The sequence below is a fragment of the Phasianus colchicus genome, chromosome Z, assembly GCF_987193195.1.
Source record: "Phasianus colchicus chromosome Z, bPhaCol1.hap1.1, whole genome shotgun sequence".
Lineage (NCBI taxonomy): Eukaryota > Metazoa > Chordata > Aves > Galliformes > Phasianidae > Phasianus > Phasianus colchicus.
Genome location: NC_143476.1, coordinates 9769181 through 9826316, shown reverse-complemented (window position 1 = coordinate 9826316; position 57136 = coordinate 9769181). Strand labels below are relative to the sequence as shown.

The window sequence follows — 57136 nt, the reverse complement described above, 5'->3', positions numbered from 1 at the left end:
GAATGAGGGTGACAATAGAATGGTACGTAATCACAGTGCAATGAAAAATGTATGCAGGGTGCAGGAAGGGAGGTGTGGACATTCTGAGTTGCAACTCTTTATTTGCTCCAGAAAGCTCTATCAGAATGGAAGACTGAAGGAAATACTTTGAGGGGTTTTTTAATGTGACTGGATAAAAGATCCACGTGGCAAATTGAATAACTGGGTGGTAAAGGGACATAGATACCTCACTGTTTCATGGAACCTTTCAATTAAGCATCTGAGCACTGTGTACAGGACTTGGGAATATAAGTATTAGAGGATCATGGAATATCTGTATTTGGAAGGGACCTCGAGGATCATGTATTCCACCTCCTGGTTCCACACCGGACCTCCTATGGGTCAAGCCCTGTGTCTGAGAGCATTGTGCAAATGCTCTTTGGCCTTTGTCAGCTCAGTGCCAAACCACTGCCCCGGGGAGCCAGTGCCAAATTCCATGTATCTAGTTCATCCTACAGAATGATGCCAAGAACAGTTATAGAGATCGACTTACAAACAAAATTCTTGTCTTGAATTAATGGTACACTCACCATTTAAAAAAAAAAAAGAAAAAAAAAAATCAAAGCCACATTCTTACGCTGGCATTTTACAGTATTGTCAGATTTTTGTAATTCTGTTTTGTCATATAAGATTCTCTCATCGTGAAATAATGACCAAGTTCTCTTTTCAGATCTAAACATACAAATGCTGAAGGCAGCAGTGCTGTTCAAGAGTACATTACCAGCTCAAACACTGCTTTGGCTATAAAACTGAAGGCAGTCAGGAATTTTATCAAGGAGTTAGCATGTAAGTGTAGATTTAAAAGCAACCTGTATTGTTACTTAGAGTTTGATATAGTGTAATCCAATGCACAGTACTTGTAACGTGTGTTTTACAAAATGCTTTGCAATGTAGGCATCTATTAAGATAAATGCTGCAAGTTCTAATATGTCCATGACCTTTTCAAACAGTTCCTTACTCCTACACATCACTACGAGTAGTTCTTCTGTCAGGAAGGATCACATGAGTAATTAACCTGTGACCTTAAGTTTGGAATTAAATGCATACAGTGGAAGTAAGAGCTGTGGGTTATTTTGCTCTTTCAGTGTTGAACAGCCGAGGTGTTTTGTTTTGGAGGGTGGACAGTGATGGGACAGGTGGGGAATGGCTTTAAACTGAGACGGGGGGTGTTGATTTTTAGGTTGGATGTGAGGAGGAAGTTTTTCAGCCAGAGGGTGGTGAGGCACTGGAACAGGTTGCCCAGGGAGGCTGTGGATCCCCATCCCTGCAGGCATCCAAGGCCAGGCTGGATGTGGCTCTGGGCAGCCTGGGCTGCTGGTGGGCAGGTTAGAAAGCCCACAGGACCTTATTGCAGCCCTGGGTGCAGGGGGATCACTGCTCCTAGCATGCACACAGAAGAGCTGGAGCACACAGGTGATGTACATTCCACTTGTGAACATTCCTGCAATTCCAGAGAGCGTGCGCCTGTTCCACTCACTGCTGCACAGATTAAAAACTGATTGCAGATGAGCTGTTTTGGTATGGGGTTCTTGCCAACGGTCTGCAGTGGCTGTGTGATTCCTCGGGGAGTTGCTCTCCAGCCCAAAGGTCATGTCCTAAGTCGACCAGATCCCGTTTGTGTCCAGAAATGGCTGACAACAGATCAGCTGCTGGTCAAGTTTCTAACATCACACTGGCCTTGCTCCAGTGTCTGTGTCATCAGCCCCAGCACATACGGTGCACCTCTTCAAGGCTTTGGAGCACTGAGACTCTGCACTTGGGCTCCAGACATCCTGCTGCACCAAGAGGTTATTCTAGCTTTGGTATCTTGCAACTTTGTATATAACTACATCACTGTAACCATAAATGTCTAGGAGCATGGAGATGGAGAAATTCATCTTCCTGTAATTCTCTGTACTGCAGCCCCGTGGTTGTCAACACCTAATGCAATATTGAAATTTCAGTTGAGAAATTGAAAGCTGTCCCTAACAAAAAAACATCTGGATTTGTTATTGAAATTACACTGAGGATCAAGAAATCCAAATGCTTCTAGCATAACCACGATTACAGGCAGTGTTTAGACAAGCTCTTACAGGAAAACCATGAACACAAGGCTTAGGAGAGACTAAGTGATGCACTCTGCAGGAATACTCATGGAAGTCTTCACAGTGCAGGAGTCTGATCTGATTACAGATGCTGTGCTTTAAGTACCCCTTATCATATCTTTTTTTTTCACTGTTGTGCAGGGGTTGGACTCAGTGATCTCTGGAGGCTGGAGATGCTGTTTGCTAATGGCAGATGGAGAGAGGAAAAGCAAGTCCAAGGCATGCTGTGCATAGCCACCACATGGCATCTGCACCATTTCCCCCTGCACAAAGGAGGAGCAGCTCACAAGCTTGGCCTGGGCCAGGGAAGGGAGCAGACAAACATCTGGACCGACCCCAAACGAGCTGGTTCTGCAGGTTGGGTGTCTTCTGCTGCTTGTCTCACATCCTGCTGCTCAGCGGTAGATTTGTTCCTGCTCAGTGCTAACAGGAAACTCACACAGCATTTCTGTTTCAGCTGTGCCAACGCTTTGATCCCTTGCTGCTTGGATGGGGCGTTTGAAGAATGATGCCTGTGCTGATGTCCAGCCAGGCTTTGGGGATGAGTCTCCACACCAGGGTCCGTCTGACAGGACTGAGGGTTGGGGATCCAGCCAGGTCGAGTCCAGTGTGCTTTGCTCTTGTTCTTAGTGCTTGTTTTTGCTCAGGAGGGCAGGAGGTGAACCTCGTGAACCAATGCCTGCAGACGGGGTTTGCAGAGAAAGAGGTCCTGCAGGCCTTGTGTGACAGCCACGGAGCTGCAGCGAGGCTGCATCAGTGTAAAACACCAGAGATCCACGGAGGTGTGAAGGGGAGCTGCGGGCTGCAGTCACGCAGGAAGGGATGTGCATGCTCGGGGTTTGGTTGTTGTGTGTGTGTTAAGTGACTGTGATACCACTGCTGGGTCAGTGTGAGTGTACGGAACAAGTGTGACAGCCTTTTTGATGGAGCCCTGTGAAAGGAGTCCTATGGATTTGAGATCCAACTATCAGCCTGTGGGCATCATCCAGGAGTTGGGGTAGGGGATGAGGCAAGGGAAGTTGGGCTGAGAAAGGGATAAAGCAGTCTGGCAGCAGTTCTGTGTTTCTCCCATCTCCTGCTTTATTTCCTTCCAGGTGAAATAGCTTGGTGCTGCAACATGCCCTTGAATGTAACAAAAGCCACTCTAGTGTGGATTTGACATGGGCCCAGCACTGCAAGGTACGCTGCTGGGAGGAAGCGTCCATCTGGCTGAGGGCAGGAAGGCCCTCCAGAGGGATGCACTGAGGCCAGTTGTGCGAGGCTCAACAAGAGCAAGCGCCAGGTCCTGCGCTTTGGTCATGACGACCCCGTGCCAGCTTCTCCAGGATTTGGCTGGGGTAGAATTCCAAGCAGCCCCTGATTCCAGAACGTTGGGCTGGGCTGTTGGAATCTTCTGCCCTTGTGACTGGTCTTGCCTCCCCACCCTGTCCGTCGTGGTGGAGCAGCCTGGTGGCCCTCAGTGATGTCATAAGGGCTAGAATGAGGGGAGGAGCAGTGCGTGCTGCGTCCCTTCATTGGAGCGCTGGAGCTCTGACTGAGCAGCTCGCTTGTTGCACTTGTGCACCGACTGCGTCCCTTTGTCTTCACACCGTCCTGTGCAGCACCTTGTAGGTAAGCTGAGACAGTGTGGGAGAGACGGGGGGACAGTGAGTGCTGAGAACTGCTGGCTGGCGGAGCTCATAGGATCACATTATCTCCATCAGCAGAGGGGTGGTCAGCAGGGACAGGGAGGTGATCGTCCCCCCCTGCTCTGCTCTTGTGAGGCCCCAGCTGCACTACAGTGTCCAGAAAGACAGGGAGCTGTTGGAGAGGGTCCAGAGGCGAGCCACAGAGATGATCAGGGGACTGGAGCACCTCCCCTGCAAAGACAGGCTGAGGGAGCTGGGCTTGTTCAGCCTGGAGAAAAGAAGGCAGTGGGGTGACCTCATGGCAGCCTTCAGTACCTAAAAGGAGCCTAAAAAGAGGAGGGGAATCAACTCTTTGAAAGGGTAGATAACTGCAGGACAAGGGGAAATGGTTTTAAGTTGAAAACTTAAGTTTTTAAGTTGAGGGAGGGCAGATTTTGGTTTTTCCCTTGTAGTCTTTGCTAAACCGTGGAAGCAAACTGACCTGCTCTTTCTCTCTCCTCTCTCCACCCTCTGCCTGCTTCCCTGCTGCAGCTTTTGCTCGTGGAAGATCAGAGCAAAGTGACAAGGAACGGCTGCGGATTCGTGAGATTTCTCTCCCTCGTTCTGATCTCTTGCCAGGTACCTGCCATGCTTTGTCCCCCCACATGCTTTAGCAGCCCGTGACGCCCCGTGTTTAGTAACACAGCCTCATCCAGCTTTGATGGGACGCTGGTCACGTGTGGGTTTTCTCCACGTGCTCTGCAGCTCAGCCCTCAGAAGGATGCTGTCTGTGGTGCTGTGACCAGCTGGTTTTATGGAAAGCAATCCCTTAGGCAAAGAGTCCCAGCCCCAGCTTGTGCAGAGCTGCACAGCATCACCAGGGACACCAGCAGGCGTGCTTGGGCTGTGTGAGTGTGCCCGACAGCTGTAGGGAGCACAGCAGAGATGTGAACAGAGAAAATAAAAGTGTGTTTCTTTTCAGTTCCAGCTTGTCACACCTACGCTGATGGCTGTGGCGTGCAGCGAGATCAGCTGTGGGCCTGACCTGGCATGGACAGAGGTAGAGTATGAAGCTCTGATTGGTCTTTGTTCCCTGACTGCAGCCAGCAGAGTGAGCCGCAGATGTGCTCTCCTGCTTTCCAAGAGAGCTCCTCTGTGGCAAGACAGTAGTGCAAGAGTGGCAAGTTTATAAAAGTACCAGAGCCATCTCGGCTGTTGTGTTTGTCCTCTACTGACTTTTCCCTTGAAATGGCTGCAGAAACAACAATCATTCTCTGCTCTGTTTGGCCTCGCTGTTGGTTGGACTGCTCAAGAGAGCTGCTTGGTGCTTGCAATGGCACTGTTTGCACCTTGTAACTGCAGCCGTAGCTTTGGTTTCCCTCTTCACGGTCTCCTAGCATCTTAAACAGTCAGCCTTCCTGCACAAAGAGCGCAGGAAAGGAGGGGGCAAAATACACAAGGCCACCTGTCTGCGTCAGTGCCATTGCTGATTGGTCTGGGTGGGGAGAGATGCATCTTTGCTGGCGTGTGCCTGCTGCACACCAGGGAGAGAAACAGCCGTTATTAGACTTGCAGTTCCTTCTCAAGTGCCCATGATAAGGACTGAGTGCATTTCCTGCAGCTTTCTCTGCAGATGTGCTCCTCACCTTGAAGTCCTCCTTGTTGGTTCCCAGCTCCTCACTGTGGCCTGTGCTCTCTGTTTCAGGCTGAGAACAAGGGGAAGCCCCTGCTGGACCATGAGGTGGCACCTGTGAATGTTCCAGCTATTGCTGCTGCCCATGTCGTTAAGAGATACGTTGCCCAGGCAGCGGATGAACTCTCCTTTGAGGTAAGCAGTTCAAGGCGTTCCTTGTTGTTCAATTTTACAATGGCAAATGCCTTCAGAGCTGCACTGGTGCAAGTGCTCTCATGCTTGGCGATGTTTGGCAGTGCAGAAGAATGCAGTCATTTGAGCTGTGCTTTCCTCCCAGCCGTGCTGAAGCTGGGATTGACGTTGCAATCTCTTGCAGGTGGGAGACATCGTGTGTGTCATCGACATGCCACCAAAGGAGCTGACCCCCTGGTGGAGAGGCAAGCTCGGCTTCCAGGTAGGCACAAGCTTCAGACTGGAGAGTGCAACTTCAGTAAAGGCAGGAATCTCAGCTTAGAGCTGCTCTGCCTGGACAGGATGGGTAATGGACATAAACAGTTTCCCTGTGTCGGTGTCAGAAAACCTTGCCTTTGGCTGCAAATGTTGAAAAATTATTACCTTTATGCTGTGGACTATGGCCATTTTCTGCTGGATAGTCTTAGAAAGCATCAGGCAAGCACGTTCCGAGGGAAATGTTACGTGGCTTTAGGTTTAACAGTTCAGATCTGAGAAGTGCTGCATGCAATAGTTGGCCTCTCTTCTTGTTACAGGTTGGATTTTTCCCAGGGGAGTGTGTGGAACTCATTAATAAGAACATTCCTGAGGCACTCATCAATTCTGTGCCAAAGCCAGGTAGGGATGTTACATTTGATGGTGTGGGGAAGCAAAATGAAGTCTTTTTTGGGGTGGTTCCATGTTTAATACCTCCTTTATCCATGCCACACTGTCCTCTGGGTTGATGATTCTTCATGCACACCATGGGGCAGAGATTTGGCCCAATCCTCCTGTGTTTATTATTGGACTTGGGGAATGTATAGAATCTTCATAGAATGGCTTGGGATGGAAGGGACCTCAGGGATCATCATGCTCCAACCCTCCCGCCTCAGGATGGTCTCCCAGCCCCCACATTTAATGTGAGACTAGATCAGGCTGCCCAGGGCCCCATCCAACCTGGCCTTGGGCTCCTCCAGAGATGGGGAAAATCCCTTTTTGTATGTACTGGTTGGTAATGTTCTTCCCGTTCTGACGTGCTCTGTAGAATGTGCTGTGCTCGGCCTCGTCCAACGGAGCCGGACCTGAAATGACCTGGTTTCTTCCTTTTGTTGTGCAGTGCCCAAGAAACGCAGCAAGATCCTCACCTTCCTTCGTTCCTTGGTGAAGGCCCGCCCAAAGAAACCGACCGAGCGGGAGGTGGAGAAGGAAAGGGTGTTTGGCGGTGACCTGGGAGAGCATCTTCTCCACTCCGGTCGTGATGGTAAGGAGCTGCCCATTCCTGAGATCTTCCTCTGCTGGGCATCTAAAGAAGATGAAAGGGAGCTCATATCTGGCAGGGGGCAGGCTGATAGCCGTGGAGACACGTGTAATGGGAGTTGATGGCTGAAGGATCAAGTGAGGCGGATGCTCCTAAGAGACAAGCACATCTGTATTTGCTTCAGCCAAGCCTGGCTGGGCTTAGTGGATGGGATGTGAAGCACAGCCTGCAGCACGATTGAATCAGGAGCTCCACTGACGGCTGGCACGTGTTCTTCAGTCCCCCAGGTCCTCCAGAGCTGCGCTGAGTTCATTGAGCAGCACGGCGTGGTGCAGGGGATATACCGCCTGTCCGGCGTCGCGTCCAACATCCAGAGACTGCGGTAAGAGTGCTGCGACTGACACAGCCTGAGTGCATCTGGTGTGGCTTTGGGCTTGCCTTCCTCTCGCTCAACCGGGTTTGCGTCCCTCTCTCCAGGCAGGAATTTGAGTCGGAGCAGATTCCTGAGCTCACCGTCCGTGACATTCACAGCGTGAGCTCCCTCTGCAAGATGTACTTCAGGGAGCTCCCGAACCCTCTGCTCACCCACCAGCTGTACGGCAAGTTCTCGGTAAGCACAAGGCCACGTCTTTCATTTCCCTCTTCCTGGGCCTCTTGGCAGATGGCTGCAGCAGTGCCCCAGCTCGGAGGCCCTTTTGCTGTCAGCCCCACGAGGTTTACTCGCAGTGGTGTACTAGCCTGATTGGTGTCTCGCTCCCTTTCTGCACTACTCCAGGATGCTGTTGGTGCCGCTACAGAGGAGGAGCGGCTGCTCAGAATGCAGGACGTCATCCAGCAGCTGCCCGCTCCTCACTACAGGTCAGTGCTGCCCTCAGCCTGCTGAGCTCAGCCCTGCTGTATTGCAGAGGGCAACAATGCGGTTCCAGCCTTTGTCTTCATGAATTGCAGCATGGCATGCTCGTTGGTGCTGAACGTTTGCCTCTCTTGTTTTCCAGGACACTGGAGTACCTCATGAGACACTTGGCGTGTCTGGCTGGGAGCTCCACGATAACAAACATGCATGCCAAGAACCTAGCCATTGTGTGGGCTCCAAACCTCTTAAGGTAAACTTCTGCTTCTGTTTCAACGCTTCATCTGTTCTTTAGTAAAAAAAAAACAGTCCTCCCTTTTTCTCCATCAAATGTGCTCTTCTCCTGTAAAATCTGTGGCTGACAGCAGAGCTGGAGCCTGGGCTGTTATCCATCCCCACGGGCACAATGTCTAGGTGACAACTGTGCTCTGTTCTTTAGATGGGACTGACGTGTCCTTGATCATCCAGGGGAATTTCTGCAGTGGCATCACTGATTGCCCACTGCGGAAGTCTCCAGAGCCTCAGCTGACAGCTTTTGGCTGCAACAATTCAGACTCGGGGAAACGGTCTTGGAGAAATGACTTCTAAAATTTGCCTTTTCTACAGATCACAGCAGAACGAGTCTGCCTGCGCCAGCGGAAGAGCTGCCTGCATGGAGCTGCAGACGCAGTCGGATGTGGTGGAATTTCTCATCAACCACACAGACGTCCTCTTCTGCTCCAAATCCAGAGCAGACATTGCAGATGCAGCAGGTGAGTGTCTTCCTCCATTAGCTTGATCTTGACCTGACACCTTGATCAAATGCAGGCCTTCTCCGGGACCTTTGAGATTCTCTTTTACCATCAAGGGGACAGCACACCTCTGGGCTTCCATTAGAATCTGGCATCCTGTAGCTGGATGCTGAGAATGTCCAAACCCAAACTTCACAAGGAGGAAACCATCATTATTATGGTTTGCATGCTAGAGAAGCTTGATGCAAGTGTGTTGCATGCGAAGCTTTCTCAGTTCCCTGCCCCCATTTCCTTGGGTTTTTCCTTGCCTATTTTGATACAGTAAGCTGCTCTTAATGATGACCGTGTCCTTTGCCATAAACAGATCTCTGCCCACATGGTTATTTTGAGCTCCTCTTCTTCCAGTGGCTCGGATAAGCAAGCCTGAGAAAAATACAGCACCTCCCTCAGAACTGTGGTGGCTGTGCTGCTGCTTTCTGATCCTCGCTCTTACCTGTGGTTTTCCCTGACAGGGCACAATTCTCTCCCAGGGCCCAAGTCTGTGGGGGTCTCTTCTGCTGCCACAAAGCTGCTCAGCCTGGAGGAGGCACAGGCACAGAGGCGAGGCCACAGCAGCTCTCCCCCTGTGACAGAGAGCAGCCACGACATTGAAGTGGAGGAAAGCCCTGCAGCTGGGCAGGGCAAATTCCACACCGTCATCGACTTTCCATCTGACAGGTAAAGAGGACTTTCTTTTCCAGCACCTAGCATCATTGTTTGGGTGGGTTTTTGTGTTTTTTTCCCAGGATTTCTAGTGCCAAAAGTTGCTGAAAGTAAGTTAGGCTAAGGTGGGGTTTTCCAGATGTCAGGGCCACATGCCTGAAACCAATTCCAGTTCTCCTCTAAGCAGAGCTGTTGGTCAGACTTGCTGGCACTAGAAATTAAACATGGCAGTGAGATGAGGCCGATGAGGTGCTAATGTAAGAGTCAGAGATGCTTCTGAACTTCCTTTATGGCTGCACGGTCCCTCAGAAAGCAGTTACGCCTGCCAGCTCCATCAAAGCCATCCCTCAGATGCTGTGCTGTACAGCTGTGGAGCCTTTGCTCACATGCTCTGCATCTTGCTTGACAGATGTGAGGGGAATTTAGCCAGCAAGACTTCAGGGCTGAGCTATAGGAATGGAGCCATCCTCAACTGCTGGAAACAGAGCGAGTTTCTAAGTTGTGTTTCTGCAGAAACCAGGCAGTGCTAGGAACAAGCAACTGCTGCCAAGAGCTCAGTGCTGCTCTTCCCTCACCCTGCACCACGCACGACTCACAGCATTGGCTGTTTTCTCTCTCCAGGCAAAATCCACCCAGCAAGAAGGAGGAATCACCAGCTAGCAGTTGGTGTTGCTGCTTCAGGCTCAGAAAGCCATCCTCTGGGAGCAAACGCCAACTGCAGCGCAATGCCAGGCAGCACTCAGAAACAGCAGTGGTAGTCCTGGCAGGTAAGGGTGCAAATGCAGCTTCCAAATCCCTGCTTTTCAGGAACATCGAATTCAAGCTTGCAGTGCACTTCTATCTCCTTCTGGCATTCCAGCCCCTGCCTAGCATCTTCACCCCTGATCAAGAACCACTGTCGTAATTCAGCTTCTGAAAGTTTGACACTAACCCCTGTGTATCCTTTCTAGGTGAATCGAGCCCTTGCCAACCCACAAGATCCAGGGCAAGTAGCGAGGATGCTCTGTGTGCTTCAATCAGTGGAGAGCTCTTAGGAAGCACAAATTGCTGCAGTTCCAACAGCAGCCTTACACATGACAACAGTGATGGAGAGAAGGAGCTCATTCAAGTTCATGCCCTCATTACACCTGGCTCTGCTGAAAATGCTGACCTGGGCCTGCCAGAAACCACAGTCACCAGCCTGGATTGTAACCAGGAGTCTCTGCAGTGCAGGCCATCCCAAGAGCAGTGTGAGTGCCCCAACAGCAGCACCTCCATGCAGGAGCAGGTCAGCGTCAGTGAGGAGGAGCAGAGCCTCTTGCAGGGGGACTTTCAATCAGGCCTCCAGTCCCAGGCACCGGACAGCAGCACTGAGAGCTCTGAGCCACTCTCTCCATGACAAGACAGGATGAGTCCCATCTTCACCGTGGACCTCTCACACCCTCCTGTCCTTTATATAATAATAAAAGCACACTCGTGCTCAACAACGCCTTGACTGCCTCCAGAGTCTTCATTCACACGGACTGGGATGAATGCAGCACACAACAAGGCACCCCAGCTTGCAATGCTGTGGCTGTGGGGTGCGTGCAGCTCAGCTCCGGGTTTGTTCCTGTTTTGTCTGGCTTTGGGATGTCTGCAGGGGGAGCTCTGCTACCATTTGGCATGGTAGCAAATAATCTCTCGCATCCTGGATGCTGCTCATGATACTCCCAAGCTTCCTGGCTGTGGCTTTGTGATGCTTTTCAGGGCTTTCTGATGCATTTTCATGCCTTGGCTGCTCCTTAACACCTCTCTCTTCCCATCATGTCCTTTCCTGGCTCCCACCTACAAGCTGGCCGTGCAGATCATCTCCAGACCTGTCATCATCACATTGCAGCAGGAGAAGCTCCCCTGGCCAACGTCAGGCAGTACTGCTTGGTCTGCAGCTCAGTGGCCATTTCCCCTTTAGGCGGCTCCTGCAGAAGAATCAAGCAGCAGAACCTTTTGCTCACCCTGCAGCACAAAGATGCTACGAAAGCAGAAACAACCTGGGAATCTCTGGGTCTGCAAGACTTCACAGACACTCACCGACTGTGTCTGATGTTTCCCTCCCATCCTTGATTTCCTTCTCCCCTTCTCCTCGTCGGATCCCACTGCTGAGCCATGATCAAGCTGCCCAGTGTGGCAGAGCATCGTGCAGAGCCGTGCTGGCACCTCCTCCCCTTCCTCTCCTGCAGCTCAGCCTGCAACCTGAGCAAGTTTTCTTCTGAGAAAGTGACCAGCTCTTTTCCATCCCTTTGCCCCTACAAACAGTTGTCCAGAGGATCTTGTCCAAGAATTCCTGGAACAGCCTGCAGCTGGCTCTCCTGAAGTTCAGGCTCCTGCCTTTGCTTCCTGCCAGGCCCGCATTCCTTGAGATCACCAACTCAAGGAGGGCATGGTCACTGCAGCCCTGACCGCCTCCTGTCGTAACCCCTGGTGTGCACCATGTCCAGCAATGCTTCCCTTCTGCTTGCTGTGCCCAATGCCTGCACCACAGAGTGATTCTCACTGCACTCCAGGAGTCTGTCAGATTGCTTGCAGCCAGCCATGCTGATTTCCCAGACTGACTGGAATCCCCCATCAGGATGAGAGTCAGTGAGTGCGATGCTTCTGCTGGCTGCAGTAAGCAGCTCCCACCAACAGGCTCTCTTTCCAGGCGGCTGTAGCAGACCCTCACCTCCAGAAGCCCTGCACTGCTGCACTTCCTAATTTTACCCACAAGTTCACAACCTGCTCATGGCTCTTCTGAGTTCTTTGCAGTCAACTTCTCATCACAGAGGGCAAATCCCTTGCCTTCCAGAATTCCATAGTATCAATTGTGTCTGCTTTATGTCAGGATTTTTTTGTCTTTCTTTTCTTTTCCCATTTTCTAGGTAGGAAAATGAATTTCTGAGCCAGGAGAAGCAGAAGTGAAACAGTCTTCCTGGCACTGCTCAGGTTGCAGGAGTTGCCAAGTGCTCCTCAGGTAATGTGTGCTGAAGAGCTGACCTTGGTGGCAGGGGCTGTGGCTGCATTGTGTGCCTGTCATGCGGGAATCCAAGAAAGCCTATTCAGAGCAGGAGCTGCAGAGCGAGATAAACATCACGAGAAGGTAAGGCTGAGAAGCAAGGACACCTCCAGAAAGAAGAGAAAAACGGAGTCAAGTGAGCTGCGTGACGGCCGTGTGATGCTGACCATGATTGGAGGAAGAGCGCATGGCTGGGAATGACTGATGGCTCTGGTTGGATGGGTGCCTGTGTGCACAGAGTTAAGGAGTGTTTGTGGGATGTTTTGCTGGCATCTAATGGCTGTAAGGGGAAGTCAAGAGAGAAAACTTGAGAATGCATAGAAGGGATGTTAAAATCTGGAACAGACTGTTTGGATCAGTCACAGCTGAGTCCACATTGCCACACTGTCAGAACCTGGGGTCTAGGATTTTCCTTTAAGAGTGCCAACTGCTTATTTTAAATGATAAAAAATAACATTGAAAAAAGCTTCCCTCCTTGCATTAGAATAAGGCATTGATATTTGATGTTTCTGTCTTTCCATTCCTTTAGCAGCCTGGGTGTTGATGCAGCTGCATGCATCTGCTGCCCTCCCCTTCTGTTTTGTGTAAAAGAACAGTAAAATATGCAATCAGTGTGAGATCTTTCTGAAGTATTTTACTTTATTTGCCCCTAGGCTGCAATGGCTGGGAAATGGCAGTGTCACCCAGGAGCCCACACGGCGACCTGATGTCTCATTGTTGGGGTCTATTGGAAACCACCACGATGACAAAAGAATGCCTGGGATTCCTCCGGCCCAAATGCCAAACCTTGCACTTGGCTGTGCTGAACCTCATGAGGTTCACCCAGGCCCACCTCTCAAGTCTGCTGAGCTCAAACAGATGTCATTTTTCTCGTGTCCTTCCATTCCGAGTCCATCTGTTCCCCAAAGCAAAAGAATTTGGAGGGAACCACCGACAGTTATGTGAGCGATTTCAGCGTCTATTTCTGATCATGGCAACAACTTCAGAGGTCACACTTAATTTACGGTGCCCGTTGTAATTCTGACCAAGGCTGCAGTTGCAGCTGACTTCCCAAGGCTGCAAGACGTGGTGGTGACACAGCCTTGTGCTTCTGCATTGGTGCTCATCCCACGTTTCCTTTCTCTGTCTCGCAGGTCAGCTCCTGCTGGAAGCAGATGGTATCCCAGTGTGAATGAAGGTCAGTGCAGGAGCAGCTGCTGATGGGAGGAAGGAAGTCCATGCTGAAGAGCTCTGAAGCATCTGCAGGTATGGTTCTGGAGGAGGCAGCAGTGATGTCGGAGGGCTCCCCAGCAGGAAGCTGTCTCATCCAAATGCTTGCTGAGTGGTTGGAAGGGAGCTTTCTGCATGACAGCAGCACCAGCTGCTTGCTTCAAATGCTGCAAAGACAAGGATTAGCACGAGTTCCAGTATCTACAGTATCATCACGAATCACGATAGGATTACAATGTGTCCTCATACAAACGCAGCCATTTCTCTCTGAGTCCAAAGGCTGTCCGGAAAGCATCTGTGAGGTCTCTCACACCAAACCACTGCTGTCCGTGTGGGATCTGACTCATTAGGGTATAGGGGTTAGGAGCCGCAGGCTGTCTTTTGAGAACGGGTTCAGTCATTTCCTTACATCTTGCACCAGCCGATACGTGCCGTCTGCCTTCCGTGCCGACAGGATTGGGGTGTTATAAGGCCACAGACAAGGTTCCAGAAGACCATCCTTAAGCACTGTCTGTGTTACAGCTTTTAGACCCACTCTCCCTTCTAAGGCTATGGGATATTCTTGCTGTTTCACAGCTCCACTCCCTCCTTGGGCAGTTCTTTGTAAGGGAAAATTGTGAGTCCACCCCGATTTCCTTCCCCTGCCCACACCTTTGGATTCATTTCTTCTCATCACCAGCTGTTAACACATTCATTGAAACCTGATATCTGTTTCACAGACTTGCAGCTGTAATCCTCATTTAACTGTTAAATCTCTCCCCCATAAATCGGTCCCTGCTTCAGGCACAGAGAACAATTGCCCTGCAACTATTTTATCTTTCCATTTTAGTTCTGTGGTCTCCAAGAGTGGAGCTGTCATTTCTGATCCCTCAGCCCCAGTTATGCACAACAGCCACATCCAGATACACGTCTGGTACCTCTGAACTAGCTAATGCTGTAGGATGGAATGTTGTTTCTGCACTGGCTATCAAATGAGGGATTGCTCTGAAGCAGTACAGCACCATGTGTTTTGTAATTTGCCCTTAGAAACAGTTTGAAAAAGTAGAAAGACTTTATTAGTATTAGTAAAAAGAAGTTATTTCATAACATATTTTAGAAATACAGTTGTTCAATCATGTGATCAATTCTCACTTACAGAACTGTAATAGTTACAAATTGCATGGGTATAGTATTAAGGACCAGAAAGCATGTTGTAAGACCATGCTGTTTATATAGGAGAAGCTCAGCAAAAGAAAAACAGACTCCAAAGAAGCCAGGGCCTCCACACAGGGCCGAATTGACTCACTCTGTGGGCAAGTTGGGATGCAACAGGCAGGCATCAAGAGACTCCCCTCTGTCCTCCTTCCAAACTTCTCTCTATTCAGGGATGAGCAGGTGTCCAGAAATAGTGGCCAAGTGTTGATAAGCAGCTGTCAGGCGTTCAATAATTAGTAGTATACCTGCTGAGCTAGCAACAATTGGTGTTTAGCCAGTCACACACACACACACAGAATGGCACGGGTTGGAAGGGACCTCAAGGATCAGGAATCTCCAACTCCCTGCCACAGGCAGGGCCACCAACCTCTGTACCACTGCACATATTAACATTGCTGGACAGAAACAGCAGTGTGGGAAAAACTGTATACTGTGGATGCAAAGGGTGAATAAGAACGGCTTAACACCTGTCCAGCAAGGAAAAGCAATATCTTACCTGCTGTGCCATGCTCATGGCAACACCAATGCAGATGCCAGCAGGTGATGCCCACAAGGACAGCCAGCCTGGACTTATTTTCACTACATATCTTTGTCCTGATGTCCTTTTATGACCTGGGACATTTCTCCATCTCAGCAGCAGAGGGCAGGAGAGTTCCAAGGTGAGGGCACACTCTCCCCTGTTTATCTGGCACAAAAAGAGAAAGAGAAAATGAAAACCAGATGTGTTTCCCTGCCCATGGCAAACACCAGACTTTCCATCCTTACAGTCCTTCCTGCCATCAGCAGCAATGGAAAGAACATCCCACTCACCTTTGCCATGTCTGGCAGAGGTTGCAGCTCTTTCTATTGCATCCCTCTAGCTTTCAAGTCTAGAGCTCCTGTGTCACACAAGGAAAAGCAACCATATACCTGCTTTGCCATGCTCATGAGAGCAGCAATGCAGATGCCAGCAGCTGATGCCCACAAGGACAGCCAGCCTGGACTTATTTTCATTACATATCTTTGTCCTGATGTCCTTCTACAAGCTGGAACATTTCTCCATCTCAGCAGAAGAGGGCAGGAGGGGTCCAAGGTGAGGGCACACTCTGCTCTTATTCTGGCACACAAAGAGAAAATGAAAACAAGATGTGTTTCCCAGCCCATGGCAAACACCAGCCTTTCCATCCTTACAGTCTTCCTGACTTCAGCACCAATTGAAACAACATCCCACTCACCTTTGCCATGTCTGGCAGAGGTTGCAGCTCTTTCTATTGCATCCCTCTAGCTTTCAAGTCAAGAGCTCCTGGGTCACTCAAGGAAAAGCAATCTTTTACCTGCTTTGCCATGCTCTTGGCAGCAGCAATGCAGATGCCTGCAGCTGATGCCCACAAGGACAGCCAGCCTGGACTTATTTTCATTACATATCTTTGTCCTGATGTCCTTCTAGAAGCTGGAACATTTCACCATCGCAGCAGAAAAGGGCAGGAGGGTTCCAAGGTGAGGGCACACTCTCCCCTGTTTATCTGGCACTCAAAGAGAAGGAGAAAATGAAAACCAGATGTGCTTCCCTGCCCATGGCAATCACCAGCCTTTCCATCCTTACAGTCCTTCCTGACATCAGCAGCAACTGAAACAACATCCCACTCACCTTTGCCATGTCTGGCAGAGGTTGCAGCTCTTTCTATTGCATCCCTCTAGCTGTCAAGTCAAGAGCTCCTGTGTCACACAAGGAAAAGCAATCTCTTACCTGCTTTGCCATGCTCATGGCAGCAGCAATGCAGATGCCAGCAGCTGATGCCCACAAGGACAGCCATCCTGGACTTATTTTCATTACATATCTTTGTCCTGATGTCCTTCTACAAGCTGGAACATTACTCCATCTCAGGAGAAGAGGGCAGGATGGGTCCAAGGTGAGGGCACACTCTGCTCTTTAACTGGCACTCAAAGAGAAAATGAAAAGCATATGTGTTTCCCAGCCCATGGCAAACACCAGGCTTTCCATCCTTACAGTCTTCCTGACTTCAGCACTAATTGAAACAACATCCCACTCAACTTTGCCATGTCTGGCAGAGGTTGCAGCTCTTTCTATTGCATCCCTCTAGCTTTCAAGTCAAGAGCTCCTGTGTCACACAAGGAAAAGCAATCTGTTACCTGCTTTGCCATGCTCATGGCAGCAGCAATGCAGATGCCAGCAGCTGATGCCCACAAGGACAGCCAGCCTGGACTTATTTTCATTACATATCTTTGTCCTGATGTCCTTCTAGAAGTTGGAACATTTCTCCCTCTGAGCAGCAGAGGGCAGGAGTGTTCCTAGGTGAGGGCACACTCTGCTCTTTATCTGGCACTCAAAGAGAAAGAGAAAATGAAAACCAGATGTGTTTCCCTGCCCATGGCAAACACCAGCCTTTCCATCCTTACAGTCTTCCTGACATCAGCAATAATTGAAACAACATCCCACTCACCTTTGCCATGTCTGGCAGAGGTTGCAGCTCTTTCTATTGCATCCCTCTAGCTTTCAAGTCAAGAGCTCCTGTGTCACACAAGGAAAAGCAATCTTTTACCTGCTTTGCCATGCTCATGGCAGCAGCAATGCAGATGCCAGCAGCTGATGCCCACAAGGACAGCCAGCCTGGACTTACATTCATTACATATCTTTGTCCTGATGTCCTTCTACAAGCTGGAAGATTTCTCCATCTCAGCAGAAGAGGGCAGGATGGGTCCAAGGTGAGGGCACACTCTCCCCTGTTTATCTGGCACTCAAAGAGAAAGAGAAAATGAAAACCAGATGTGTTTCCCTGCCCAGGGCAAACACCAGCCTTTCCATCCTTACAGTCCTTCCTGACATCAGCAGCAACTGAAACAACATCCCACTCACCTTTGCCATGTCAGGCAGAGGTTGCAGCTCTTTCTATTGCATCCCTCTAGCTTTCAAGTCAAGAGCTCCTGTGTCACACAAGGAAAAGCAATCTTTTACCTGCCGTGCCATGCTCTTGGCAGCAGCAATGCAGATGCCAGCAGCTGATGCCCACAAGGGCAGCCAGCCTGGACTTATTTTCATTACATATCTTTGTCCTGATGTCCTTCTAGAAGCTTGGACATTACTCCCTCTGAGCAGCAGAGGGCAGGAGAGTTCCAATGTGAGGGCACACTCTCCCCTGTTTATCTGGCACTCAAAGAGAAAGAGAAAATGAAAACCAGATGTGTTTCCCTGCCCATGGCAAACACCAGACATTCCATCCTTACAGTCCTTCCTGACATCAGCAGCAATGGAAACAACATCCTACTCACCTTTGCCATGTCAGGCAGAGGTTGCAGCTCTTTCTATTGCATCCCTCTAGCTTTCAAGTCAAGAGCTCCTGTGTCACACAAGGAAACGCAATTTTTACCTGCTTTGCCATGCTCATGGTAAAGAAGTCCAGATGCCAGCAGCTGATGACCACAAGGGCAGCCAGCCTGGAATTATTTTCATTACATATCTTTGTCCTGATGTCCTTCTAGAAGCTGGAACATTTCTTCCTCTGAGCAGCAGAGGGCAGGAGAGTTCCAAGGTGAGGGCACACTCTCCTCTATTTACCTAGCACTGAAAGATTAAGAGAACAAGAAAATAGATGTTTTTCCCAGCCCATGGCAAACACCAGACATACCATACTTACAGTCCTTCCTGACATCAGCAGAAATGGAAACAACATCCCACTCACCTTTGCCATGTCTGGCAGAGGTTGCAGCTCTTTCTATTGCATCCCTCTAGCTTTCAAGTCAAGAGCTCCTGTGTCACACAAGGAAAAGCAACCTTTTACCTGCTTTGCCATGCTCATGGCAGCAGTAATGCAGATGCCTGCAGCTGATGACCACAGGGACAGCCAGCCTGGACTTATTTTCATTACATATCTTTGTCCTGATGTCCTTCTAGAAGCTGGAACAATTCTCCATCTCAGCAGAAGAGGGCAGGATGGGTCCAAGGTGAGGGCACACTCTCCCCTGTTTATCTGGCACTCAAAGAGAAAGAGAAAATGAAAACCAGATGTGTTTCCCAGCCCATGGCAAACACCAGCCTTTCCATCCTTACAGTCTTCCTGACTTCAGCACTAATTGAAACAACATCCCACTCACCTTTGCCATGTCTGGCAGAGGTTGCAGCTCTTTCTATTGCATCCCTCTAGCTGTCAACTCAAGAGCTCCTGTGTCACACAAGGAAATGCAATCTTTTACCTGCTGTGCCATGCTCATGGCAGCAGCAATGCAGATGCCAGCAGCTGATGCCCACAAGGACAGCCAGCCTGGACTTATTTTCATTACATATCTTTGTCCTGATGTCCTTCTACAAGCTGGAGGATTTCTCCATCTCAGCAGAAGAGGGCAGGAGTGTTCCTAGGTGAGGGCACACTCTGCTCTTTATCTGGCACTCAAAGAGAAAGAGAAAATGAAAACAAGATGTGTTTCCCTGCCCATGGCAAACACCAGCCTTTCCATCCTTACAGTCCTTCCTGACATCAGCAGCAACTGAAACAACATCCCACTCACCTTTGCCATGTCTGGCAGAGGTTGCAGCTCTTTCTATTGCATCCCTCTAGCTTTCAAGTCAAGAGCTCCTGTGTCACACAAGGAAAAGCAACCTTTTACCTGCTATGCCATGCTCATGGCAGCAGCAATACAGATGCCTGCAGCTGATGCCCACAGGGACAGCCAGCCTGGACTTATTTTCATTACATATCTTTGTCCTGATGTCCTTCTAGAAGCTGGAACAATTCTCCATCTCAGCAGAAGAGGGCAGGATGGGTCCAAGGTGAGGGCACACTCTCCCCTGTTTATCTGGCACTCAAAGAGAAAGAGAAAATGAAAACCAGATGTGTTTCCCTGCCCATGGCAAACACCAGACTTTCCATCCTTACAGTCCTTCCTGACATCAGCAGTAACTGAAACAACATCGCACTCACCTTTGCCATGTCAGGCAGAGGTTGCAGCTCTTTCTATTGCATCCCTCTAGCTTTCAAGTCAAGAGCTCCTGTGTCACACAAGGAAAAGCAATCTTTTACCTGCCGTGCCATGCTCTTGGCAGCAGCAATGCAGATGCCAGCAGCTGATGCCCACAAGGGCAGCCAGCCTGGACTTATTTTCATTACATATCTTTGTCCAGATGTCCTTCTAGAAGCTTGGACATTACTCCCTCTGAGCAGCAGAGGGCAGGAGAGTTCCAAGGTGAGGGCACACTCTCCCCTGTTTATCTGGCACTCAAAGAGAAAGAGAAAATGAAAACCAGATGTGTTTCCCAGCCCATGGCAAACACCAGCCTTTCCATCCTTACAGTCTTTCTGACATCAGCACTAATTGAAACAACATCCCACTCACCTTTGTCATGTCTGGCAGAGGTTGCAGCTCTTTCTATTGCTTCCCTCTAGCTTTCAAGTCAAGAGCTCCTGTGTCACACAAGGAAAAGCAACCTTTTACCTGCTTTGCCATGCTCTTGGCAGCAGCAATGCAGATGCCAGCAGCTGATGCCCACAAGGACAGCCAGCCTGGACTTATTTTCATTACATATCTTTGTCCTGATGTCCTTCTAGAAGCTTGGACATTTCTTCCTCTGAGCAGCAGAGGGCAGGAGAGTTCCAAGGTGAGGGCACACTCTCCTCTATTTACCTAGCACTGAAAGATTAAGAGAACAAGAAAATAGATGTTTTTCCCAGCCCATGGCAAACACCAGACTTTCTATACTTACAGTCCTTCCTGACATCAGCAGCAACTGAAACAACATCCCACTCACCTTTGCCATGTCAGGCAGAGGTTGCAGCTCTTTCTATTGCATCCCTCTAGCTTTCTAGTCAAGAGCTCCTGTGTCACACAAGGAAAAGCAATGTTTTACCTGCTGTGCCATGCTCATGGCAGCAGCAATGCAGTTGCCAGCAGCTGATGCCCACAAGGACAGCCAGCCTGGACTTACTTTCATTACATATCTTGGTCCTGATGTCCTTCTACAAGCTGGAACATTTCTCCATCTCAGCAGAAGAGGGCAGGATGGGTTCAAGGTGAGGGCACACTCTCCCCTGTTTATCTGGCACTCAAAGAGAAAGAGAAAATGAAAACCAGATGTGTTTCCCTGCCCATGGCAAACACCAGACATTCCTTCCTTACAGTCCTTCCTGACATCTGTAGCAACTGAAACAACATCCCACTCACCTTTGCCATGTCAGGCAGAGGTTGCAGCTCTTTCTATTGCATCCCTCTAGCTTTCAAGTCAAGAGCTCCTGTGTCACACAAGGAAAAGCAACCTTTTACCTGCTATGCCATGCTCATGGCAGCAGCAATGCAGATGCCTGCAGCTGATGCCCACAGGGACAGCCAGCCTGGACTTATTTTCATTACATATCTTTGTCCTGATGTCCTTCTACAAGCTGGAACAATTCTCCATCTCAGCAGAAGAGGGCAGGATGGGTCCAAGGTGAGGGCACACTCTCCCCTGTTTATCTGGCACTCAAAGAGAAAGAGAAAATGAAAACCAGATGTGTTTCCCAGCCCATGGCAAACACCAGCCTTTCCATCCTTACAGTCCTTCCTGACATCAGCAGCAACTGAAACAACATCCCACTCACATTTGCCATGTCAGGCAGAGGTTGCAGCTCTTTCTATTGCATCCCTCTAGCTTTCAAGTCAAGAGCTCCTGTGTCACACAAGGAAAAGCAACCTTTTACCTGCTTTGCCATGCTCTTGGCAGCAGCAATGCAGATGCCAGCAGCTGATGCCCACAAGGACAGCCAGCCTGGACTTACTTTCATTACATATCTTTGTCCTGATGTCCTTCTACAAGCTGGAAGATTTCTCCATCTCAGGAGAAGAGGGCAGGATGGGTACAAGGTGAGGGCACACTCTCCCCTGTTTATCTGGCACTCAAAGAGAAAGAGAAAATGAAAACCAGATGTGTTTCCCTGCCCATGGCAAACACCAGACTTTCCATCCTTACAGTCCTTCCTGACATCAGCAGCAACTGAAACAACATCCCACTCACCTTTGCTATGTCTGGCAGAGGTTGCAGCTCTTTCTATTGCATCCCTCTAGCTTTCAAGTCAAGAGCTCCTGTGTCACACAAGGAAAAGCAATCTTTTACCTGCTTTGCCATGCTCATGGCAGCAGCAATGCAGATGCCAGCAGCTGATGCCCACAAGGGCAGCCAGCCTGGACTTATTTTCATTACATATCTTTGTCCTGATGTCCTTCTAGAAGCTTGGACATTTCTCCCTCTGAGCAGCAGAGGGCAGGAGAGTTCCAAGGTGAGGGCACACTCTCCCCTGTTTATCTGGCACTCAAAGAGAAAGAGAAAATGAAAACCAGATGTGTTTCCCAGCTTATGGCAAACACCAGCCTTTCCATCCTTACAGTCTTTCTGACATCAGCACTAATTGAAACAACATCCCACTCACCTTTGCCATGTCTGGCAGAGGTTGCAGCTCTTTCTATTGCTTCCCTCTAGCTTTCAAGTCAAGAGCTCCTGTGTCACACAAGGAAAAGCAACCTTTTACCTGCTTTGCCATGCTCTTGGCAGCAGCAATGCAGATGCCAGCAGCTGATGCCCACAAGGACAGCCAGCCTGGACTTATTTTCATTACATATCTTTGTCCTGATGTCCTTCTAGAAGCTTGGACATTTCTTCCTCTGAGCAGCAGAGGGCAGGAGAGTTCAAAGGTGAGGGCACACTCTCCTCTATTTACCTAGCACTGAAAGATTAAGAGAACAAGAAAATAGATGTTTTTCCCAGCCCATGGCAAACACCAGACTTTCTATACTTACAGTCCTTCCTGACATCAGTAGCAACTGAAACAACATCCCACTCACCTTTGCCATGTCAGGCAGAGGTTGCAGCTCTTTCTATTGCATCCCTCTAGCTTTCTAGTCAAGAGCTCCTGTGTCACACAAGGAAAAGCAATGTTTTACCTGCTGTGCCATGCTCATGGCAGCAGCAATGCAGTTGCCAGCAGCTGATGCCCACAAGGACAGCCAGCCTGGACTTACTTTCATTACATATCTTGGTCCTGATGTCCTTCTACAAGCTGGAACATTTCTCCATCTCAGCAGAAGAGGGCAGGATGGGTTCAAGGTGAGGGCACACTCTCCCCTGTTTATCTGGCACTCAAAGAGAAAGAGAAAATGAAAACCAGATGTGTTTCCCAGCCCATGGCAAACACCAGCCTTTCCATCCTTACAGTCCTTCCTGACATCAGCAGCAACTGAAACAACATCCCACTCACATTTGCCATGTCAGGCAGAGGTTGCATCTCTTTCTATTGCATCCCTCTAGCTTTCAAGTCAAGAGCTCCTGTGTCACACAAGGAAAAGCAACCTTTTACCTGCTTTGCCATGCTCATGGCAGCAGCAATGCAGATGCCAGCAGCTGATGCCCACAAGGACAGCCAGCCTGGACTTACTTTCATTACATATCTTTGTCCTGATGTCCTTCTACAAGCTGGAAGATTTCTCCATCTCAGGAGAAGAGGGCAGGATGGGTACAAGGTGAGGGCACACTCTCCCCTGTTTATCTGGCACTCAAAGAGAAAGAGAAAATGAAAACCAGATGTGTTTCCCTGCCCATGGCAAACACCAGACTTTCCATCCTTACAGTCCTTCCTGACATCAGCAGAAATGGAAACAACATCCCACTCACCTTTGCCATGTCTGGCAGAGGTTGCAGCTCTTTCTATTGCATCCCTCTAGCTTTCTAGTCAAGAGCTCCTGTGTCACACAAGGAAAAGCAACCTTTTACCTGCTTTGCCATGCTCATGGCAGCAGCAATGCAGATGCCTGCAGCTGATGCCCACAGGGACAGCCAGCCTGGACTTATTTTCATTACATATCTTTGTCCTGATGTCCTTCTAGAAGCTGGAACAATTCTCCATCTTAGCAGAAGAGGGCAGGATGGGTCCAAGTTGAGGGCACACTCTCCCCTGTTTATCTGGCACTCAAAGAGAAAGAGAAAATGAAAACCAGATGTGTTTCCCAGCCCATGGCAATCACCAGCCTTTCCATCCTTACAGTCCTTCCTGACATCAGCAGCAACTGAAACAACATCCCACTCACCTTTGCCATGTCAGGCAGAGGTTGCAGCTCTTTCTATTGCATCCCTCTAGCTTTCAAGTCAAGAGCTCCTGTGTCACACAAGGAAACGCAATTTTTACCTGCTTTGCCATGCTCATGGTAAAGAAGTCCAGATGCCAGCAGCTGATGCCCACAAGGACAGCCAGCCTGGACTTACTTTCATTACATATCTTAGTCCTGATGTCCTTCTACAAGCTGGAACATTTCTCCATCTTAGCAGAGGAGGGCAGGATGGTTCCAACGTGAGGACACACTCTCCCCTGTTTATCTGGCAGTCAAAGAGAAAGAGAAAATGAAAACCAGATGTGTTTCCCTGCCCATGGCAAACACTAGACATTCCATCCATTCAGTCCTTCCTGACATCAGCACTAATTGAAACAACATCCCACTCACCTTTGCCATGTCTGGCAGAGGTTGCAGCTCTGTCTATTGCATCCCTCTAGCTTTCAAGTCAAGAGCTCCTGTGTCACACAAGGAAAAGCAATCTGTTACCTGCTGTGCCATGCTCATGTCAGCAGCAATGCAGATGCCAGCAGCTGATGCCCACAAGGACTGCCAGCCTGGACTTATTTTCATTACATATCTTTGTCCTGATGTCCTTCCAGAAGCTGGGACATTTCTCCCTCTCAGCAGCAGAGGGCAGGAGAGTTGCAAGGTGAGGGCACACACTCCCCTGTTTATCTGGCACTCAAAGAGAAAGAGAAAATGAAAACCAGATGTGTTTCCCTGCCCGTGGCAAACACCAGCCATTCCATCCTTACTGTCCTTCCTGACATCAGCACTAATTGAAACAACATCCCACTCACCTTTGCCATGTCTGGCAGAGGTTGCAGCTCTGTCTATTGCATCCCTCTAGCTTTCAAGTCAAGAGCTCCTGTGTCACACAAGGAAAAGCAATCTTTTACCTGCTGTGCCATGCTCATGTCAGCAGCAATGCAGATGCCAGCAGCTGATGCCCACAAGGACAGCCAGCCTGGACTTATTTTCATTACATATCTTTGTCCTGATGTCCTTCCAGAAGCTGGGACATTTCTCCCTCTCAGCAGCAGAGGGCAGGAGAGTTGCAAGGTGAGGGCACACTCTCCCCTGTTTATCTGGCACTCAAAGAGAAAGAGAAAATGAAAACCAGATGTGTTTCCCTGCCCATGGCAAACACCACCCTTTACATCCTTACAGTCCTTCCTGACATCAGCACTAATTGAAACAACATCCCACTCACCTTTGCCATGTCTGGCAGAGGTTGCAGCTCTGTCTATTGCATCCCTCTAGCTTTCAAGTCAAGAGCTCCTGTGTCACACAAGGAAAAGCAATCTGTTACCTGCTGTGCCATGCTCATGTCAGCAGCAATGCAGATGCCAGCAGCAGATGCCCACAAGGACAGCCAGCCTGGACTTATTTTCATTACACATCTTTGTCCTGATGTCCTTCCAGAAGCTGGGACATTTCTCCCTCTCAGCAGCAGAGGGCAGGAGAGTTGCAAGGTGAGGGCACACTCTCCCCTGTTTATCTGGCACTCAAAGAGAAAGAGAAAATGAAAACCAGATGTGTTTCCCTGCCCGTGGCAAACACCAGCCATTTCATCCTTACTGTTCTTCCTGACATCAGCACTAATTGAAACAACATCCCACTCACCTTTGCCATGTCTGGCAGAGGTTGCAGCTCTGTCTATTGCATCCCTCTAGCTTTCAAGTCAAGAGCTCCTGTGTCACACAAGGAAAAGCAATCTGTTACCTGCTGTGCCATGCTCATGTCAGCAGCAATGCAGATGCCAGCAGCTGATGCCCACAAGGACTGCCAGCCTGGACTTATTTTCATTACATACCTTTGTCCTGATGTCCTTCCAGAAGCTGGGACATTTCTCCCTCTCAGCAGCAGAAGGCAGGAGAGTTCCAAGTTGCAGGCACACTCTCCTCTTTTTCTTGCACACAAAGAGATGATGAAAACCAGATGTGTTTCCCTGCCCATGGCAAACACCAGCCTTTCCATCCTTACTGTTCTTCCTGACATCAGCACTAATTGAAACAACATCCCACTCACCTTTGCCATGTCTGGCAGAGGTTGCAGCTCTGTCTATTGCATCCCTCTAGCTTTCAAGTCAAGAGCTCCTGTGTCACACAAGGAAAAGCAATCTGTTACCTGCTGTGCCATGCTCATGTCAGCAGCAATGCAGATGCCAGCAGCTGATGCCCACAAGGACAGCCAGCCTGGACTTATTTTTATAACATATCTTTGTCCTGATGTCCTTCCAGAAGCTGGGACATTTCACCATCTCAGCAGAAGAGGGCAGGGGAGTTAAAAGGTGAGGGCACACTCTCCCCTGTTTATCTGGCACTCAAAGAGAAAGAGAAAATGAAAACCAGATGTGTTTCCCTGCCCATGGCAAACACCAGCCTTTCCATCCTTACAGTCCTTCCTGACATCAGCACTAATTGAAACAACATCCCACTCACCTTTGCCATGTCAGGCAGAGGTTGCAGCTCTGTCTATTGCATCCCTCTAGCTTTCAAGTCAAGAGCTCCTGTGTCACACAAGGAAAAGCAATCTGTTACCTGCTGTGCCATGCTCATGGCAGCAGCAATGCAGATGCCAGCAGCTGATGCCCACAAGGACAGCCAGCCTGGACTTATTTTCATTACATATTGTTGTCCTGATGTCCTTCTAGAAGCTGGAACATTTCTCCCTCTCAGCAGCACAGGGGAGGAGAGCTCCAAGGTTAGGGCACACTCTCCTCTTTTTCTGGAACACAAAGAGAAAATGAAAACCAGATGTGTTTCCTTGCCTTTGCCAAACGCCAGCCTTTTCCATCCTTACAGTCCTTCCTGACATCAGCACTAATTGAAACAACATCCCACTCACCTTTGCCATGTCTAGCAGAGCTTGCAGCTCTTTCTATTGCATCCCTCTTGCTTTCAAGTCAAGAGCTCCTGTGTCACACAAGGAAAAGCAATTTTTACCTGCTGTGCCAAGCTCATGGCAGCAGCAATGCAGATGTCAGCAGCTGATGCCCACAAGGACAGCCAGCCTGGACTTATTTTCATTACATATCTTTGTCCTGATGTCCTTCTAGAAGCTTGGCCATTCTCCCTCTGAGCAGCAGAGGGCGGGAGAGCTCCAAGGTGAGGGCACACTCTGCTCTTTTCCTGGCACACAAAGAGAAGATGAAAACCAGATGTGTTTCCCTGCCCGTGGCAAACACCAGCCATTCCATCCTTACTGTCCTTCCTGACATCAGCACTAATTGAAACAACATCCCACTCACCTTTGCCATGTCTGGCAGAGGTTGCAGCTCTGTCTATTGCATCCCTCTAGCTTTCAAGTCAAGAGCTCCTGTGTCACACGAGGAAAAGCAATCTGTTACCTGCTGTGCCATGCTCATGTCAGCAGCAATGCAGATGCCAGCAGCTGATGCCCACAAGGACAGCCAGCCTGGACTTATTTTTATAACATATCTTTGTCCTGATGTCCTTCCAGAAGCTGGGACATTTCACCATCTCAGCAGAAGAGGGCAGGGGAGTTAAAAGGTGAGGGCACACTCTCCCCTGTTTATCTGGCACTCAAAGAGAAAGAGAAAATGAAAACCAGATGTGTTTCCCTGCCCATGGCAAACACCAGCCTTTCCATCCTTACAGTCCTTCCTGACATCAGCACTAATTGAAACAACATCCCACTCTCCTTTGCCATGTCTGGCAGAGGTTGCAGCTCTGTCTATTGCATCCCTCTAGCTGTCAAGTCAAGAGCTCCTGTGTCACACAAGGAAAAGCAATCTGTTACCTGCTGTGCCATGCTCATGGCAGCAGCAATGCAGATGCCAGCAGCTGATGCCCACAAGGACAGCCAGCCTGGACTTATTTTCATTACATATTGTTGTCCTGATGTCCTTCTAGAAGCTGGAACATTTCTCCCTCTCAGCAGCACAGGGGAGGAGAGCTCCAAGGTTAGGGCACACTCTCCTCTTTTTCTGGAACACAAAGAGAAAATGAAAACCAGATGTGTTTCCTTGCCTTTGCCAAACGCCAGCCTTTTCCATCCTTACAGTCCTTCCTGACATCAGCACTAATTGAAACAACATCCCACTCACCTTTGCCATGTCTAGCAGAGCTTGCAGCTCTTTCTATTGCATCCCTCTTGCTTTCAAGTCAAGAGCTCGTGTGTCACACAAGGAAAAGCAATTTTTACCTGCTGTGCCTTGCCCATGGCAGCAGCAATGCAGATGCCAGCAGCTGATGCCCACAAGGACAGCCAGCCTGGACTTATTTTCATTACATATCTTTGTCCTGATGTCCTTCTAGAAGCTGGAACACTTCTCCATCTCAGCTGCAATGGTCAAAAAATGTCCAAGTTTAGGGCACACTCTCCTCATGGCCTCTTGCACTCAAAGACAAAGGGAATATGAAAACCAGAAGTGTTTCTTTGCCCATGCTAGACACTAGCCTTTCCATCCTGACAGTCCTTCCTACAATCACCTGGAATTGAAACATCATCCCCCACATCTCTTTTTTGAACTTATTCATGCATGAATAATGATAATGAGAATTTTTCTGTTTCTTATTTCTGCATGGAAACGATCAGAAAACTGGAGCATTTTTCTCTAAAACAATCCAGCAAATTTTCATTGCTTATCTATGTACGCAAATTGTTTTTGCCATTCATCTCAAATATCAATACATCTGGCAAAATAAGATAGAAAAAGTATTTACAGACATTTTTGGACAGTCATTAGAGCAGAATCCTTTCACTGATGAAATCCCACAGTCGTGATTCATACAACACTGACACTGGAGGACACAGTAGTTTAGATGAGAGCGCATTAAAAATGACTAAGTTAAGGTCTCAGAAATAGCAAAGAGTGACAAGTATGAAAAAAAGAGGTTGCAGAAACTGCTTCAGTTTGGCACTCTGGCATAAAGTATGACAACACACAACCTGCCTGTGCAGTTCCAGAAGCAGAAGAAAGCCGTCAACCAAGACTTGTTCTCATCTGCTCTGAAAGTCCACTGGGACAAGGCCACTTTTCTCTGACGTGCTTCCAGAAGTATCACTTCTGAGCACTGTGCCAGGGAGTTACAAGATACTGTTTGTGTGTACAGAGGAGAAAAAGACGTCTGTCTGGAAACAGACATTGACTTGGTGAAGGAGAAGCAGCATTTTCCAGAGTACTTCAGAAAGAACTGAGCACTGCCCCAAGAGCTTCAGAGCGGCAGGCTGTCACAGTGTGCCAACCAGCTCAGCTGTGAGTTGGCACTGAAGCTGCACCACAGGGAGAACAAAGCCCCCTGTGCACCCTTGGAGAGCCAAGGGTTGGAGATTCATGAACCTTGAGCTCCTTTCCAACCCGGGCCATGCTGTGATTCTGGGATTCTCACCTTTGCCTCATCTGGCAGAGGGAGGCAGCTCTTTCTCTTGTCTCCCTCTGGCTGTCAGGTCACCAGGGCCAGTGTCACACAGGGAACTGCAAACACTGTGTGTGCTGTGCCCTGCCCATGGCAGCACAGAGGCAGCTGCCAGCAGCTGATGCCCACAAGGACAGCCAGCCTGGACTTCCTTTGATTCCTTCCCTTTGGATCAGCGTCCTTCAGGAAGGCGGAACATCTCTCCAGCTGAGCAGCAGAGGACAGCAGGGCTTCGTTGTCTGGGCATGTTCTCTTCTGGCCCTCTGGCCCTCACAGACACAGGAGGAGGACACAGAGGCTGCTGTCACACAGCCAGCCCTGCCTCTCAGGTCAGCTCTCAGGCCATCCTCTCTCCCCTCAGCAGCAGCTCACTGTTCTGCACTCCTCTGGCCTGGGCTGGCAGAGGTGTGCAGCAGTTCTGCTGATCTCCCAGTGCTGGCCATGTCTGCAGTGCCTGTGTGAAAGACACAGGAAGCTGCCAGCATTGCACTGCTCTGCTGTGCCCCTGCCATCACCGAGTTTGCTGTCAGCAGCTGCTGCTACACGTCCATTCAGGCACAGGCCTTTCCTTCCTGGCCCTCTTTCCCCCCCTCTCTCCTCTGCTCTCTCTCGTGCTCCCCTTTGGCCTGGGCTGGCTGAGCAGTGCAGGCCTTGTTGTTGCTCCCTGGGCCAACTACGTCACGGTTCCCCGTGACTCTGCCAGCTGCTCTGACACAGCGACTGCGTCCTCAGTGTGGATTCCAGAATGCGACAGACGTCCAGAGAAGACTTCCAGGGCTGATGGGAACATGCTGCCATCAAGAACTGCCATGGCTCAGGCCCCCTGGGAATCTGCTCACAGCGAAAGCTGCTGTCACTCTGTGTGGGCACAGCCTTGTCTGTGTAGGCCTGCTCACACTGCAGCCCCTGTCTGCACCAGAACCGTGCCGATCCACCTTCTCTTGGCCTCCTTGCCTGCATGGAAAAGGGCAGCTTGGGCTGAAGTCCCTCAACTTTCAGATGGCCGAGTGAAGTCTCTGAGCCCTGGTGACCCACTCAGCTCTTCAGCCTGCTGACCTGCTCTGCTGGGGCTGTCTTAACAGGCAGAGGGCACGTTATCCTAATGTCCCCACATCCATCCCTCTTAGCATACTGTAGGCCAGTTCCTAAAAGGACACCTGCACAATCTCTCTGAATGTTAATCAACACGTAGTTAGTTTTCAGTGGTGATTAGCTATGTGTTTAGTCAGAGGTGCAATGGTTCTAATGGTGAGAGAAAGACATTCCCAGTTGTCACCAGGTGGAACACACTTCAGACTGGAATCCTCAAGCAGACTGCAGTCAAGCTTTCTTAATTATTCGTTGTTCTTATCAATTCAGATGCATCTCTGAATTCCTGCTTGAATGAACATTCTGTAATAATCTGCTGAGACAGTGCAAGGCTTGACAATGAGACTATAGTTTATGAAAGCAGCACTTTTTTCTTCCTTTACAAGTTCTTATCTGAATGTTAAATGCAACATCAATTCACTTCTCACTGGGTTGAACGTTTTAAATATTTGGTAAACATAATGGTTCTAATTCTGACATTTAATATGAAAATATTAAAACTCCTTGTAAGTACTTTTTTGTTAGAATGCCAGATGCTAAAGGGATGAAGTGGCACAAGAAAGCAAAATATCTCTGCTGATGGCAGGAAGGACTGTAAGGATGGAAAGGCTGGTGTTTGCCATGGGCAGGGAAACACATCTGGTTTTCTTGTTCCCTTTGTCTTTGAGTGCCAGAAAAATAGAAAAGAGCATGCCCTCACCTTGGACCCCTCCTGCCCTCTGCTGCTGAGATGGAGAAACGTCCCACCTCCTACAAGGACATCAGGACAAAGGTAAGTATTGGAAATAAGTCCAGGCTGGCTGTACTTGTGGGCATCTGTTGCTGGAAAATTTAATGGCAGTAAACTGCCTAGATAATGACAGAATGAGGGTGACAATAGAATGGTACGTAATCACAGTACAATTAAAAAAGTATGCAGGGTGCAGGAAGGGAGGTGTGGACATTCTGAGTTGCAACTCTTTATTTGCTCCAGAAAGGTCTATCAGAATGGAAGACTGAAGGAAATACTTTGAGGGGTTTTTTAATGTGACTGGATAAAAGATCCACGTGGCAAATTGAATAACTGGGTGGTAAAGGGACATAGATACCTCACTGTTTCATGGAACCTTTCAATTAAGCACCTGAGCACTGTGTACAGGACTTGGGAATATAAGTATTAGAGGATCATGGAATATCTTTATTTGGAAGGGACCTCGAGGATCATGTATTCCACCTCCTGGTTCCACACCGGACCTCCTATGGGTCAAGCCCTGTGTCTGAGAGCATTGTGCAAATGCTCTTTGACCTTTGTCAGCTCAGTGCCAAACCACTGCCCTGGGGAGCCAGTGCCAAATTCCATGTATCTAGTTCATCCTACAGAATGATGCCAAGAACAGTTATAGAGATCGACTTACAAACAAAATTCTTGTCTTGAATTAATGGTACACTCACCATTTAAAAAAAAAAAAAGGAGTTAGAAGAAAACATGTAAGTGTAGATTTAAAAGCAACCTGTATTGTTACTTAGAGTTTGATATAGTGTAATCCAGTGCACAGTACTTGTAACGTGTGTTTTACAAAATGCTGTGCAATGTAGGGATCTATTAAGATAAATGCTGCAAGTTCTAATATGTCCATGACCTTTTCAAACTGTTCCTTACTCCTACACATCACTACGAGTAGTTCTTCTGTCAGGAAGGATCACATGAGTAATTAACCTGTGACCTTAAGTTTGGAATTAAATGCATACAGTGGAAGTAAGAGCTGTGGGTTATTTTGCTCTTTCAGTGTTGAACAGCCGAGGTGTTTTGTTTTGGAGGGTGGATAGTGATGGGACAAGTGGGGAATGGCTTTAAACTGAGACGGGGGGTGTTGAGGTTTAGGTTGGATGTGAGGAGGAAGTTTTTCAGCCAGAGGGTGGTGAGGCACTGGAACAGGTTGCCCAAGGAGGCTGTGGATGCCCCATCCCTGCAGGCAGCCAAGGCCAGGCTGGATGTGGCTCTGGGCAGCCTGGGCTGCTGGTGGGCAGGTTAGAAACCCAACATGACTTTATTGCAGCCCTGGGTGCAGGGGGATCACTGCTCCTAGCATGCACACAGAAGAGCTGGAGCACACAGGTGATGTACATTCCACTTGTGAACATTCCTGCAAATGCAGAGAGCGTGCGTCTGTTCCAATCACTGCTGCACAGATTAAAAACTGATTGCAGATGAGCTGTTTTGGTATGGGGTTCTTGCCAACGGTCTGCAGTGGCTGTGTGATTCCTCGGGGAGTTGCTCTCCAGCCCAAAGGTCATGTCCTAAGTCGACCAGATCCCGTTTGTGTCCAGAAATGGCTGACAACAGATCAGCTGCTGGTCAAGTTTCTAACATCACACTGGCCTTGCTCCAGTGTCTGTGTCATCAGCCCCAGCACATACGGTGCACCTCTTCAAGGCTTTGCAACACTGAGACTCTGCACTTGGGCTCCAGACATCCTGCTGCACCAAGAGGTTATTCTAGCTTTGGTATCTTGCAACTTTGTATATAACTACATCACTGTAATCATAAATGTCTAGGAGCATGGAGATGGAGAAATTCATCTTCCTGTAATTCTCTGTACTGCAGCCCCGTGGTTGTCAACACCTAATGCAATATTGAAATTTCAGTTGAGAAATTGAAAGCTGTCCCTAACAAAAAAACATCTGCATTTGTTATTGAAATCACAGTAAGGATCAATAAATCCAAATGCTTCCAGCATAACCACGATTATAGGCAGTGTTTAGACAAGCTCTTACAGGAAAACCATGAACACAAGGCTAAAGAGAGACTAAGTGATGCACTGTGCAGGAATACTCATGGAAGTCTTCACAGTGCAGGAGTCTGATCTGATTACAGATGCTGTGCTTTAAGTACCCCTTATCATATCTTTTTTTTCACTGTTGTGCAGGGGTTGGACTCAGTGATCTCTGGAGGCTGGAGATGCTGTTTGCTAATGGCAGATGGAGAGAGGAAAAGCAAGTCCAAGGCATGCTGTGCATAGCCACCACATGGCATCTGCACCATTTCCCCCTGCACCAAGGAGGAGCAGCTCACAAGCTTGGCCTGGGCCAGGGAAGGGAGCAGACAAACATCTGGACCGACCCCAAACGAGCTGGTTCTGCAGGTTGGGTGTCTTCTGCTGCTTGTCTCACATCCTGCTGCTCAGCGGTAGATTTGTTCCTGCTCAGTGCTAACAGGAAACTCACACAGCATTTCTGTTTCAGCTGTGCCAACGCTTTGATCCCTTGCTGCTTGGATGGGGCGTTTGAAGAATGATGCCTGTGCTGATGTCCAGCCAGGCTTTGGGGATGAGTCTCCACACCAGGGTCCGTCTGACAGGACTGAGGGTTGGGGATCCAGCCAGGTCGAGTCCAGCATGCTTTGCTCTTGTTCTTAGTGCTTGTTTTTGCTCAGGAGGGCAGGAGGTGAACCTCGTGAACCAATGACTGCAGACGGGGTTTGCAGAGAAAGAGGTCCTGCAGGCCTTGTGTGACAGCCACGGAGCTGCAGCGAGGCTGCATCCGTGTAAAACACCAGAGATCCACGGAGGTGTGAAGGGGAGCTGTGGGCTGCAGTCACGCAGGAAGGGATGTGCATGCTCGGGGTTTGGTTGTTGTGTGTGTGTTAAGTGACTGTGATACCACTGCTGGGTCAGTGTGAGCGTACGGAACAAGTGTGACAGCCTTTTTGATGGAGCCCTGTGAAAGGAGTCCTATGGACTTGAGATCCAACTATCAGCCTGTGGGCATCATTTAGGAGTTGGGGTAGGGGATGAGGCAAGGGAAGTTGGGCTGAGAAAGGGATAAAGCAGTCTGGCAGTAGTTCTGTGTTTCTCCCATCTCCTGCTTTATTTCCTTCCAGGTGAAATAGATGGGTGCTGCAACATGCCCTTGAATGTAACAAAACCCACTCTAGTGTGGATTTGACATGGGCCCAGCACTGCAAGGTACGCTGCTGGGAGGAAGCGTCCATCTGGCTGAGGGCAGGAAGGCCCTCCAGAGGGATGCACTGAGGCCAGTTGTGCGAGGCTCAACAAGAGCAAGCGCCAGGTCCTGCGCTTTGGTCATGACGACCCCGTGCCAGCTTCTCCAGGATTTGGCTGGGGTAGAATTCCAAGCAGCCCCTGATTCCAGAACGTTGGGCTGGGCTGTTGGAATCTTCTGCCCTTGTGACTGGTCTTGCCTCCCCACCCTGTGCGTCGTGGTGGAGCAGCCTGGTGGCCCTCAGTGATGTCATAAGGGCTAGAATGAGGGGAGGAGCAGTGCGTGCTGCGTCCCTTCATTGGAGCGCTGGAGCTCTGACTGAGCAGCTCGCTTGTTGCACTTGTGCACCGACTGCGTCCCTTTGTCTTCACACCGTCCTGTGCAGCACCTTGTAGGTAAGCTGAGACAGTGTGGGAGAGACGGGGGGACAGTGAGTGCTGAGAACTGCTGGCTGGCGGAGCTCATAGGATCACATTATCTCCATCAGCAGAGGGGTGGCCATGAGGGACAGGGAGGTGATTGTCCCCCCCTGCTCTGCTCTTGTGAGGCCCCAGCTGCAGTACAGTGTCCAGAAAGACAGGGAGCTGTTGGAGAGGGTCCAGAGGCGAGCCACAGAGATGATCAGGGGACAGGAGCACCTCCCCTGCAAAGACAGGCTGAGGGAGCTGGGCTTGTTCAGCCTGGAGAAATGAAGGCTGTGGGGTGACCTCATGGCAGCCTTCAGTACCTAAAGGGAGCCTAAAAAGAGGAGGGGAATCAACTCTTTGAAAGGGTAGATAACAGCAGGACAAAGGGAAATGGTTTTAAGTTGAAAACTTAAGTTTTTAAGTTGAGGGAGGGCAGATTTTGGTTTTTCCCTCGTAGTCTTTGCTAAACCGTGGAAGCAAACTGACCTGCTCTTTCTCTCTCCTCTCTCCACCCTCTGCCTGCTTCCCTGCTGCAGCTTTTGCTCGTGGAAGATCAGAGCAAAGAGACAAGGAACGGCTGCGGATTCGTGAGATTTCTCTCCCTCGTTCTGATCTCTTGCCAGGTACCTGCCATGGTTTGTCCCCCCACATGCTTTAGCAGCCCGTGACGCCCCGTGTTTAGTAACACAGCCTCATCCAGCTTTGATGGGACGCTGGTCACGTGTGGGTTTTCTCCACGTGCTCTGCAGCTCAGCCCTCAGAAGGATGCTGTCTGTGGTGCTGTGACCAGCTGGTTTTATGGAAAGCAATCCCTTAGGCAAAGAGTCCCAGCCCCAGCTTGTGCAGAGCTGCACAGCATCACCAGGGACACCAGCAGGCGTGCTTGGGCTGTGTGAGTGTGCCCGACAGCTGTAGGGAGCACAGCAGAGATGTGAACAGAGAAAATAAAAGTGTGTTTCTTTTCAGTTCCAGCTTGTCACACCTACGCTGATGGCTGTGGCGTGCAGCGAGATCAGCTGTGGGCCTGACCTGGCATGGACAGAGGTAGAGTATGAAGCTCTGATTGGTCTTTGTTCCCTGACTGCAGCCAGCAGAGTGAGCCGCAGATGTGCTCTCCTGCTTTCCAAGAGAGCTCCTCTGTGGCAAGTCAGTAGTGCAAGCGTGGCAAGTTTTTAAAAGTACCAGAGCCATCTCGGCTGTGGGGTTTGTCCTCTACTGACTTTTCCCTTGAAATGGCTGCAGAAACAACAATCATTCTCTGCTCTGTTTGGCCTCGCTGTTGGTTGGACTGCTCAAGAGAGCTGCTTGGTGCTTGCAATGGCACTGTTTGCACCTTGTAACTGCAGCCGTAGCTTTGGTTTCCCTCTTCACAGTCTCCTAGCATCTTAAACAGCCAGCCTTCCTGCACAAAGAGCGCAGGAAAGGAGGGGGCAAAATGGACAAGGCCACCTGTCTGCGTCAGTGCCATTGCTGAATGGTCTGGGTGGGGAGAGATGCATCTTTGCTGGCGTGTGCCTGCTGCACACCAGGGAGAGAAACAGCCGTTATTAGACTTGCAGTTCCTTCTGAAGTGCCCATGATAAGGACCGAGTGCATTTCCTGCAGCTTTCTCTGCAGATGTGCTCCTCACCTTGAAATCCTCCTTGTTGGTTCCCAGCTCCTCACCGTGGCCTGTGCTCTCTGTTTCAGACTGAGAACAAGGGGAAGCCCCTGCTGGACCATGAGGTGGCACCTGTGAATGTTCCAGCTATTGCTGCTGCCCATGTCGTTAAGAGATACGTTGCCCAGGCAGCGGATGAACTCTCCTTTGAGGTAAGCAGTTCAAGGCGTTCCTTGTTGTTCAATTTTACAATGGCAAATGCCTTCAGAGCTGCACTGGTGCAAGTGCTCTCAAGCTCGGCGATGTTGGGCAGTGCAGAAGAATGCAGTCATTTGAGCTGTGCTTTCCTCCCAGCCGTGCTGAAGCTGGGACTGACACTGCAATCTCTTGCAGGTGGGAGACATCGTGTGTGTCATCGACATGCCACCAAAGGAGCTGACCCCCTGGTGGAGAGGCAAGCTCGGCTTCCAGGTAGGCACAAGATTCAGACTGGAGAGTGCAACTGCAGTAGAGGCAGGAATCTCAGCTTAGAGCTGCTCTGCCTGCTCAGGATGCCTAATGGACATAAACAGTTTCCCTGTGTCGGTGTCAGAGGACCTTGTCTTTGGCTGCAAATGTTGAAAAATTGTTACCTTTATGCTGTGAACTATGGCCATTTTCTGCTGGATAGTCTTATGGAACGTCAGGCAAGCACGTTCCGAGGGAAATGTTACGTGGCTTTTGGTTTATCAGTTCAGATCTGAGAAGTGCTGCATGCAATAGTTGGCCTCTCTTTTCTTCTTGTTACAGGTTGGATTTTTCCCAGGGGAGTGTGTGGAACTCATTAATAAGAACATTCCTGAGGCACTCATCAATTCTGTGCCAAAGCCAGGTAGGGATGTTACATTTGATGGTGTGGGGAAGCAAAATGAAGTCTTTTTGGGGGTGTGTTCCATGTTTAGTACCTCCTTTATCCATGCCACATTGTCCTCTGGGTTGATGATTCTTCATGCACACCATGGGGCAGAGATTTGGCCCAATCCTCCTGATTTTATGATTGGACTTGGCAAAACTATAGAATCTTCATAGAATGGCTTGGGATGGAAGGGACCTCAGGGATCATCATGCTCCAACCCTCCTGCCTCAGGATGGTCTCCCAGCCCCCACATTTAATGTCAGATTAGACCAGGCTGCCCAGGGCCCCATCCAACCTGGCCTTGGGCTTTTCCAGAGATGGGGAAAATCCCTTTTTGTATGTACTGGTTGGTAATGTTCTTCCCGTTCTGACGTGCTCTGTAGAGTGTGCTGTGCTCGGCCTCGTCCAACGGAGCCAGACCTGAAATGACCTGGTTTCTTCCTTTTGTTGTGCAGTGCCCAAGAAACGCAGCAAGATCCTCACCTTCCTTCGTTCCTTGGTGAAGGCCCGCCCAAAGAAACCGACCGAGCGGGAGGTGGAGAAGGAAAGGGTGTTTGGCGGTGACCTGGGAGAGCATCTTCTCCACTCCGGTCGTGATGGTAAGGAGCTGCCCATTCCTGAGATCTTCCTCTGCTGGGCATCTAAAGAAGATGAAAGGGAGCTCATATCTAGCAGGGGGCAGGCTGATAGCCGTGGAGACACGTGTAATGGGAGTTGATGGCTGAAGGATAAAGTGAGGCGGATGCTCCTAAGAGACAAGCACATCTGTATTTGCTTCAGCCAAGCCTGGCTGGGCTTAGTGGATGGGATGTGAAGCACAGCCTGCAGCAGGACTTGAATCAGGAGCTCCACTGACGGCTGGCACGTGTTCTTCAGTCCCCCAGGTCCTCCAGAGCTGCGCTGAGTTCATTGAGCAGCACGGCGTGGTGCAGGGGATATACCGCCTGTCCGGCGTCGCGTCCAACATCCAGAGGCTGCGGTAAGAGTGCTGCGACTGACACAGCCTGAGTGCATCTGGTGTGGCTTTGGGCTTGCCTTCCTCTCGCTCAACCGGGTTTGCGTCCCTCTCTCCAGGCAGGAATTTGAGTCGGAGCAGATTCCTGAGCTCACCGTCCGTGACATTCACAGCGTGAGCTCCCTCTGCAAGATGTACTTCAGGGAGCTCCCGAACCCTCTGCTCACCCACCAGCTGTACGGCAAGTTCTCGGTAAGCACAAGGCCACGTCTTTCATTTCCCTCTTCCTGGGCCTCTTGGCAGATGGCTGCAGCAGTGCCCCAGCTCGGAGGCCCTTTTGCTGTCAGCCCCACGAGGTTTACTCGCAGTGGTGTACTAGCCTGATTGGTGTCTCGCTCCCTTTCTGCACTACTCCAGGATGCTGTTGGTGCCGCTACAGAGGAGGAGCGGCTGCTCAGAATGCAGGACGTCATCCAGCAGCTGCCCGCTCCTCACTACAGGTCAGTGCTGCCCTCAGCCTGCTGAGCTCAGCCCTGCTGCATTGCAGAGGGCAACGATGCGGTTCCAGGCTCTGTCTCACGCCGGCAACACGATGCCTGTGTATGCTGAAGGGTTGAAGGCTCCATGGGCTTACTTTATGGGGTCAGTTCCTGGGCACGGGGGCACGCTTGGTGCAGCTGATGGCTGCGGCTGTGCTGTGCTGGGGCTTGGTGCTGCAGCGTGGCACTCAGTCAGGTTGGATCTACTTCATCTTCGGTGACAGTAGCAATCACAAGAAGTAGCTTGAATGGAGGTTTGCTTTCTGAATTGCAGCACGGCATGCTCGTTGGTGCTGAACGTTTGCCTCTCTTGTTTTCCAGGACACTGGAGTTCCTGATGAGACACTTGGCGTGTCTGGCTGGGAGCTCCACCATCACAAACATGCATGCCAAGAACCTAGCCATTGTGTGGGCTCCAAACCTCTTAAGGTAAACTGCTGGTTCTGTTTCAACACAACGCTTACATCTGTTCTCCATTAAAAAAAAAAACAGTGCTCCCTTTTTCTCCATCAAATGTGCTCTTCTCCTGTAAAATCTGTGGCTGACAGAAGAGCAGGAGCCTGAGCTGTTCTCCATCCCCACGGGCACAATGTCTAGGTGACAATTTCTGCAGTCTTGTTGAGATGGGACTGACGTGTCCTTGATCATCCAGGGGAATTTCTGCAGTGGCATCACTGATTGCCCACTGCGGAAGTCTCCAGAGCCTCAGCTGACAGCTTTTGGCTGCAACAATTCAGACTCGGGGAAACGGTCTTGGAGAAATGACTTCTAAAATCTGCCTTTTCTACAGATCACAGCAGAACGAGTCTGCCTGCGCCAGCGGAAGAGCTGCCTGCATGGAGCTGCAGACGCAGTCGGATGTGGTGGAATTTCTCATCAACCACACCGACGTCCTCTTCTGCTCCAAATCCAGAGCAGACATCGCAGATGCAGCAGGTGAGTGTCTTCCTCCATTAGCTTGATCTTGACCTGACACCTTGACCAAATGCAGGCCTTCTCCAGGATGTTTGAGATACTCTTTTACCATCAAGGGGACAGCAGACCTCTCGACTTCCATTAGTGTATGGCATCCTGTTGCTGGATGCTGAGAATGTCCAAGCCCAAACTTCACAAGGAGGAAACCGTCATTATTATGCTTTGCACGCAGGAAAAGCTTGATGCAAGTGTGGCAGCGAAGCTTTCTCAGTTCCCTGCCCCCATTTCCTTGGGTTTTTCCTTGCCTATTTTGATACAGTAAGCTGCTCTTAATGATGACCGTGTCCTTTGCCATAAACACACCTCTTCCCACATGGTTATTTTGGGCTCCTCTTCTTCCAGTGGCTCGGATAAGCAAGCCTGAGAAAAATACAGCACCTCCCCCAGAACTGTGGTGGCTGTGCTGCTGCTTTCTGATCCTCGCTCTTACCTGTGGTTTTCCCTGACAGGGCACAATTCTCTCCCAGGGCCCAAGTCTGTGGGGGTCTCTTCTGCTGCCACAAAGCTGCTCAGCCTGGAGGAGGCACAGGCACAGAGGCGAGGCCACAGCACCTCTTCTGTGGTAACAGAGAGCAGCAGGGACATTGAAGTGGAAGAAAGCCCTGCAGCTGGGCAGGGCAAATTCCACACCGTCGTTGACTTTCCATCTGACAGGTAAAGAGGACTTTCTTTTCCAGCACCTAGCATCATTGTTTGGGTGGGTTTTTGTGTTTTCCTGCAGAAACCAGGCAGTGCTAGGAACAAGCAACTGCTGCCAAGAGCTCAGTGCTGCTCTTCCCTCACCCTGCACCACGCACGACTCACAGCATTGGCTGTTTTCTCTCTCCAGACAAAATCCACCCAGCAAGAATGAGGAATCACCAGCTAGCAGTTGGTGTTGCTGCTTCAGCCTCAGGAAGCCATCCTCTGGCAGCAAACGCCAACTGCAGCGCAATGCCAGGCAGCCCTCAGAAACAGCAGTGGTAGTCCTGGCAGGTAAGGGTGCAAATGCAGCTTCCAAATCCCTGCTTTTCAGGAACATAGAATTCAAGCTTGCTCTGCACATGTATCTCTTTCTAGCGTTCAATCCCGTGCCTAAATCTTCACCCCTGATCAAGAACCACTGTCGTAATTCAGCTTGTGAAAGTTTGACACTAACCCCTGTGTATCCTTTCTAGGTGAATCGAGCCCTTGCCAACCCACAAGATCCAGGGCAAGTAGCGAGGATGCTCTGTGTGCTTCCATCAGTGGAGAGCTCATAGGAAGCACAAATTGCTGCAGTTCCAATAGCAGCCTTCCATCTAACAACATTAATGGAGAGAAGGAGCTCATCGAAGTCCATGCTCTCATTACACCTGGCTCTGCTGAAGTTGCTGACCTGAGCCTCCCAGACACCACAGTCACAAGTGTGGATTTTAACCCAGAGTCTCTGCAGTGCAGCCCATCTGAAGCACAGTGTGAGTGCCCCGACAGCAGCACCTCCATGCAGGAGCAGGTCAGCATCAGTGAAGAGGAGCAGAGCCTCTTGCAGGGGGACTTTCAATCAGGCCTCCAGTCCCAGGCACCGGACAGCAGCACTGAGAGCTCTGAGCCACTCTCTCCATGACAAGACAGGATGAGTCCCATCTTCACCGTGGACCTCTCACACCCTCCTGTCCTTTATATAATAATAAAAGCACACTCGTGCTCAATCAACGCCTTGACTGCCTCCAGAGTCTTCATTCACACGGACTGGGATGAATGCAGCACACAGCAAGGCACCCCAGCTTGCAATGCTGTGGCTGTGGGGTGCGTGCAGCACAGCTCCGGGTTTGTTCCTGTTTTGTCTGGCTTTGGGATGTCTGCAGGGGGAGCTCTGCTACCATTTGGCATGGTAGCAAATAATCTCTCGCATCCTGGATGCTGCTCATGATACTCCCAAGCTTCCTGGCTGTGGCTTTGTGATGCTTTTCAGGGCCTTCTAATGCATTTCCATGCCTTGGCTGTTCTTTAACACCTCTCTCCTCCCATCGTGTCCTTTCCTGGCTCCCACCTACGAGCTGGCCGTGCAGATCATCTCCAGACCTGTCATCAGCACACTGCGGCAGGAGAAGCTCCCCCTGGCCAACGTCAGGCAGTACTGCTTGGTCTGCAGCTCAGTGGCCATTTCCCTTTTAGGCGGCTCCTGCAGAAGAATCAAGCAGCAGAACCTTTTGCTCACCCTGCACCACACAAATGCTGCAAAAGCAGAAACAACCTGGGAATCTCTGGTTTGCAAGACTTCACAGACACTTATTGACTGTGTCTGATGGCTCCCTCCCATCCTTGATTTCCTTCTCCCCTTCTCCTCGTCTGATCCCACTGCTGAGCCATGATCAAGCTGCCCAGTGTGGCAGAGCATCGTGCAGAGCCGTGCTGGCACCTCCTCCCCTTCCTCTCCTGCAGCTCAGCCTGCAACCTGAGCAAGTTTTTTTCTGAGAAAGTGACCAGCTCTTTGCCATCCCTTTGCCCCTACAAACAGTTGTCCAGAGGATCTTGTCCAAGAATTCCTGGAACAGCCTGCAGCTGGCTCTCCTGAAGTTCAGGCTCCTGCCTTTGCTTCCTGCCAGGCCCGCATTCCTTGAGATCACAAGCTCAAGGAGGGCATGGTCACTGCAGCCCTGACCGCCTCCTGTCGTAACCCCTGGTGTGCACCATGTCCAGCAATGCTTCCCTTCTGCTTGCTGTGCCCAATGCCTGCACCACAGAGTGATTCTCACTGCACTCCAGGAGTCTGTCAGATTGCTTGCAGCCAGCCATGCTGATTTCCCAGACTGACTGGAATCCCCCATCAGGATGAGAGTCAGTGAGTGCGATGCTTCTGCTGGCTGCAGTAAGCAGCTCCCACCAACAGGCTCTCTTTCCAGGCGGCTGTGGCAGACCCTCACCTCCAGAAGCCCTGCACTGCTGCACTTCCTAATTTTACCCACAAGTTCACAACCTGCTCATGGCTCTTCTTAGTTCTTTGCACTCAACTTCTCATCACAGAGGGCAAATCCCTTGCCTTCCAGAATTCCATAGTAACACTTGTGTCTGCTTATGTCAGGATTGTTTTTCTTTCTTTTCCCATTTTCTAGGTAGGAAAATGAATTTCTGAGCCAGGAGAAGCAGAAGTGAAACAGTCTTCCTGGCACTGCTCAGGTTGCAGGAGTTGCCAAGTGCTCCTCAGGTAATGTGTGCTGAAGAGCTGACCTTGGTGGCAGGGGCTGTGGCTGCATTTTGTGCCTGTCATGCGGGAATCCAAGAAAGCCTATTCAGAGCAGGAGCTGCAGAGCGAGATAAACATCACGAGAAGGTAAGGCTGAGAAGCAAGGACACCTCCAGAAAGAAGAGAAAAACTGAGTCAAGTGAGCTGCGTGACGGCCGTGTGATGCTGACCATGATTGGAGGAAGAGCGCATGGCTGGGAATGACTGATGGCTCTGGTTGGATGGGTGCCTGTGTGCACAGAGTTAAGGAGTGTTTGTGGGATGTTTTGCTGGCATCTAACGGCTGTAAGGGGAAGTCAAGAGAGAAAACTTGTGAATGCATAGAAGGGATGTTAAAATCTGGAACAGACTGTTTGGATCATTCACAGCTGAGTCCAGATTGCCACACTGCCAGAACCTGGGGCCTAGGATTTTCCTTTAAGAGTGCCAACTGCTTATTTTAAATGATAAAAAGTAACATTGAAAAAAGCTTCCCTCCTTGCATTAGAATAACATATTTGATGTTTCTGTCTTTCCATTCCTTTAGCAGCCTGGGTGTTGATGCAGCTGCATGCATCTGCTGCCCTCCCCTTCTGTTTTGTGTAAAAGAACAGTAAAATATGCAATCAGTGTGAGATCTTTCTGAAGTATTTTACTTTATTTGCCCCTAGGCTGCAATGGCTGGGAAATGGCAGTGTCACCCAGGAGCCCACACGGCGACCTGATGTCTCATTGTTGGGGTCTATTGGAAACCACCACGATGACAAAAGAATGCCTGGGATTCCTCCGGCCCAAATGCCAAACCTTGCACTTGGCTGTGCTGAACCTCATGAGGTTCACCCAGGCCCACCTCTCAAGTCTGCTGAGCTCAAACAGATGTCATTTTTCTCGTGTCCTTCCATTCCGAGTCCATCTGTTCCCCAAACCAAAAGAATTTGGAGGGAACCACCGACAGTTATGTGAGCGATTTCAGCGTCTATTTCTGATCATGGCAACAACTTCAGAGGTCACACTTAATTTACGGTGCCCGTTGTAATTCTGACCAAGGCTGCAGTTGCAGCTGACTTCCCAAGGCTGCAAGACGTGGTGGTGACACAGCCTTGTGCTTCTGCATTGGTGCTCATCCCACGTTTCCTTTCTCTGTCTCGCAGGTCAGCTCCTGCTGGAAGCAGATGGTATCCCAGTGTGAATGAAGGTCAGTGCAGGAGCAGCTGCTGATGGCAGGAAGGAAGTCCATGCTGAAGAGCTCTGAAGCATCTGCAGGTATGGTTCTGGAGGAGGCAGCAGTGATGTCGGAGGGCTCCCCAGCAGGAAGCTGTCTCATCCAAATGCTTGCTGAGTGGTTGGAAGGGAGCTTTCTGCATGACAGCAGCACCAGCTGCTTGCTTCACATGCTGCAAAGACAAGGATTAGCACGAGTTCCAGTATCTACAGTATCATCACGAATCACGATAGGATTACAATGTGTCCTCATACAAACGCAGCCATTTCTCCCTGAGTCCAAAGGCTGTCCGGAAAGCATCTTTGAGGTCTCTCACACCAAACCACTGCTGTCCGTGTGGGATCTGACTCATTAGGGTATAGGGGTTAGGAACCACAGGCTGTCTTTTGAGAACGGGTTCAGTCATTTCCTTACATCTTGCACCAGCCGATACGTGCCGTCTGCCTTCCGTGCCGACAGGATTGGGGTGTTGTAAGGCCACAGACAAGGTTCCAGAAGACCATCCTTAAGCACTGTCTGTGTTACAGCTTTTAGACCCACTCTCCCTTCTAAGGCTATGGGATATTGTTGCTGTTTCACAGCTCCACTCCCTCCTTGGGCAGTTCTTTGTAAGGGAAAATTGTGAGTCCACCCCGATTTCCTTCCCCTGCCCACACCTTTGGATTCATTTCTTCTTCATCAGAGCTGTTAACACATTCATTGACCCCTGATATCTGTTTCACAGACTTGCAGCTGTAATCCTCATTTAACTGTTAAATCTCTCCCCCATAAATCGGTCCCTGCTTCAGGCACACAGAACAATTGCCCTGCAACTATTTTATCTTTCCATTTTAGTTCTGTGGTCTCCAAGAGTGGAGCTGTCATTTCTGATCCCTCAGCCCCAGTTATGCACAACAGCCACATCCAGATACACGTCTGGTACCTCTGAACTAGCTAATGCTGTAGGATGGAATGTTGTTTCTGCACTGGCTATCAAATGTGGGATTGCTCTGAAGCAGTACAGCACGATGTGTTTTGTAATTTGCCCTTAGAAACAGTTTGAAAAAGTAGAAAGACTTTATTAGTATTAGTATTAGTAAAAAGAAGTTATTTCATAACATATTTTAGAAATACAGTTGTTCAATCATGTGATCAATTCTCACTTACAGAACTGTAATAGTTACAAATTGCATGGGTTTAGTATTAAGGACCAGAAAGCATGTTGTAAGGCCATTCTGTTTGGATAGGAGAAGCTCAGCAAAAGAAAAACAGACTCCAAAGAAGCCAGGGCCTCCACACAAGGCCGAACTGACTCACTCTGTGGGCAGGTTGGGATGCAACAGGCAGGCATCAAGAGACTCCCCTCTGTCCTCCTTCCAAACTTCTCTCTCTTCAGGGATGAGCAGGTGTCCAGAAATAGTGGCCAAGTGTTGATAAGCAGCTGTCAGGCGTTCAATAATTAGCAGTATACCTGCTGAGCTAGCAACAATTGGTGTTTAGCCAGTCACACACACACACACAGAATGGCCCGGGTTGGAAGGGACCTCAAGGATCAGGAATCTCCAACCCCCTGCCACAGGCAGGGCCACCAACCTCTGTAGCACTGCACATATGCACATTGCTGGATAGAAACAGCAGTGTGGGAAAAAACTGTATGCTGTGGATGCAAAGGGTGAATCAGAATGGCTTAACAGCTGTCCCACAAGGAAAAGCAATCCCTTACCTGCTGTGCCATGCTCATGGCAACACCAATGCAGATGCCAGCAGCTGATGCCCACAAGGACAGCCAGCCTGGACTTATCTTTGTCCTGATGTCCTTCTACAAGCTGGAACATTTCTCCCTCTGATCAGCAGAGGGCAGGAGGGGACCAAGGTGAGGGCACACTCTCCCCTGTTTATCTGGAACTCAAAGAGAAAGAGAAAATGAAAACCAGATGTGTTTCCCAGCCCATGGCAAACACCAGCCTTTCCATCCTTACAGTCTTCCTGACTTCAGCACTAATTGAAACAACATCCCACTCACCTTTGCCATGTCTGGCAGAGGTTGCAGCTCTTTCTATTGCATCCCTCTAGCTTTCAAGTCAAGAGCTCCTGTGTCACACAAGGAAAAGCAATCTTTTACCTGCTTTGCCATGCTCATGGCAACACCAATGCAGATGCCAGCAGCTGATGCCCACAAGGACAGCCAACCTGGACTTATTTTCATTACATATCTTTGTCCTGATGTCCTTCTAGAAGCTGGAACATTTCTCCATCTCAGCAGAAGAGGGCAGGATGGGTCCAAGGTGAAGGCACACTCTCCCCTGCTTATCTGGCAGTCAAAGAGAAAGAGAAAATGAAAACCAGATGTGTTTCCCAGCCCATGGCAAACACCAGACCTTCCATCCTTACAGTCTTCCTGACATCAGCAGCAACTGAAACAACATCCCACTCATCTTTGCCATGTCTGGCAGAGGTTGCAGCTCTTTCTATTGCATCCCTCTAGCTTTCAAGTCAAGAGCTCCTGTGTCACACACGGAAAAGCAACCTTTTACCTGCTTTGCCATGATCATGGCAGCAGCAATGCAGTTGCCAGCAACTGATGCCCACAAGGGCAGCCAGCCTGGACTTATTTTCATTACATATCTTTGTCCTGATGTCCTTCTAGAAGCTGGAACATTTCTCCATCTCAGCAGAAGAGGGCAGGACGGGTCCAAGGTGAGGGCACACTCTCCCCCGTTTATCTGGCACTCAAAGAGAAAGAGAAAATGAAAACCAGATGTGTTTCCCTGCCCATGGCAAACACCAGCCTTTCCATCCTTACAGTCCTTCCTGACATCTGCACTAATTGAAACAACATCCCACTCACCTTTGCCATGTCTGGCAGAGGTTGCAGCTCTTTCTATTGCATCCCTCTAGCTTTCAAGTCAAGAGCTCCTGTGTCACACAAGGAAAAGCAATCTTTTACCTGCTTTGCCATGATCATGGCAGCAGCAATGAAGATGCCAGCAGCTGATGCCCACAAGGATAGCCAGCCTGGACTTATTTTCATTACATATCTTTGTCCTGATGTCCTTCTAGAAGCTGGGACGTTTCACCATCTCAGCAGAGGAGGGCAGGAGGTGTCCAAGGTTAGGGCACACTCTCCTCTTTTTCTGGAACACAAAGAGAAAATGAAAACCAGATGTGTTTCCCTGCCCATGGCAAACACCAGCCTTTCCATCCTTACAGTCCTTCCTGACATCAGCAGCAACTGAAACAACATCCCACTCTCCTTAGCCATGTCTGGCAGAGGTTGCAGCTCTTTCTATTGCATCCCTCTAGCTTTCAAGTCAAGAGCTCCTGTGTCACACAAGGAAAAGCAACCTTTTACCTGCTGTGCCATGCTCATGGCAGCAGCAATGCAGATGCCAGCAGCTGATGCCCACAAGGACAGCCAGCCTGGACTTATTTTCATTGCATATCTTTGTCCTGATGTCCTTCTGGAAGCTGGAACATTTCTGAATCTCAGCAGAAGAGGGCAGGAGGGGTCCATGGTGAGGGCACACTCACTTCTATTTATCTAGCACTGAAAGATTAAGACAAAATGAAAACCAGATGTGTTTCCCTGCCCATGCCAAACACCAGCCTTTCCATCCTTGCAGTCCTTCCTGACATCAGCACTAACTAAAACAACATTCCACTCACCTTTGCCATGTCTGGCAGATCTTGCAGGCTTTCTATTGCATCCCTCTTGCTTTCAAGTCAAGAGCACCTGTGTCACACAAGGAAAAGCAACCTTTTACCTGCTTTGTCATGCTCATGGCAACAACAATGCAGATGCCAGCAGCTGATGCCCACAAGGACAGCCAGCCTGGACTTATTTTCATTACACATCTTTGTCCTGATGTCCTTCTAGAAGCTTGGACATTTCACCATCTCAGCAGAAGAGGGCAGGAGGGGTCCAAGGTGAGGGCACACTCAACCCTGTTTATCTGGCACTCAAAGAGAAAGAGAAAATGAAAACCAGATGTGTTTCCCTGCCCATGGCAAACACCAGCTTTTCCATCCTTACAGTCCTTCCTGACTTCAGCAATAATTGAAACAACATCCCACTCACCTTTGCCATGTCTGGCAGAGGTTGCACCTCTTTCTATTGCATCCCTCTTGCTTTTAAGTCAACAGAGACTGTGTCACACAAGGAAAAGCAACCTTTTACCTGCTGTGCCATGCTCATGGCAACACCAATGCAGATGTCAGCAGCTGATGCCCACAAGGACTGCCAGCCTGGACTTATTTTCATTGCATATCTTTGTCCTGATGTCCTTCTAGAATCTGGAACATTTCTGAATCTCAGCAGAAGAGGGCAGGATGGGTCCATGGTGAGGGCCCACTCACCTCTATTTATCTAGCACTGAAAGATTAAGTCAAAATGAAAACAATATGTGTTTCCCTGCCCATGGCAAACACCAGACTTTCCACCCTTACAGTCCTTCCTGACATCTGCACTCATTGAAACAACATCCCACTCACCTTTGCCATGTCTGGCAGAGGTTGCAGCACTTTCTATTGCATCCCTCTGGCTGTCAAGTCAAGAGCTCCTGTGTCACACAAGGAAAAGCAATCTTTTACCTGCTGTGCCATGCTCATGGCAGCAGCAATGCAGATGCCAGCAGCTGATGCCCACAAGGACAGCCAGCCTGGACTTATTTTCATTACATATCTTTGTCCTGATGTTCTTCTAGAAGCTGGGACATTTCTGAATTTCAGCAGAAGAGGGCAGGAGGGGTCCATGGTGAGGGCCCACTCACCTCTATTTATCTAGCACTGAAAGATTAAGACAAAATGAAATCCAGATGTGTTTCCCTGCCCATGGCAAACACCAGCCTTTCCACCCTTACAGTCCTTCCTGATATCTGCACTAATTGAAACAACATCCCACTCATCTTTGCCATGTCTGGCAGAGGTTGCAGCTCTTTCTATTGCATCCCTCTAGCTTTCAAGTCAAGAGCTCCTGTGTCACACAAGGAAAAGCAATCTTTTACCTGCTGTGCCATGCTCATGGCAGCAGCAATGCAGATGCCAGCAGCTGATGCCCACAAGGACAGCCAGCCTGGACTTATTTTCATTACATATCTTTGTCCTGATGTCCTTCTAGAAGCTGGAACATTTCAACATCGCAGCAGAAGAGGGCAGGAGGTGTCCAAGGTTAGGGCACACTCTCCTCTTTTTCTGGAACACAAAGAGAAAATGAAAACCAGATGTGTTTCCCTGCCCATGGCAAACACCAGAGTTACCATCCTTACAGTCCTTCCTGACATCAGCACTAATTGAAACAACATCCCACTCACCTTTGCCATGTCTGGGAGAGGTTGCAGCTCTTTCTATTGCATCCCTCTAGCTTTCAAGTCAAGAGCTCCTGTGTCACACAAGGAAAAGCAATCTTCTACCTGCTGTGCCATGTTCATGGCAGCAGCAATGCAGATGCCAGCAGCTGATGCCCACAAGGACAGCCAGCCTGGACTTATTTTCATTACATATCTTTGTCCTGATGTCCTTCTAGAAGCTTGGACATTTCACCATCTCAGCAGAAGAGGGCAGGGGAGTTCCAAGGTGAGGGCACACTCTCCCCTGTTTATCTGGCACTCAAAGAGAATGAAAAAATGAAAACCAGATGTGTTTCCCTGCCCATGGCAAACACCAGCCTTTCCATCCTTACAGTCCTTCCTGCCATCAGCAGCAAATGAAACAACATCCCACTCACCTTTTCCTAATCTGGCAGGGAGGTGATGCTCTTTCTGTTATACCCCTCTGGCTTTGAATTCACCAGTGCTTGTGTCACACAAAGAAATGCAACATTCCAGCTTTTCTGCCATTTCCATAGCAACAACTATGCAAATGTCAGCAGCTGATGCCCACAAGGACAGCCAACCTGGACTAATTTTCATTACATATCTTTGTCCTGAAGTCCTTCTAGAAGGTTGAACACTTCTCCATCTCAGCTGCAATCATCAAAAAGGGTCCAAGTTTAGGGCACACTCTCCTCATGGCCTCTTGCACTCAAACACAAAGGGATCATGAAAACAGAAGTGTTTCTTTGCCCATGGAGACACTAGCCTTTCCATCCTGACAGTCCTTCCTACAATCACCTGGAATTGAAACAACATCCCCCACATCTCTTTTTTGAACTTATTCATGCATGAATAATAATAATGAGAATTTTTCTGTAAATCTTATTTCTGTATGGCAATGATCAGATAACTGGAGCTTTTTTCTCTAGAACTATCCAGGAAATTTGCACTGCTTATCTATGTACGCAAAATGTTTTTGCCATTCATCTCAAATATCAATACATCTGGCCAAATAATATAGAAAATACTATTTACAGACATTTTTGGACATAGATTACTTCTGGTCAAGTGGGAAAGAATCCCTAAGCTGCAATCATGAAATTCTTTTATCACTTTCTCTGATTTAGCCAGTGTTACTAAAAGGTAAATAAGACACAGGCTTTTGATAGCAGCTGCCAATTTAAGAACGATAATAACTTGTATTATTCTTGGCTAAGATCAAAGTCCTGCATTTCAGGATTATCTCCAGCTCATCAAGTATAATTAACAGTTTTGGATAGCCACATTATTGTATAGCAATATTGTCTTCCTGCAAGAATTGTTTTGACACGTGCCACAGGTTGTTAATAGATTGCCTGATTACCATTTATTTTTTTTATTGGCTTATGATGACTACAGAAAATTATACAGCAGCACCATAAAAACTTTAAATCCTATCCCATGTATCTGCACTCATACGAAAATCATATTGGAAAGCATTGCTGAAACTAAGATTACAAAATAAAGCAGAGGACAATTTCAGTGAAAGCCTGCAGGTTTCACATCTCTGCCCATTTCAACCCCCTGAAGACATCCACGGGTTTCCTGCTGTGGGACACAGGCACTCACCTGCAGCTCAGCACTGCCTGCTCATGCCTGCGCACACCTTCAGGCTGGAACCAAGGAAATCCTCAGCAAAGACATCAGTACACTTTTGTTAGGATGACTTTCATAAAGAAGCATCAAATATTTCTTCACGAGAAATACTGCAAGTCCCTTTGACACTAGCCCTTATTTTAAATGTTTAGATTTGTGCTTCATTCAGGCGTGCTGTCATTCACAAAAAGATTTTTATTCTTTTGTTTTTCATTCTGAGGAACACAGTGATTTCTGCCTTGTTTACTGACTGTAGGCACAGCAATACTCCTGCACCTTCAGGGAAACAGCAAATCCATCTCTCTCACACCCTACTTCTATCAAGCTCATTCACCTCACAAGGTATTTATTGCAAGCAGCTCTTCCAAAAATGGAGACTAACAGAACCTGCAACCCAGGACACCTCAGTAAGCCAGTACTTTTCATCTCCTGAAGGTGTAGGTAGACACAGAGCTGGAACATCTTTTCCAGAGCTGTGTGATGCTATCTCATCTATGTTCCTTTACTGTGCACTCAGTTTCACTTCTTATCTAACCTGGTTGCATCCCAGGATTTCTGGTGCCAAAAATAAACTGACAGCTTTCATCACTAGTTTAAAGGAAACTGCAATAGGAAAAGCAATTTTTCTGATTTCTCTTTTGATCAAAGATGCTTCATGCAAGCCTGATGCGGTAGAAACAATATCAGCTTTAGAATGACAGTCATTAGAGCAGAATCCTTTCACTGATGAAATCCCACAGTCCTGATTCATACAACACTGACACTGGAAGACACAGTAGTTTAGATGAGAGCGCATTAAAAATGACTAAGTTAAGGTCTCAGAAATAGCAAAGAGTGACAAGTATGAAAAAAAGAAGTTGCAGAAACTCTGCAGCACTCTGGCATAAAGTATGACAACACACAACCTGCCTGTGCAGTTCCAGAAGCAGAAGAAAGCCGTCAACCAAGACTTGTTCTCATCTGCTCTGAAAGTCCACTGGGACAAGGCCACTTTTCTCTGACGTGCTTCCAGAAGTATCACTTCTGAGCACTGTGCCAGGGAGTTACAAGATACTGTTTGTGTGTACAGAGGAGAAAAAGACGTCTGTCTGGAAACAGACATTGACTTGAAGGAGAAGCAGCATTTTCCAGAGTACTTCAGAAAGAACTGAGCACTGCCCCAAGAGCTTCAGAGCGGCAGGCTGTCACAGTGTGCCAACCAGCTCAGCTGGGAGTTGGCACTGAAGCTGCACCACAGGGAGAACAAAGCCCCCTGTGCACCCTTGGAGAGCCAAGGGTTGGAGATTGATGAACCTTGAGCTCCTTTCCAACCCGGGCCATGCTGTGATTCTGGGATTCTCACCTTTGCCTCATCTGGCAGAGGGAGGCAGCTCTTTCTCTTGTCTCCCTATGGCTGTCAGGTCACCAGGGCCAGTGTCACACAGGGAACTGCAAACACTGTGTGTGCTGTGCCCTGCCCATGGCAGCACAGAGGCAGCTGCCAGCAGCTGATGCCCACAAGGACAGCCAGCCTGGACTTCCTTTGATTCCTTCCCTTTGGATCAGCGTCCTTCAGGAAGGCGGAACATCTCTCCAGCTGAGCAGCAGAGGACAGCAGGGCTTCGTTGTCTGGGCATGTTCTCTTCTGGCCCTCTGGCCCTCACAGACACAGGAGGAGGACACAGAGGCTGCTGTCACACAGCCAGCCCTGCCTCTCAGGTCAGCTCTCAGGCCATCCTCTCTCCCCTCAGCAGCAGCTCACTGTTCTGCACTCCTCTGGCCTGGGCTGGCAGAGGTGTGCAGCAGTTCTGCTGATCTCCCAGTGCTGGCCATGTCTGCAGTGCCTGTGTGAAAGACACAGGAAGCTGCCAGCATTGCACTGCTCTGCTGTGCCCCTGCCATCACCGAGTTTGCTGTCAGCAGCTGCTGCTACACGTCCATTCAGGCACAGGCCTTTCCTTCCTGGCCCTCTTTCCCCCCCTCTCTCCTCTGCTCTCTCTCGTGCTCCCCTTTGGCCTGGGCTGGCTGAGCAGTGCAGGCCTTGTTGTTGCTCCCTGGGCCAACTACGTCACGGTTCCCCGTGACTCTGCCAGCTGCTCTGACACAGCGACTGCGTCCTCAGTGTGGATTCCAGAATGCGACAGACGTCCAGAGAAGACTTCCAGGGCTGATTGGAACATGCTGCCATCAAGAACTGCCATGGCTCAGGCCCCCTGGGAATCTGCTCACAGCGAAAGCTGCTGTCACTCTGTGTGGGCACAGCCTTGTCTGTGTAGGCCTGCTCACACTGCAGCCCCTGTCTGCACCAGAACCGTGCCGATCCACCTTCTCTTGGCCTCCTTGCCTGCATGGAAAAGGGCAGCTTGGGCTGAAGTCCCTCAACTTGCAGATGGCCGAGTGAAGTCTCTGAGCCCTGGTGACCCACTCAGCTCTTCAGCCTGCTGACCTGCTCTGCTGGGGCTGTCTTAAAAGGCAGAGGGCACGTTATCCTAATGTCCCCACATCCATCCCTCTTAGCATACTGTAGGCCAGTTCCTAAAAGGACACCTGCACAATCTCTCTGAATGTTAATCAACACGTAGTTGGTCTGTGCACTGCAGAAATTGCACCTAGGTTTTCAGTGGTGATTAGCTATGTGTTTAGTCAGAGGTGCAATGGTTCTAATGGTGAGAGAAAGACATTCCCAGTTGTCATCAGGTGGAACACACTTCAGACTGGAATCCTCAAGCAGACTGCAGTCAAGCTTTCTTAATTACTCGTTGTTGTTATCAATTCAGACGCATCTCTGAATTCCTGCTTGAATGAACATTCTGTAATAATCTGCTGAGACAGTGCAAGGCTTGACAATGAGACTATAGTTTATGAAAGCAGCACTTTTTACTTCCTTTACAAGTTCTTATCTGAATGCTAAATACAACATCACTTCACTTCTCACTGGGTTGAACGTTTTACATATTTGGTAAACATAATGGTTCTAATTCTGACATTTAATATGAAAATATTAAAATTCCTTGTAAGTAGTTTTTTGTTAGAATGCCAGATGCTAAAGGGATGAAGTGGCACAAGAAAGCAAAATATCTCTGCTGATGGCAGGAAGGACTGTAAGGATGGAAAGGCTGGTGTTTACCATGGGCAGGGAAACACATCTGGTTTTCTTGTTCCCTTTGTCTTTGAGTGCCAGAAAAATAGAGGAGAGCGTGCCCTCACCTTGGACCCCTCCTGCCCTCTTCTGCTGAGATGGAGAAATGTCCCAGCTCCTACAAGGACATCAGGATAAAGATAAGTATTGGAAATATTTCCAGGCTGGCTGTACTTGTGGGCATCTGTTGCTGGAAAATTTAATGGCAGTAAACTGCCTAGATAAGGACAGAATGAGGGTGACAATAGAATGGTACGTAATCACAGTGCAATGAAAAAGGTATGCAGGGTGCAGGAAGGGAGGTGTGGACATTCTGAGTTGCAACTCTTTATTTGCTCCAGAAAGCTCTATCAGAATGGAAGACTGAAGGAAATACTTTGAGTGTTTTTTTAATGTGACTGGATGAAAGATCCATGTGGCAAATTGAATAACTGAGTGGTAAAGGGACATAGATACCTCACTGTTTCATGGAACCTTTCAATTCAGCATCTGAGCACTGCGTACAGGACTTGGGAATATAAGTATTAGAGGATGATGGAATATCTGTATTTGGAAGGGACCTCGAGGATCATGTATTCCACCTCCTGGTTCCACACCGGACCTCCTATGGGTCAAGCCCTGTGTCTGAGAGCCTTGTGCAAATGCTCTTTGGCCTTTGTCAGCTCAGTGCCAAACCACTGCCCTGGGGAGCCAGTGCCAAATTCCATGTATCTAGTTCATCCTACAGAATGATGCCAAGAACAGTTATAGAGATCGACTTACAAACAAAATTCTTGTCTTGAATTAATGGTACACTCACCATTAAAAAAAAAAAAAAGAAGAAAAAAAAGAAGAAAAAAAAAGAAAAAATTAAATCAAAGCCACATTCTTACGCTGCCATTTTACAGTATTGTCAGATTTTTGTAATTCTGTTTTGTCATATAAGATTCTCTCATCATGAAATAATGACCAAATTCTCTTTTCAAGTTCTGATATGTCCATGACCTTTTCAAACTGTTTCTTACTCCTACACATCACTACGAGTAGTTCTTCTGTCAGGAGGGATCACCTGAGTAATTAACCTGTGACCTTAAGTTTGGAATTAAATGCATACAGTGGAAGTAAGAGCTGTGGGTTATTTTGCTCTTTCAGTGTTGAACAGCCGAGGTGTTTTGTTTTGGAGGGTGGATAGTGATGGGACAAGTGGGGAATGGCTTTAAACTGAGACGGGGGGTGTTGAGGTTTAGGTTGGATGTGAGGAGGAGGTTTTTCAGCCAGAGGGTGGTGAGGCACTGGAACAGGTTGCCCAAGGAGGCTGTGGATGCCCCATCCCTGCAGGCATCGAAGGCCAGGCTGGATGTGGCTCTGGGCAGCCTGGGCTGCTGGTTGGCAGGTTAGAAAGCCCACAGGACTTTATTGCAGCCCTGGGTGCAGGGGGATCACTGCTCCTAGCATGCACACAGAAGAGCTGGAGCACACAGGTGATGTACATTCCACTTGTGAACATTCCTGCAATTCCAGAGAGCGTGCGCCTGTTCCAATCACTGCTGCACAGATTAAAAACTGATTGCAGATGAGCTGTTTTGGTATGGGGTTCTTGCCAACGGTCTGCAGTGGCTGTGTGATTCCTCGGGGAGTTGCTCTCCAGCCCAAAGGTCATGTCCTAAGTCGACCAGATCCCGTTTGTGTCCAGAAATGGCCGACAACAGATCAGCTGCTGGTCAAGTTTCTAACATCACACTGGCCTTGCTCCAGTGTCTGTGTCATCAGCCCCAGCACATACGGTGCACCTCTTCAAGGCTTTGGAACACTGAGACTCTGCACTTGGGCTCCAGACATCCTGCTGCACCAAGAGGTTATTCTAGCTTTGGTATCTTGCAACTTTGTATATAACTACATCACTGTAATCATAAATGTCTAGGAGCATGGAGGTGGAGAAATTAATCTTCCTGTAATTCTCTGTACTGCAGCCCCGTGGTTGTCAACACCTAATGCAATATTGAAATTTCAGTTGAGAAATTGAAAGCTGTCCCTAACAAAAAACATCTAAATTTGTTATTGAAATCACACTAAGGATCAATAAATCCAAATGCTTCTAGCATAACCACGATTATAGGCAGTGTTTAGACAAGCTCTTACAGGAAAACCATGAACACAAGGCTAAAGAGAGACTAAGTGATGCACTCTGCAGGAATACTCATGGAAGTATTCACAGTGCAGGAGTCTGATCTGATTACAGATGCTGTGCTTTAAGTACCCCTTATCATATCTTTTTTTTCACTGTTGTGCAGGGGTTGGACTCAGTGATTTCTGGAGGCTGGAGATGCTGTTTGCTAATGGCAGATGGAGAGAGGAAAAGCAAGTCCAAGGCATGCTGTGCATAGCCACCACATGGCATCTGCACCATTTCCCCCTGCACCAAGGAGGAGCAGCTCACAAGCTTGGCCTGGGCCAGGGAAGGGAGCAGACAAACATCTGGACCGACCCCAAACGAGCTGGTTCTGCAGGTTGGGTGTCTTCTGCTGCTTGTCTCACATCCTGCTGCTCAGCGGTAGATTTGTTCCTGCTCAGTGCTAACAGGAAACTCACACAGCATCTCTGTTTCAGCTGTGCCAACGCTTTGATCCCTTGCTGCTTGGATGGGGCGTTTGAAGAATGATGCCTGTGCTGATGTCCAGCCAGGCTTTGGGGATGAGTCTCCACACCAAGGTCCGTCTGACAGGACTGAGGGTTGGGGATCCAGCCAGGTCGAGTCCAGCGTGCTTTGCTCTTGTTCTTAGTGCTTGTTTTTGCTCAGGAGGGCAGGAGGTGAACCTCGTGAACGAATGCCTGCAGACGGGGTTTGCAGAGAAAGAGGTCCTGCAGGCCTTGTGTGACAGCCACGGAGCTGCAGCGAGGCTGCATCAGTGTAAAACACCAGAGATCCACGGAGGTGTGAAGGGGAGCTGTGGGCTGCAGTCACGCAGGAAGGGATGTGCATGCTCGGGGTTTGGTTGTTGTGTGTGTGTTAAGTGACTGTGATACCACTGCTGGGTCAGTGTGAGTGTACGGAACAAGTGTGACAGCCTTTTTGATGGAGTCCTGTGAAAGGAGTCCTATGGATTTGAGATCCAACTATCAGCCCATGGGCATCATTCAGGAGTTGGGGTAGGGGATGAGGCAAGGGAAGTTGGGCTGAGAAAGGGATAAAGCAGTCTGGCAGCAGTTCTGTGTTTCTCCCATCTCCTGCTTTATTTCCTTCCAGGTGAAATAGATGGGTGCTGCAACATGCCCTTGAATGTAACAAAACCCACTCTAG

The 57136-nt window shown here is 49.1% G+C and overlaps 2 protein-coding genes and 2 long non-coding RNA genes across 10 annotated transcripts; 2 read left to right on the top strand and 2 right to left on the bottom strand.

Annotated features, from left to right (window-relative positions):
* Positions 1–20261: 20261 nt before the first annotated feature.
* Positions 20262–23179, bottom strand: LOC149912454 (uncharacterized). 3 transcript variants are annotated; one of them, XR_016461778.1, is made up of 6 exons: positions 22915–23179; positions 22738–22805; positions 22502–22618; positions 22325–22392; positions 20439–22206; positions 20262–20329 (listed from the first exon to the last, which is right to left on the bottom strand). It is a non-coding gene; the product is annotated as an uncharacterized LOC149912454 (long non-coding RNA). The 3 variants fall into 3 exon arrangements; XR_016461777.1 differs by having other exon boundaries at positions 22502–22805; XR_016461776.1 differs by lacking the exon at positions 22915–23179 and having other exon boundaries at positions 22502–22904.
* A 142-nt stretch (positions 23180–23321) lies between these two features.
* On the bottom strand, positions 23322–28367 carry LOC149912453 (uncharacterized). Of its 5 annotated transcripts, XR_016462114.1 has the most exons (9): positions 27660–28367; positions 27440–27539; positions 26438–26505; positions 25404–26317; positions 25214–25281; positions 24987–25088; positions 24801–24868; positions 24388–24675; positions 23322–24262 (listed from the first exon to the last, which is right to left on the bottom strand). It is a non-coding gene; the product is annotated as an uncharacterized LOC149912453 (long non-coding RNA). The 5 variants fall into 5 exon arrangements; XR_016462115.1 differs by having other exon boundaries at positions 25404–25499; positions 25619–27539; XR_016462113.1 differs by having other exon boundaries at positions 26438–27539.
* Positions 28368–36350: 7983 nt separating this feature from the next.
* On the top strand, positions 36351–39542 carry LOC149912452 (rho GTPase-activating protein 33-like). Its single transcript, XM_090131104.1, has 7 exons — positions 36351–36360; positions 37399–37542; positions 37820–37922; positions 38018–38150; positions 38316–38398; positions 38759–38866; positions 39228–39542. The coding sequence occupies exons 1-7, from the start codon at positions 36351–36353 to the stop codon at positions 39397–39399; spliced, it is 753 nt and encodes a 250-aa protein (XP_089987230.1). The 3' UTR covers positions 39400–39542.
* On the top strand, positions 39501–41086 carry LOC149912451 (rho GTPase-activating protein 32-like). The gene is made up of 4 exons (XM_090131097.1): positions 39501–39510; positions 39862–40066; positions 40242–40387; positions 40570–41086. The coding sequence occupies exons 1-4, from the start codon at positions 39501–39503 to the stop codon at positions 40995–40997; spliced, it is 789 nt and encodes a 262-aa protein (XP_089987223.1). The 3' UTR covers positions 40998–41086.
* Positions 41087–57136: the final 16050 nt, after the last annotated feature.

Coding starts and splice junctions, on each gene's coding strand:
- LOC149912451 (XM_090131097.1), top strand. Junction 40,067..40,241: donor GTTGACTTTCCATCTGACAG/GTAAAGAGGACT, acceptor TTCTCTCTCCAG/ACAAAATCCACCCAGCAAGA. Junction 40,388..40,569: donor AGCAGTGGTAGTCCTGGCAG/GTAAGGGTGCAA, acceptor TATCCTTTCTAG/GTGAATCGAGCCCTTGCCAA.
- LOC149912452 (XM_090131104.1), top strand. Junction 37,923..38,017: donor TCCAACATCCAGAGGCTGCG/GTAAGAGTGCTG, acceptor CCCTCTCTCCAG/GCAGGAATTTGAGTCGGAGC. Junction 38,867..39,227: donor TGGGCTCCAAACCTCTTAAG/GTAAACTGCTGG, acceptor CCTTTTCTACAG/ATCACAGCAGAACGAGTCTG.